Source organism: Pseudochaenichthys georgianus, chromosome 4 (genome assembly GCF_902827115.2).
Source record: "Pseudochaenichthys georgianus chromosome 4, fPseGeo1.2, whole genome shotgun sequence".
Classification (NCBI taxonomy): Eukaryota; Metazoa; Chordata; class Actinopteri; order Perciformes; family Channichthyidae; genus Pseudochaenichthys; species Pseudochaenichthys georgianus.
The window spans coordinates 36956102-37027357 of record NC_047506.1 but is presented as its reverse complement, the minus strand read 5'-3'; the positions used below and the strand labels follow the sequence as shown (position 1 = coordinate 37027357).

Below are 71256 nucleotides of genomic sequence, written 5' to 3'. Positions count from 1 at the left end.
GTAATGCCTGTTAATAGCTTGCCACAGGCCTTACTCAGTTAAAATAAAGCACAGCTATTGTGTAATACATTTGTATTGCATGTATATTTTTTATTTGTAAAAATGTCAGTTAAAGGTGGGGTAGGTAAGTTTGAGAAACCGGCTCGAGATACAATTTTTGTTATATTCCATGGAATGCTCTTAACATCCCGATAGCAATGAATATCTTAAGGCCCTGACACACCAAGCAGTCACCAGAGAACTCGCCGACTGTTGCGTCACCGTGTTCTCCTGCGTCTTGGCCATATGTCGCACTGGAACACACCGCAAAGACTTCAGCCGAGCACGTACGAACTGCGCATGTGTGAGTGGCAATAACTCTCCTTACCAGCAGGCGGCGGTAGTGTGTATTCGTCATTCAAAAGAGGCAACAACCGGAAGACAGAGAAGAAGAACAGACTGCGTGATCTAAACAAACAACAAATAGCACGTGCGTTCCATTTTCACTCTCGTCCATCGAAAACATGTTTTGTGCGGTACTGGAGCTATCAGCCATTGGAGTGTTGCTTGTGGAAGACATTCTCAAGCAACCGTTTCGCTTCTCATGCACTGATTCGCTAGCTGAACAGCCAATCAGAGTGATTGAATGTTGAATCGGCCGTGGATAAAATAACTGGATGGCCTACCTGCCTGTCAGCCTTCCATCTGTGCACAAACTTATCTCGTGCCCTCATTGGTCATGTTCGTGTGTGTTGGAGGAGGGGCTCTGTAAGGAAGTAGCAGATTTCTTCCGGCTGTTTATTTTCAAATTCTAGCGCCCTCGAGCTGGTTTCTCCAAAATTACCCACCCCACCTGTTAACCTCTTAAGCCCTGAGCCTGTTTTTCAGGTTTCAGGCTCGAAAATGCCACTAACACAACAAAGACTATATCTTCACTTCTAAAAGGGGTAAATTAATAATCTTTTCTCTCAAAGCAAGGTTACATCTGTGAGTTGGATGTAGAAGTGTCAGAATCAATATAGATGTTTTTATTTTAAAGTAAATTCAGATGGAACACAGTAAAAACATGTAAATTCTAATGTCCGCCTAAAGAAAAAAACATTACTTATAGTGAAAACCACCCTTGAATGATGGGCTAGTAGACTAAAAGCTTTAGGAATCCAAACTATAAACATATAATAAGTACCCTGTATCAAGATTGATGCAAAACAAGTGAAATTTGACCTTTTTAGAGAGGTTTAGAAAAATAAAGTCCAAGCGGACTCACCTCTGGGTAATTTGGGAACCATCAGTTCCATTTGAACTTTTTCTCTGTAAAATCATTTTATTACTTTGAATTATCACTATAGGTATTCATTCCATCCAAATACAACTGTTGTGAAAAAAATAAAACATAGGCCTACTCTGTTATCCTCTTACAGTGAGCCTCTGAATTAGCCCCGAGCGAAAAATGCTAACCTATTACTGCACCGAAAATCACTCCTAGCTCCCTTATTACTTATCCGAGCTGCACATCCAAGACATTGTTTATGATCTTAAAGACACAGAATCTAACGGTGCCCACCTCAACACTGAAAGATACAAACTCGCGAGGTTATCAACAAAAACGTACATCAAAACAAGTGGTACTAACATGCGCTAGGCTAACAATGACTTACCTTCCTCATTGTCTGGTCTAAACTGGTCTTCAATGGCATTAAAACGATAAAAACGATGATGTAGTTAATCCATAGATTAATATCCAATGTGGCTGTGTCCCCTTTGAAATGTTCTGATAATCTATAAGCAATAAAACTGCAATTCCGTTATCTGCTGTCCGCTCTGTGCTCCGTGCGCTCTGGGTCCTGCTGCAATTCCTGCTTCGTTACGCTGTAAACAATAAATGAAGTCGGCTGCGTAATGTTGTTACGCTGGCTGGCATTCTTTATACTTTATACCATATCTCTGGAACCCATTGGTCGATTCGTGTGATTTACACCTTTTTCTTAACCATTACATCCAATAGAATCAATTGGCAGTTCCCAAATTGACGTAAACATTACCATAGCGGACGTAATAGAGAAGCAAACGAAGCATATCTGAAACTGCAAGCCTGGACGGCAAAACTTTATACCCAGTATATTGCCATAAATATGATAATGGATTATCAGTAAAAATGTCTACGTGACACAAAGACATTGGATTAACCTTGAGCGGCGTTTTTATTCCGTTGAACACAACTTTTGATCACAAATCAAAAAAGGTAAGATGTAATTATTGTAATATTTTTGAAACCGGATGTTGTTTACTTTCTCTTTTCTGGCTGATATCTCCAGGAATTCGAGGTCGTACAGTGATGACATTACATGTGTGGAATCTGTGGAGTCTCAGCTTTAAATCGTACATCTTGTTTGTGCAAAAAAACTGTGGGAGGGGTCCACTGGGGGGACCTTCGGGCTTAAGAGGTTAAAGCTTAAAAAGAATAAAGTTATTTTTGTTATCTAAACGTTTGACCTCCTTCTTTTACAATTTTGGAATCGAAACGGGGAATCGATAAGCAGACTCGGAATTGATACATTTCAGACAATACCCATCAGGGACGTGCACAGATATTTGGAGGGGCTATTGCTCTAAACTGGAAAAAGGGCCTCCCCCCGAAAAAAACACAAGACCTTTTGAAAATTGTAACATGTTTTTAATGTAAAAGAAACCATTATTACATCAACTAAATTGAACAGTGATTCACATCTCATAACAAAATAAGCTAAGGTGAGTACTTGCATTCGGTGACTTGATTTTAAAAATGTTTTGCGGTCCATATCTCATTAAAATATCTAATGTTAGTAACTATTAAAGATAAAATGGGGACAATTCTGTTCTAATGTAGTTTGACCATTGTAACTGCTGTGCAGGACATATCTGATAAAATAGGGCCTCTAATTACCTTAAATAAACTCACTAATTAATTAAACCAGTTCAATACGCATTATTCTTATCATTCTTTATGAGCGCAGTAATGGTAAGGTATCTAATTACTTATTTATTTAGTATTCCATAACTTAGTAACAGAGATGGTCAAACTGAAGTAGAGACATGGCAGAAATCCTACGATGAAGCGGGACAGTGAAGTGTTCACCCGACAGAGGGCGATCAAGAAAAAGAGAGAGAGAGTGGCCTGTTGAGGGAGTTTACAGATGAAAAGACACAGAAGCACAATAACAACAAGTAGGCTATATTTAGGTGTTTTTTGTAAATAACCGACGGTATCAAGAGGAAGTAAAGTCAAGTTTCCAAAATCCGACACTGAGGTGGTCTTAACGCACCGGCAGATGACAGCGCTGACAGTGTGTTTCCCGCAGCGAGACGCTACAATACTAATTGTGGGCTTATGTTGATTCGGCCACAACAGACAACATAAAAACAAACTCTCGCTCTCTCCAGAGGGGCAGGTCAGCCAAACGGGTCGTTGCCCGGGAAACATTAGCCCGTACCTGTGCACGTCCCTGATACCCATCCCTAATGAGCACACCCCCCTAAAGACTTGAGGGTTGTCCACCCTAGGAAAGATAAAATAAACAATACATCAATCAATACATCTGTCGCGTTGTGATCCCTCTGGTTTGAAGACTGCATTCATGTCTGAATATGTCCCGCCTCTTTCTCTTCCAGGAATAACCAGCTGACTGATTTACCATCTGAAATGAAAGACTTGACCAAACTGCGCTCTGTTACCCTAATTTACAACAGGTAAGTCACTGTGATGCTGCTGTCAATCACATCAGCTGACCAACCAGTAACATTCTGGATGAGAAAAAGTAGTGAATGAGTCCACTCAGTGTCTTCTTACTGATCCCAGGTTCAAGTCCTTCCCTCAAGTCCTCTATGACATTGTTTCCTTGGAGACGGTGTTGCTTGGTAACAACCAGGTGAACGGGGTGGACCCTCATCGTCTCATGAAGTTGATTAATCTGTCGACGCTGGATCTGTCCAACAACGACCTGCTGAACGTCCCCCCTGAGCTGGGCCTGTGCAGCAGCCTCAGGTTGGTCCTGAACATCGTCCCCTCGTGTCTCAATGTCTCAGCTCTTTGTCCTCTGTTCTGAAGCAGTGTCTCCAGTAGAATAATTGGGTGCTGGTCAACATGTCAGAAGTTTTCAATGGCCAAGACAAATTGGAGAAATTCCAGTCAGATATTATCCGTTTATATTATTGAGCTTACAAACCATTGATAGGAAAGCTATTCAGACAACGACATAATTGAGACATATAGATTTATTATCTTATTGAAAAGAACGCTGTTTTAAATCAAATTGAAGTTCATCGGACTTAATCTGTAGGAGGAGTTTGTTAAAGTACGGCACCTGAAAAAGGGTTAGGGTTAGATTCGCCAAAAACGGAACATGAAATTCAAAATGGCCGACTTCCTGTTGAGTTTATGGTACAGCTTCAAGAGGCTTTTTTTGTGAATGTTGAAGGTGGAGGCTTTTATGCCCAGGTCCAACCCCCTCATTAACGTATCGTCCACACGCTTCAACAGAGACGCTTCCCATTCACTTTGAATGGGGGGACGTCACACTTTGCCGAACTGCATTGTGCTTCCATTGCTTCACTTTATTGACTTATTGACAATCATCGGCCTGAAACCATTAAGTTGCTTTGCTAAGCTCATGTTTTTAAGACTGTTTGTTTGATTGTGCTTTTTTATCAGAAAAACAATGAGTAATAGATAGGGATGTAACGATATACCGAATATCGCGGTATCGCGGTAAATAAATGTCCCAATACCGTCGTGAGACTGACAAAATCTACCGCTATTTCTTTTTTTTTTTTTATATTTTTTTTTTTTAAAGGCAAGGCAAGTTTTATTTATATAGCACCTTTCAACACAAGGCAATTCAAAGTGCTTTACAAAAAACGAAAGACATTAAGAAAATGGCATTTAAAATCAGTCATTAAAAATAAAATAAACATTAAAAGAAAAAATACATGGATAAAAGTTAGTGCAGTTTAAGATGTGAATAGTTCAATTAAAAGCAGCGGCGAAAAGTCTTTAGTCTGGATTTAAAAGTAGTCAGAGTTGCAGCGGGGGATACTTGCTGATACTAACACTGAAGTTCTGCCACTGTCTGTGAATGTCATTGAAGACCTTTACAAGAGCAGTCTCAGTGCTGTGGTTTGGACGAAAGCCTGACTGGAACACATCGAAACAACTATTTAAATGCAAGAAATTACTCAAAACACTTTTTTTTGTTTTAAACCTTTATTTAACCAGGTGGTCCCATTGAGATCCTCGATCTCTTTTTCAAGAGAGACCTGTCCAACATGGCAGCAAGTAGGTTACAATATGAACATAAAACAACAGAACACAAAAGGACATCGTATTTACAGGGCTACATGTACACACCTAGAGACATTGACAAGTACCAACAGTATGTATATCTCGCCCTGTCAATAAGCCTCACCTTCTTGGCAAAAACTGTATTGTTTTTGAAGTGGCGGAGAGACAATGCACAGTTTGACCCACTGCTGTCACCCATGGCCAAAGCATATCTCTCCGTCCCACTGAGGTGGCGTTAGACTTTTTCGCTGTCCGTCATTTTGACAGACAGGATCGTAAAATATCCGTCATAATCCCTTATTACCCGTCGGGTCTGAACAGTTCACGAGAGAGCACGCTCGTGAACTGTCAACGTGGGGGGGGGGGCATAACACGGCATAACACCGTTATGCCGTGTGCACACACGGCATAACGGTGTTATGCCGTGTGTGCATAAACCTCGCTGGAGCGCGCACAGCGTAAAGCAAAACCTCCCAGACTTGTATTGATCTGTACGGCAAAGTACGGTTTGGAAACCATATCATTTCCTTTTGGACGGCATGCATAAAACGGCATAACACCAGAGCCTCGCTGCGGGGAAACGTTGGCGCTGTTCCGAGTTTGTTCTAATCTGTCAAAATGACAGACTGCTTTCAGATTTTTCCGTCATGTTAAATAAAATATTCGGTTAACGCGACCACTGCTGTCCCAGCAACATCAGTACCAAGCGAGAGAGCAGGGGATATTGTAAATGCCCAAACATCCCAGCTTATAAATACCTGGAAATGTGGACATTCTAATATTCCTAAAAACCTGTCTGATGATGCTGAGTGAGTGACTAGTGAGTTTGAGTTGAGTTACTTGAAAAACTAAAGTGAAAATTTATTTTATTGCAGGGTCTGATTATTAAATGTCCTTGTTTATTTGTGAGATGCAGTGGCACAAAGAAAATGCCTACTTTGTTTGGTAGTACTATAGGTACAAAAAAAACACTTGTTCCAGTCTGTTACTGTCACTTTGTTTTTGACACTTTAAAATACTGCTTTCCTACTAGAATGCTGTACAAATCAGATGTATTATGTAATAAAGAAAACATTTCCGAGTAAAAAAAAATGTTTATTGAAAAAGAAAAAATAGAATTTTTTATTATTTTTTATTATTCAATATCGCGATAAATACCGTACTGTGGACTTGTTATCGCGATATTATCGTACCGTGAGTTTTTGGTATCGTTACATCCCTAGTAATAGTGGAATATAAGAGCTATATTCATGCCTCCTCCAACACGACACACAATGCTACAGTTGGACAGAGTTCAAACCCTCCGACATCCTGCTGCTTCCTTCCCTTCACACCTGATCATTCTGACAGAACTTTAGGCAGTTATAACTGGCTGCTGAATTCATGTGTTTGAGACTGTAGCATGGTGTGTGTGTGAGGTCAGTTTCATTTTCATCGCCGTTCGTAGTAGAGTTAGCTGGGTATTTTTATTTTAACTCTCGTCCCAAAATAATTTTTTATCCTCCCCGACCCTATTTTTTCCGACGACGGGATGTCCTTAAGCTCAAGCCCTGCGTTGCTCGTGCTGAAAGTTGAAAAAAGTTTAACTTTTCAAGCTTCGACGGAAGCGCCAGCAAATCAAATCATATGCCAGTACAAGCGCTAGCCAATCAAACTGTGTGCTTGTGTGTCCGGGGGGGGGGGAGATTAATGTGATCGGTTGATGGTCGCGCGCCAGACACGCCCACCGGCAAGCTTCAATGTGACGGAACCGTGTGGAAGATACGTAAAACTCAATGTTTGTTCGCCAAATATATACAAATATTTTAGAAAATAATAATCCTAAAAAACAGTTTCAATAAGTCCTCCATAGCGGCGGAGCGCTCTTTTTACAGTGATGGCATCTGGTTGCATGGCTGATGCCAACTTGTCTACCTATTTTAAATCTACTTTCTTTAGACATCATGACTAGATATTATATATCTGTTGGACTTCAACTGGATTTCTCGGTCAAAGACCTGTAAGTTCCAGCTAATGAAACATTGCTCTGTTTGTGTTTTATGATGAGCCTCAGATGTGATTTTTCCACGTCTCTTCAAACTGCATCATAACTCCTTCAGATGATTTCTTAAGTAATGTCTTTCAGCTGTTTACAGAACTTTATTTTGAAAAGGGCTCAATATGTTTGTTCTTTATTTGTAGGTGTCTGAGTCTGGAGGGGAACCCTTTACGTGCACCCAGAGCAGCCATCGTGGCCCGAGGAACGGACGCAGTGATGGAGTACCTCCGTGGCCGCATTCCAACATGACCTCCGCTCACACCTGTTTTGTTATCACTGCTGACATTTAAAAGCATGAACCAACAAACTGATTGTACAACAGGAGGCCATCACACAGTTCAACGTTTCCCTGTGAGGTGGATCCGTATTCCGTGATGTGTTTAATGCTTTATATACAATTTATGGATGAATGTGATGAATATTTCTTGACAATCGAACTACACATGACTGAAAATAACAAATGACAACACACTTTCAATAAAGTTTTGAAGTCAAGCTGTAGCATTCTGTTGTTTGTAAGACAAAGTGGTGGAACAGCAGCTGCACTAAGGGAACAGGGCTGAGGGATTATAGGGTCTGAGAGAGCATAGGTCTAACATAACATCCCGGAAAGGGGACATTGGGGAACAGCCATGAAGGACATAAAGCTTTCCCTCCTCCCTATCGCTTTCCTTTGCTGTACTTTTCCTCCTCCTTTCCTCTAATCTGCTCTTCCTCTTTCCTTGCTCTGCTTTCCTCCTTCCCTTCTTTCACTAGCCTCCATTCCTTCTTCAGCTCTCCTCTTTCTCCTTTCCCTTCGTCCCTCTCTCCCCTGGTTTATTCTCCCTCCTCCCTCACTTTCTCTCCTTTCTCCCTCCCTCTCTCTTTCCCCCCTCCCTCCATCACAAAGCAGACTGGAGGTGTCTGTTTGAAATGGCAGAGGAGAGCAGCAGAGTGGCTGCAGAGAAAACTCAGAGTGGAGCTAAAGTGTGAAGGGACTGGAGTGATCTTTGCAGGACGTACAGAAACTGTAGAACAAAACCAGGGACAGAGAGGTTTGGGGGAGCTATAGAGACACTGCACAGGTTGAGGGTGAGACATGAATCACACCACAGGGGTCGCTAGTGATAACCTGAGCACTGGGTTTATGTTACATGTTCTGTCCCCTCACGGCCCACATGTATGTTCTGTGACTACCAAAACTTATTTTTTTTTTAACTAAGTGCATATGTTTTACTTGGCAGTTTCTCTAAACATCTCATCAAGCATGTTGTCATGATCCTGGTGTTGGTATTCATGTGTTTCTTTTTTAATTTAGTAGAACCCTCTCCTTGCACTTTGTCTTGTTCCACTTCCTTTGTGTTTTTACGCCTTTTTGTGATGTTTGCCCCGCCCTGATTCTTTCCATCTGTCTTAACCCTTTTCAGCTGTTTCTTGTCAGTGCGAGTAGTGCTCTAGTCTCTGTAGGATATACAGTATATCCGTCTTTCCCAGTGTCAGTGTGTTCTAAATACCTGTCAATGTGTCCCATTGTTTTGTTCCGGGTTTCTGTCCATGTTTCCTCCCTGTGGATTAGCTGCTTGTGTTATCCCGGTTTGTCCCTTGTTTTGTGACTTTGCTACTTATGAGTTTCTTTTCACCACCAGTACATCTCAAATATGTACTGATCCCAGGCCTGTCTGTCTCAGAAAACGAAAAGATACAAAAGCCTGATATAAAGTCAGCTCCAACAGTAGTCCTGTCTCTTAAGGCTGTGGGTGAAGCAGAGAAACAGCTCATCACCTCACGGTAATCAGATTACATCTGACCCATCTGGAGAATTGTAGGCAGTAAAAGCAAAGGAATCTATATACCAGCAGAATTCAAATCTCTTTTCAAATGTGACTTGGATTTATCCATGGTTTATTTTCCAATGCCAAGAATCTGCAACTGAGAATTCAATTCCGTGTTTGGGACCTCGATAATACAGCAGACTATACAGTGGGGAAAAAAAGTATTTAGTCAGCCACCAATTGTGCAAGTTCTCCCACTTAAAAAGATGAGAGGCCTGTAATTTTCATACTAGGTATACCTCAACTATGAGAGACAAAATGAGAAAGAAAATTACTGATTTTTAAAGAATTTATTTGCAAATTATGGTGGAAAATAAGTATTTGGTCAATAACAAAAGTTCATCTCAATACTTTGTTATATACCCTTTGTTGGCAATGACAGAGGTCAAACGTTTTCTGTAAGTCTTCACAAGGTTTTCACACACTGTTGCTGGTATTTTGGCCCATTCCTCCATGCAGATCTCCTCTAGAGCAGTGATGTTTTGGGGCTGTCACTAGGCAACACGGACTTTCAACTCCCTCCAAAGATTTCTATGGGGTTGAGATCTAGAGACTGGCTAGGCCACTCCAGGACCTTGAAATGCTTCTTACGAAGCCACTCCTTCATTGCCCGGGCGGTGTGTTTGGGATCATTGTCATGCTGAAAGACCCAGCCACGTTTCATCTTCAATGCCCTTGCTGATGGAAGGAGGTTGTCACTCAAAATCTCACGATACATGGCCCCATTCATTCTTTCCTTTACACGGATCAGTCGTCCTGGTCCCTTTGCAGAAAAACAGCCCCAAAGCATGATGTTTCCACCCCCATGTTTCACAGTAGGTATGGTGTTCTTTGGATGCAACTCAGCATTCTTTCTCCTCCAAACACGTCGAATTGAGTTTTTACCAAAAAGTTCTATTTTGGTTTCATCTGACCATATGACATTCTCCCAATCCTCTTCTGGATCATCTAAATGCTCTCTAGCAAACTTCAGACGGGCCTGGACATACTGGCTTAAGCAGGGGGACACGTCTGGCACTGCAGGATTTGAGTCCCTGGCGACGTAGTGTGTTACTGATGGTAGCCTTTGTTACTTTGGTCCCAGCTCTCTGCAGGTCATTGACTCGGTCCCCCCGTGTGGTTCTGGGATTTTTGCTCACCGTTCTTGTGATCATTTTGACCCCACGGGGTGAGATCTTGCGTGGAGCCCCAGATCGAGGGAGATTATCAGTGGTCTTGTATGTCTTCCATTTTCTAATAATTGCTCCCAAAGTTGATTTCTTCACACCAAGCTGCTTACCTATTGCAGATTCAGTCTTCCCAGCCTGGTGCAGGTCTACCATTTTGTTTCTGGTGTCCTTTGACAGCTCTTTGGTCTTGGCCATAGTGGAGTTTGGAGTGTGACTGCTTGAGGTTGTGGACAGGTGTCTTTTATACTGATAAGGAGTTCAAACAGGTGCCATTAATACAGTTAACGAGTGGAGGACAGAGGAGGCTCTTAAAGAAGAAGTTACAGGTCTGTGAGAGCCAGAAATCTTGTTTGTTTGTAGGTGACCAAATACTTATTTTACCGAGGAATTAATTCATTACAAATCCTACAATGTGATTTCCTGGATTCTTTCCCCCCATTCTGTCTCTCATAGTTGAAGTGTACCTAGGATGAACATTACCGGCCTCTCTCATCTTTTTAAGTGGGAGAACGTGCACAATTGGTGGCTGACTAAATACTTTTTTGCCCCACTGTATGTAAAAAAACACTAAGATTAAAAAAAAACTGGAATGAAAAACAAATTAAAAAACAATCAGTTACAAGTTAATCTTTTCATCACTGATGAAAGTTAAGATAGGCTATATGATCAGTACGACTCTACTTTAAAATGGTCAAACAAAAGTGGGAAAGCCTGACCAGTGACTAGGAAGGTAACAGAGACATCAAAAAACTAGGAAAAGTGCTTTATTTACACTGTGCAACCATGATACATGTGGGGAAAAGACCAACTCACCTTGGCTGAATGAGGACAGCTACACGCACACACATTGTGTCCTCCTTAAATAAGTCCTAGAATCACAGTGCAGTTACACTTCTTACACACCAAACTGACACTAAAGAACACGTCCCGACGGAACGTCTCCTGCTTCTTGGCCATGTGGCCCTGACACACCAAGCAGTCACCAGAGGACTCGCCGACGTCGGCTGTTGCGTCGCGGTGTTCTCCTGCGTCTTGGCCATGTGTCGCACGGGAACACACCGCAAAGACTTCAGTGCGTGAGTGGCAATAACAGAAACCCTCCTTTTTACGCAGCGGTCCAGACATAGACATCAAACGGCGACACATAATCAGTGTGCAGTTCCTTTGGCAGGGATATCTAGATACTTTCCAAGGTTTGACATAATGAATTGTGCTACTTTTAAAGCAAGCAATGATGTTTTCAAATCTGTAATCAAAAAGCCCCTCAAAAACACTATAGAAGCAGTTCCTGCCGTTGTTACGTTAGTTCAAACAGTAACAACGGACTACTTTTCTTAGCGGACGTACGGTGGCCCTGAAGTGCAAGACACCGCAGCATTTCACAAAACACCACAGCATTTCACAAAACACCACAGCATTTCACATTGGACGGAAAGGGTATTCCTTTAGGGAGAACACTTCTTGTTTGTGATTGGACAGAGCCAGCCAGAGAAGCACTGCTGTGATTGGTTGTTTTTGCTGCCAGTCAAGAAATGACGCTTCGTGATTGGTCAACACCCGACAGCGAAATATGTCCCAACCATGGTCCCACAACGTATGGTCCCAACACATCAGCCGTTAGCACACACTCAGATCTCACAGCTCCTCATATCTGTTCAGAAACTGGACAAAAGTTAAACATGTACAAACCACAGACTGTCTATGTCATGGCGAATACAGTCGCTGCTTTATTTATGTCTGTATGATGTTGTTGTGTGGACGGAGCAGCTACAGGTTAGTTTAGCCTGATGAATCCGATTCAGAAAACACGCATTTTAAAAGCTTTTCGCCTGCCGTCTTGTTTGCAGACTTGTCAAAGCGTTAATTCATGGTTTTTACTAACTGTTATCAGTATGTAGTTACTTCGGCATCACTTTGAAACGTGTATTACAATTAAATCACGGTCAAATATGTTCATTCTGTTGTAGGATTTACATGGAGATACGCCCCGTCCCCTCTCCAGCGCCTCTTGTTTGAATGACAGCATTGACACCAGCAAACACAGCTGACAGCCGCGGTGAAACTCGAGCGATTAGAGCGATGCGAATATTGGGTAGTCTACCATAGTATTTACATGGAGATAAGCCCCTTAAAAACCATGAGTTAATAAAGCATTAATTCTGTATTTACTCCTGTCATTCAAACAAGACGCTGGAGAGGGGGCGGGCCGTATCTCCATGTAAATCCTATCGGAATCGGATCCATCAGGCTAAACTAACCTGTAGCTGCTCCGTCCACACAACAACATCATACAGACATAAATAAAGCAGCGACTGTATTCACCATGACATAGACAGTCTGTGGTTTGTACATGTTTAACTTTTGTCCAGTTTCTGAACAGATATGAGGAGCTGTGAGATCTGAGTGTGTGCTAACAGCTAACAGCTGATGTGTTGGGCTAATCACAAGCGTCATTTCTTGACTGGCAGCAAAAACAACCAATCACAGCAGTGCTTCTCTGGCTGGCTCTGTCCAATCACAAACAAGAAGTGTTCTCCCTAAAGGAATACCCTTTCCGTCCAATGTGAAATACTGTGGTGTTTTCTGAAATGCTGTGGTGTTTTGTGAAATGCTGTAGTGTTTTGTGAAATGCTGTAGTGTTTTCTGAAATGCTGTAGTGTTTTGTGAAATGCTGTGGCGTTTTCTGTAATGCTGTAGTGTTTTGTGAAATGCTGTAGTGTTTTGTGAAATGCTGTAGTGTTTTCTGAAATGCTGTAGTGTTTTGTGAAATGCTGTAGTGTTTTCTGAAATGCTGTGGTGTTTTCTGAAATGCTGTGGTGTCTTGCACTTCAGGGCCACCGTACGGATGCATGTACATTTAAATCAATACATAAAACTAATTTTTAAATCAATACAATCTTTTTCTAAATCCATAAAAGCATTTCAATTATTATTGGGAGTCATGTCGTTACTTTGTTGAGAATGTGGCCATGTGTAATAAGCGGGATAATGTCCACATTGCACATTGCATAATGTGCCTTCATGCCGATCTAGATCCCTCCGCAAAAACAAAACAAAAAACGGCTCGTTCGCGGGCGAGAGCAATATGGTCTATCTGCGGCCGCGGCGGTACACGACACGCCCACCTGACACGACACTACGGTGGCTGAGAGGCACCATCGTTAAAAGCGAATTGACGAGATTTACATCATACAGCCCTTGTAGTATAAACATTGATTTTAATTTCTTACAGTAGGAGAGGTTTTGGGGTTTAGGAGGGAGGAAGGAAGATTAGGATTAGGTAAAAAGGTAGGGAGTGGTTAGGGTTAGGATGGGGGGAAGGGAAGGGTTAGATTGAAGGGAGGGAAGAGAACTGCTACCCGGGAACGTTCATACTGGGTAGTTTATTTAGTTTAAAAAAAATTATCCAACGAGTTAGAGACCACAAAGGAAGTGTAGTACCGCCGTTTGGCCACAAGACTCCGGCGCACTCCTGGGGGCTTGGTTCAACCTCCACTGTCCTCGGCCGCAGCTAGACCCTTCTCAGCCACCGTAGTGTCGTGTCAGGTGGGCGTGTCGTGTACCATCGTGTACCGCCGTGTACTGGCCGCGGCCGCAGCGAGACCCTTCTCGGCGAGAGCCGGCTCCCGTCGTTCACTATAGGATCCGCCCCTATACGATCCGCCTCCTCGCTGCGGTCTGCAGCCAGACTCTATTGGTTGAATCGGGAGGCTGTCGGCCAAAGAAATCACTGATTGGCTGTTCAGCTTAGCGAATCCGTGCATGAGAAGCTAAACGGAAGTGAGGGACCCCAACAAACTATTAAGAAGGCAAATCTGAGATTTAATTTAACTCCAGCTCTCGACACAGGTTCGGGAAAGCCCCATGAGCTTCTCGCTGTAGAGTGAAAATGGAACGCACAGAGTTATTGCCACTCACGCATGCGCAGTTCGTACGTGCTTCTTGGCCATCGGCTGAAGTCTTTACAGTGTGTTCCAGTGCGAAACATGAACAAGATGCAGGAGACGTGAGGCGACGTTCCGAGTACAAACTATTATATTTAACACATGTCCCTGTGTTTAATTACATGATCAACCCAAAAATAAAAACACACACGCTGCATATTATTACAACATTGGATAACTTTAATCCACAACGTCTGTCATATTAAAACACAAGTCTATTTTACACAGCTCAGTTAGCAGCTAAGAAAAAGAAAAAAAACAGTGAATCGGAATGGGAAGTGAGAATGTACAGAGCGGAGCCAAGTGAAGAGATAATGAGAATAAAAGATGGTTTAGTTGAGAGTAGAGTATTTAAGCACATAAAAGCCTCCTTTCACACGTGTCATAACAACAGTGTGCAGCTTCTCATCCCAACAATACAGGCAAAAAGAAGATGCCATATAAAGCAGGAAGTAAAGAAGTGTGGTCCTCCATCACCACACTGATCTACTGGGGCTAATGGAGCAGGAGGCGGGACAACTGTGTCCCACTGCAGAGGATTGGACCACCATTAATGATGCATTAAGGGGTCATTGTCAGCGTTTACACTTAAGAAGCCCAAATATGTCTATATAACTTGATCCATTTCTCTGAGAATAGATTTTCTGACTACAAGGAAACGTGAACTGACTAGTGCAAAGGATCTTGGGATTTTGAGTCTGGGACTTGATGATGTACTCTGCCACAGGAAGTGTCCTCTGGAGTGAGACACAGCGAGAGGAAACGCTCAGGAGACACATGGAGAGCAGAGCAGAGTTTTTAACAGACAGGTTACACGTCTGATGTTCTGTTCCTGAGTTAATGCAACCTTAGAGTGAGGGGGGGGGGGGGGGGGGGGGGTTAGCTCAGAGTGGCTCGCTGGAGATAATGTATTTACAGTGTGGATCATGGAGCAGAGGAAACGTCTCTCTCCTCCTCTCCCCTGTCCAAGGTCTTTTCAGATGGACACAAAACAGAGAACAACCAAACACTTCACTGACTGTGGGAAAGGTGATGCTCCCGAGTCAGCCGTGAGACGTTTACTGCTCCGAATTGTAGCTAACCTTTGTAATTTAAAGACCTTGGCAGGACGTCAGCATTTTGGAAGGTAGAGTGAGGGGTTTGGAGGTCAGACGTAGAAAAGCCGTACTTTGGAGGTACTGACATGGAGGTCGTCATCGAAGAACTTAGTCTCTATTATCACGTTCCCGCTGGAAAACAAAGACACGGTAACGTTAACGGATGGTTTCACTTAGCACGATATATCTTAAGCACTGTGTCTGCAAGGTCTAATGTTTAAGACCTTTCAGCTGACTCCAACGTACTTTACATTCCTGCTTCTTATGATAACACCACAGTGAGGATAACATCTGACGGGCCAATGATCTAAATAACCTTCAGCTTATAAAAGCTTGCACACAAATAAATCTGTGCACAACACTACAGACAGGAAGTGGGACAGGACTGAACTGTGACATAACCAGTCAGCATAATACAAATTAGGAGAAGCCACTTTATCATCCCACTAGTTCCGTTTGTTCTTTTTAATACCACAGTTAAGAAATACAGTTTTAATTAAAGGTCCCCTATTATACCGTTAGGTCTCCGATATATACAAAACGTGTCGCTGAAACCTTGGTTGGTTATTGGCTAATGGTTACACAAGCCAAAACATTGTTATGACATTAAGTGGCCAAAATCTGATCAGCTCAAAAGTCTATCATTCCAAATGTTACATAAAGAGTACCTATTATGCTTTTTGGAGTTTTCCCTTTCCTGTAGTGTGTTATCTGACTCTTCCTACACATCTCTAAGTGTTGGACCAATTAGAGCAATGAGAAAAATAAAGACCTTTTTGAACATTAAAGCATGTCAGAGTAGAGACACAAAATGCAGATATGAACCTGAACATTAGCATAATAGGCCCCTTTAAGTAAAAGCACATACTTATTAGCATCAAAATATACTCAAGTATGCAGAGTGGCCATTGTATGTCCTATCTCACTGGTTTCTAATTAATGATGCATTAATGTGAACAACATTTGATTTTTGCAGCAGGAAAATGCCTTTGTTACTCTCAGGTATCTCAATCCATAAGAGAACACTAGATTCAATAGTCAATTTAATTTCTGTACTAATAATATGAACTTGCACAGTAACTGATCACTAACATTACATTTCCTGCTTATTTGAAAGGCTGTACATTATCCGTACCCTTCAGATATTGACAATGGGAATACTGTTAATATGCACATGTTGTGTGTCAGTGTGTGTGGGCTGGTGTGGCTGCTGGAGATCGAGGGTCAATGGAGAGGATCTGACTCACGTTAAAACATTGGCTGGCATCATCTGGGACTCTGGGGCTGCTTCTATCAGAGACTGCCATGTGTTGGTGGAGTTGGGGATAACAAAGCCGAACTCAAAGAACCATTCTGGACCGAGACAGAGACACAGAGTTCCGTATTAACACACGGTCCATACAGTACGCTCGTGCACCAATATATAAAGACTCGACAGGCAGCATGGTAAACATGTTGTGTTGAATGGGGGGTGGGGTTGTTTTGTCTCCTGGGGCTCACTGTGCGCTCACCTCTGTACAGCAGGGCCTCAGGGAGCGACACACTACAGACCTGGGGTTTATGAATCAACTGCTGCTTCTTAGGACCCGTGTTAGGGACCCGGCAGGAAGCATTTGAGGCACGCTTTAAACCTCCGTTTCTAAAATGCCAATCATCAAAAAGACTTCTCACCCCTTTGTCCCCGTGCTGTGCTAGTTCCCTGTTGGTTTGGATAGCAGTTGGTTTAACTTACGGACCAAGTGCAAACCAACACCCACCAGAGCCCTGGATGGGCTTCATCGTGACTATTAAACGTACGAAGCCAAAGTCATTTGTCATGCACGACTTCTCCACCTTTATACTCTTCTTTTGCCAAATACCATTTGTATATATACGTGTGTACTGTGTAGTAGTGTTTTAGCTGCTTTGCGGCTCCCCTGAGGCCGTTGCTGCAGTGAAAACACCAATCCTGGAACCACATGGTTGAAAAAGAGGCGACAGTGGGTCCTGAACCCCCCCATAGAAATGCTAGAGCATGCCGTTCCGCAGCGTAACAGTTGGTGGGGTCCCCTGTCGACTCAATACACATGCACATTCTACAACATTAATATTCCAGAAGATCTCCGATGCTAAGCCCAACCATTTACTATAAAAGCCACGCCTGGTTTCACATGTGAGCCACGGCTTATGGGTTTTACAAGGAAACCAAAGTTGTTCGGTTTTGTGCATGCAGAAATCTCACTTCATTTTTCATCGATTGGCCAAACAAGTAGTGCAACTAATACATGTGTTATGTCCACTCACACTTGTGTCTCAGATGTGTAACCAGTGTAGCGTAAAGCACGGGCCGAGGAGCCTGCAGGTTGCAGCAATGATAGAGCTGCAGTGATTAGCTCTCTAAGATATGTGCATTCATATTTAGGATCTAAAACAGTGTGTTCACAAAGACATGTGGGTGGGAAGGGGGCTTCTTAAGAGGGACAAATGAGAATAGGTAAAACACATCAATGGATTAAAAAAATGTTGGAAGGAAAAGATTATATTTTAATAAGCATCTGGCTAAGTGCAAGACGGGTACATTAGTTTGTTCAACCCCAAGAAAGGTAGTTTAACATCCCTGCATTCTGACAGATGATGTCATACAGATCATGTGTCTGTGGTGGAAGAGTGCATTTTGTTACAACAGGTACCGATGAGTCGGGGTTTAAATAGTCATCAGGTCCCGAAACACAGACACACAAGATGAGAGGAATAGTGTGAAGCATTGGGATGGGCAGGTGTCACCTTATTGGCTAATGGTTACACAACCCAAAAAAAACATGGTGACATCACAAAGTGGCCAAAATCTCATTGGCTTATATTCAGGTTCTCATATAAATGGATCCTGTACCTTTCCCACTCTCTTAACACAGAGACATATTCATGTATAAAAGACATGAAGAAGGGGACTTTGCATTATAGGTGACCTTAACTCAGGTTACCTTCTAGACACTGTCCTTTGAAGAACACTTTCTGCTCCAGTCTGAACTTCTCCAGTTTCTCTGAGGAGGAGAAGTTCAGTTCTCTGGACACAGCTTTACACTTGAGGATCTTCTTGGGGACGCGAGCTGCAGAGAGGGGGAGGAATCAGAATTCACTGAGGCAGGAAAACAAGCAGAGAACAGAGAAACAGAGCACTTTGAACTTGAAGGCTCCTCCCCACTGAGAGATGAGGGCTTGTAATGACTTTAGCCGCTTTCACACCAAGTACTTTGCTGTACTTAGTTCCCAGCACTTAGTTCCCAGCACTTAGTTCCCAGCACTTAGTTCCCAGCACTTAGTACCCAGCACTTAGTACCCCCATGGAACTAAGAGCCAATCGCGTTCACACCGGAATAAGTCCCCGAGGGAGGATTACGCAAATGAAGCCGCTGACGTCACTTCTTCTTCTGCTTTGGGTTTACTGGCAGGCCGCAAACAACTTCACGGCGTATACTGCCACCCGAAGTCCCCGGCCGGAAGTCCCCGGAGTTGGGGACTGGCCGACACGCCAACACCTCCTCATCTCCACCGCTCCCATGTTTTTTTTTGTGTTGCCATAAGTTAGTCTCTCTCAGTTGATGTGCTGGGCTAATACTAATGTTAATAATGCTAATGCCAGCAAATACAATGGCGGCATTAGTTTTACGGGGCGTGGTTTGCAATTCGCCCAGCCAATCAGAAATTGGTACTTTTTTCTCCCCAGGATAGTACCACCTGTGTGTATCCACAAAAAGGATGCTTAGATTTAGATTTTGACCAATAATAAAAAATGGCATGGCTCCGTTGGAAACCTGTTAGTACAGCACAAACACCGGGTAAGTAAATATCTCCAGCTGAGTGTCCTTTCTCTATAGCGTTCCTTATCCACCTCTCTAGCAGGCACTAAAAATGGGGGTAAAGGTTCTCTGAACTAAGTTCTCTTTTTGGTGTGAACGCAAAATTCCAGGAACTATCGGAACTAGTACGGGTAAAAGAACTCCGGTGTGAAAGCGCCTCTTGTTATAGCTGATTTGGGAGCATTGTTCTTTACATCATGATTCTTTGGTTTATTATCAAAAAGGTGTCCCTATACATTGAGCAAAGCTGAGATTTCTGAGCTGGATCACATAATATCGAAGTTATACTGGTAAAATACATTTGCATCAATAATACTACACATCATTATTATTTACAATATAAACCTTTTATATCCAAAAAGAGTAATGTTTATAGTTATTCTATGTATTCCTTCAGTAATAGTAAGAATGTAGCGGCTGTATTGAATGGCTTTTTACTAGGATTATAATGATTAATTCACAGTACGATAATATCAAGAAGGATTGTCCAGATAATTCATGATAGGATTAAAAAAGGCCTTTTTTTAAATAATGAATCTGCATGTTCAGAATTGTTTTTCCAGTAAAATAAAGGGTTAATTTGAACTCAATGTGAATACTTTTCTTCCTTAATAAAATAAAAGTAGCATGCCATGAATTACTTTTGACTCTTCTTGACTCGTATAATGATGTTGGAAATAGGTCAAACGGGTGAATCTAGTTCAACCCGGCTATCGAAAACTATGAGCTCAGTACATCAGCTGTCTGTGTGGCATATTGTCCCCTGTTCATACTTCATGCATATTTAATATTGATTTCATACATAATCTTATTGTTTAATTTGCCTTTCAGTTGTTGTGATCGGTACATTTTACATATCTATTTGTATTATTTGAATATTATATTTATTATTTCATTGTTATTTTTAGACCAAGTCACATGATGTCTCACAGCTTACCTGGCTTACAAAGAGCTTGTGCTGTGTGCTGTATGAATGTGATTAAAATGTGGTAGGCGTGTGTACTGTACCTTCATGTTCTACCCCCGGTACCGAGAGGTCCTCCGTTCCCTGCCACAGCACTTTGCCCGTCTCTGCATCTCTAAGATTCATCCAGTTTCTGTTGGGAAGAAGTTAAAGGCCACCAACAGAACCAGAACAGACAGAATGAACTGAAATACACAAGGAATATTTGAACCTTAAAACCTTAAGCAACTATTACCAGTTAATATTAATATCAGCTAGATGGTTTAAGTTAGTGGAGTTAACATTAAAAGGATTTCAACAAACTTTCTGATAAAAAGGGTCTCATAAAAAGGCAAGCGATCCATTCCATGACATTTCAAGCTGAAAGACAGAACTATAGCATGTGCAAGTATGTACAATGCCCCACCGTCCTCTTTCCCTCTGCTCTCTAAGTGGGATGAATGCTGTTGAAACTAAGGGCTGAGGGGAGGGGAATAAGTGGAAGAAAAAATAAAATGCTGACATAGTAAAAGTTGATGTTTCATTTGTAATGTTAAGATGTTATTAGAGCAGTGAATTCATCAAGCTGTCGTTTACGTTCCTCCTGAAGAAAAACTCTAAATGACCCTAACCCTTTTAGTCACATCAACCTTAAGGAAATGTAAAGACTGCTTTAGGAAGTCCCCTCCTATTCCTCAACACCAGAGGTCTTTCCTGGACCTGGAAACATTTGGGGCTTAGCCCACAGTGGCGGCGCCAGAGATTTTCTTTTGGGGGTGCTGTGGGGTAGCTTAACGTTTCATAGAGGGTGCTCAAACATTAAGGGTTTCCCATTATGGTACCGGCGCTACAGTGAAATGTTCTACTGCAACACTCCCCACACGCAGTGCACCCGCGACTGTTACAATGAAGGCTCGATAATCAACTCACAGCATATAGGTGTAAGCAGAGGTAAAGTGGGGGGTCCTCACCTCCTCTAGGGGGGTCGGGGGGCATGCTCCCCCGGAATTATTATTTTTTAAATATTGAAGTTAAAAGCATCAATCTGGTGCACTTTGAGAGCAACATTAAGAGATCTATGGATACATCTCTCAACACCCATATGAAACAGAACTGGAAACAGATTTACTATTTCTTTATGGATATTTTACAAATCACTCCCCTTTTAAACTGTATTCTTGTTTTACAGCCATATAGTATTTCATAACTGTTTTTCATTTATTCTCTTGTTTTTTTATAACTATAATGATCATATGGTGTGCCTCGGAAATAATCTTATACATAATTCGTGACCAAACCGTTTGAGACCCACTGAGATAACTTAGACTAAAGTGAACTATCTAAACACTCAGAGAGTCCTTTAGCTCACCTGAGTCTCTCAGTCTGAGAGGAGAGGACTCTCCTCCAGCTTGTTGTGGAACAAACAGCTCCTTATGTCCGTTAGAGCAGCTAGCTAACCAGATGCTAACAACACGACCCCTGCCCCTGGTGCCCCATGGTCCCTGCTGGCACCGGTGCACACCCTCTCTCTCTCTTGCTCAATCACACTAAATGCGCTATTGCCACACACACACAGAGCCGAGCTTGAATGAAACACAGAGACCCAGAAGTACTTGTGTTGCATTCACTGAACACGGGAAATTACAATCCTGCCGTCCTCTCTAGTGTCATGATGAGGTTCAGGTAAAGCACGGTTAATGTATTATATTATTGAGGGAGAATTGTCCGGGGCTACAGAAAAACCATTCGGGGCTTTAGGCCACTGCTCAACACCCTACATGATGAGTTGTCAGCCTTTAGAAACATCTGTATACTGCAAACAGTTGTAGTGGAGACTGAAGCTCCACCTGCATTCAATGCAACAAACAACACGGAGCTAACGTTAGCTTTAGCCAGCTGCCATAATACTAATATATCAGATCAATATAGGTGTATAGTAGTTATCTGTACCAAGTGCAAGCCAACGTCTCTTGCCAAAGTTAACAAGTTAGCTAATGGTGTTGTCTGTTTATGACCTGGTATAATCTGTATTCTATTCCCTGACAGAATTTGACAACATTTTAACTTTAGAGAAAGCGTAGCAGTGAGGCTGATCAGTTGACAGGGACTGACCAGCTGGTTCTTATGGTCATATTTGAGCAAATAAAGTCAATTACTGGTGCAATCTTTCCCTTCAGTGAGACGTCTCCCTCCACTTCCCTCAATCTGCTACTCTAACAGAACACCTCAAGGTGACGTGCGATATGTGAATATGTCGGGAGATATGGTCTGGATTCAAACATACATTCAGTCAGAACTGACAGCTAAACTTCCAGCCACACCACTTGCACCTCCAGCAGGTCCACACCTGATGACAAGCCTCTATTAAGGGTGAAAGCCACACATCCTTTAGACCAGGGGTGTCCAAACTCTTTTCACAGAGGGCCACATACAGAAAAACATACGAAGGGCTGGGCCGCTCACTAGAGGTACACTGCCTCATAAGTTCAGTCATAAGTTAGCAAATTCTATCAAATGTAGGTAAATGATGCTTGTGAGTGTTGGCAGCTCATCCCTTAAAGCAGAAGCCTCAGATTGATTATGATAAGGAGAAATATGAAGGGTGTATTTCAAGCTTGGTATGTAAATAACTCATTGGGCTTTATTCTTATCAACTGGGTTAGGATCTTAAACAGGCACTATATGCTTGAAAACTATCAAATGTGGCGAAATGAAAACAACAACTGCAGTGAAGACAGGGATAAACCTCCTTTATAGAACATCTGTTCTCAGTGTGTGTTATATATGGGATACTATAGCAAATTAGGGGATGCCCTTTTTGAAACAAGCTGCATTGTCTTTGCATGAGTACTATTGTATAGTGATTAGATATAACTTCAGTGCTATGAGCAAGGAGAGGGAGTGGCAGAGAGACAAGTACCATGTCTACATCTCTGTGCTCTCTGGGGGGGGGTAGAGTATGTTCAAACTTAATTAATGGCAGACCTATTTTATAAATCAGGATCTTTTTACAAGTCACATCTTGCTGTATAGCGGCAGCAACAGCATGCACTGATGTTCTGTGAAGCTGACTGACTCGCTCTGTCTGACAGGATGATAAACGGACACAGAACAAAGCAGATACGTGTATACTCTAAATATAGACTGCCTGTCATTCATTAGTCAGTTTATTGAACATGTCAGAAACAAAAACATACAACAATAATATATATATATATATATTCTCTTTTTTTCCTTTTTTTTTTCTCACTCAAATTAATAATTATAACAAAGTACAACAACAAAGAAGAATTGGGATGGATGAAACCCTCTTTAATGGTCACACATGCAGAGCACACAGCACACAAAAGCAAAAAAGACACCAGAGCCTGTTTTAGATATTGTAAGTTGTTGCCTGTTACAAATACCTTGGTATCTGGCTTGATGATTGTCTCTCTTTTAAACTTCAGGTCACTAATCTGCTTAAAAAACTGAGAGTTAGGCTAGGTTTCTTCTACAGGAACAAGTCCTGTTTCTCGCTTGAGGCCAGGAAAAGGACCTTTTGACCTGTGCTGGACTATGGGGATCTGGTCTATATGAATGCACCTGCCCATTGCCTGGAAAAGTTAGATGCTGCGTATCACAGCGCTCTGAGATGTGTTACTAACTGTAAAGCACTTGCTCATCACTGTACCCTGTCTGCCTTCACTAACTGTACGGAGGCTCAGTCATTGGTACATGTTCATCTATAAAGCCATGTTGGGTAAACTACCTTTTTATATCGGCTCTCTGATCTCTCGACGAATTAAAAGTACGTATTGCCTGAGATCTCATGATGTGGTTTTATTAAATATGCCAAGTGCTAGGACTGTCTTAGGGAAGAAAGCTTTTAGATGTGCAGCTCCACTAAACTGGAACAGTCTGCAAACCTGAGCACTTTGGTTCCCCTGCATCACTTTGAAACTCGGCTGGGTGACATGCTGTTTGATACTCATGGTACCTGTCACTGTAAATAGAGTTTTGTAAACTGTACATTATGTTGTATGTCTTCCTTATTGTTGTTCTGTTGTTTTTATGTTACATGTGTAACTAATGTCCTGCAGGTCACCCTTGAAAAAGAGATCTTTTGATCTCAAGGGGCTTCATCTGGTTAAATAAAGGCTACAAACAAACAAACAACACACTGTGAAATGTGTTCTCTGCGTTTAACCCATCCTAGTACCAGGAGTCTAGTACTAGGAGCAGTGGGCAGCTATTGCACAGCGCCCGCGGGGCAATGGGAGTGAGGGGGGGAAGGGGGATGTCTGATGCCTTGCTCAAGGGCACCACGGCAGGGCAGGAGGTGAACTGGGACCTCTCCAAGTAGAAGTCCACACTCCAAATGTAGGTCTGGTCGGGGACTTGAACCGACGACCCTACGGCTCACAGTCCAAGCCCCTACTCACTGCCATAGATTTAGTCCCTAATTTTGGTCTCAAAGTGCACCAGATTGATGCATTTAACTTCAACATTTAAAAAAAAATCTTCCCGGGGGAGCTTGCCCCCGGACCCCCCTAGAGGAGGTGAGGTCCACCACCTGCCCACACCCCCTGTTAAATTGCCTCACCCACATTGAGGATGCTTCCTACGCCCATGTTTTATTCCATGTGTCAAGTCAGGCACATTGGGTCAAAATGTTATTGCATTAATGATCTGTTCACATTAAAATCACTAAATATATCTCGTAACTATTTTGCTCTAGGCAACTCAAGGGCTCAGGTAATGTGATTACTATATGAATAATTGTCCAAAAGAACATAAAATGCATAGGGTTTTTTGTTAAGTAACATACTTTCGTCGCCGGCCGATACATGCCGCGCATTAAGTGGGCCTGTCTGTCAATTAATCCCCGGGCCACTTTTTCCCCCCAGTCCGCCCCTGTTTGACAGTACATGTTTATCTCCAGATTTATGTATTGGTATGACTTTAGCAGTTTTCATTTTATTTGGAAATACACCGGTTTGTATTGACTGATTACAGATGTGAGTTAGTGGTTTGGCTATACATTCAATAATGTTTTTAACTGTATACATTTCAATATCATGACAGTCTGTAGACCTTTTACTCTTAAGTTTTTTAACTGTGTCAATAATTTCATTTTCATCAGTCCCTCTTAAGAATATAGTTTCCTTCACATATATATCTTTACTTGCAACACCATCACTACAACCAGTATTTGGAATTTCCCCAGCTAGACAAGGACCAACATTGACAAAGTACTTATTGAAATCTTCGGCAACTGAGGTCATGTCATAAACTACTGTATCGTTTTTTGACAGAAAACTGTTTGGGTATTGTGCCTTTCCATTTTCTTTTTTAATAATGGTATTTAATACATTCCATGTGTTATTTTTGTTATCCTCCAATAATTTGTTGTAATGATCCATTTTGCTACATCGTATTATCTTTGTTAGTTTGTATATGTATGTATGTAGTATGTCTTGTATTTTTGTTCAGCCTCTACTGATCCATTCTTTAAGAAGTCTTTATACAATTCATTTTTTGTTTTACATGCATTTAATATTCCCTTAGTGATCCATGGTTTTTCAGAATATTTTTGTTTCACTATTTTCTTTACACGAGGACAATGTGTTTCATACAGCCCTGATAGAATATGTAGAAATGATTCATAGGCTTCATTTGCATCTGGTACATACACTTTGTTCCAGTGACACAGTCATGCAAATACTCACACAATATCTTGCCCTAGTTGGCTAGTAGCCACATTGGTCCACATTTGCTCAAAGAGGATGAATGATAAGAAGCTTGTCGGTAAAGTCAAGAGAGAGGCGGCTGGAGGAGCTGTCCCATCAGGCTGTCGGCTGGTCAGCTGCTCCTGACCCCCACGCTCTCGACAACACAATGCAGCCGTCAATCACAGGCATCCTTTGTACACTACAGCAGCATCCAATGGAAAGCATCTTAGTGACACTCACATCCACCAGAGTTTCCGTCAGCCTGTATTTACTGAACTTGAAAAGTCTCTTGAAGTCGGACAAATGTATAATCTCTCCAGGCATCACGTCTGGTGGAGATAATATCCCCTAAGCAAAATGTGAAGTGTTTTAAGAATAGGTTGAACAGATGAGTTGGCACTAGCTGCTCTCCTCTTTGCCACAGGCTATGAGATGCCAGTTATCGGGCCTTCAATAATAAGTGATTTCAGACAAATCTATCCAGAGTGGGCCCCCGGGTTCTCTCTGCAGGACAGAATCAAAACAGCGCCTGTTTACATTGTATGAGCCAAACAAGCCTGTATTTCTTTTGGTCAACTTTATTTTATATAAGAATGTGTATGCTTAAAGCTAATGGAAATGTGTTGTATTCTGTATTTCTTTGTCATGCAGGAGTCTCTTGATGGGACTTGTTATATTTGAAATAGCCCACTTTTCAATAAAATGTCAATCTTCATGCCCTGATGATGCCATTTTGTAAATAGCCTTCTTATTATTGGTTTTCAAACTCAACATTAACACATCATTTTTTACCATATTTCTCACCCGGAAACGTTGACCGGCGCTCATTTTTTCGAACGGAAACGCTGACATCCATCCGCAGAAGTCAGAGTTGAATGGAGTGTTTAAGTGTGTGATGTGCTGGACATGATGCTGCAGGAGTGGAAAAGAGTCATGGGAAGGACTGATTTTGATCTTTACTCTTAATATGGTCGTCACGGTTTCCGCCATGCATTTTGACAGTTGGCTTTGGGCCGGCTCAGGACACAATAGGTGTTTCTCTATGTCGAGTACGCTTGCTTGGTAGCACATGTCTTCCGAGTCACTTGCTTCAGAAGCGAGGCAAGAATACTTCCTGGCATTGAGAAAACGAAGAGTGGAACAGGCGAGCAAGTGTGAGTCATATGAGAGGCCCGCCTTACATTTTCCGCCACAGATTTAGGGAAATTGGTCCGGTCGCAAAGCATTGTGGGGATTTTAAGACCGCGGAGTCTGCACATGTGCAGCCTTGAAATTTCTCCAAACGAAGTACGCCGGGCTCGGTAGAATTCCAAGTATGCTGGACATTGGAACAGTACTTCAGCGCCACTCGATGACGTAGTATGCTTGAAATAGTGGCTCTGGAGCAGCTTTACTCGAGATTGAGAAACACCCAATGTGTAGCTCTGTACTTCAGTCTCTGTGGAAACAGCGCTGCTTCCACAGGGAACACCTCCCTCTTTTCCCTTTAGATATCAGCCCTCTGTTCCAGAAGATTCTCCACTCAGCATCCTGTCACACTCAGACACTACTCAGTGTCACACACACACACTTGACTCCACACCATCTGTGGAGCCCTCCATTCCCAACGGCCTGAAAGCACAGCCTCCATGTTAGCATACTGCTACAAAACAGTCATCTAATTGCACTTATATTACTGAGTCATAAATCTGTAGTCAGAATGTTAGAAAACATTATATAAAGATGTGTAGATGTCATTTATTCCATCGGTGTCAAAATGAACAGGAAATACAATTTGGATTTTCATCAATTTATGTTAGTATTTTTATGGCAAACACACAATCTACACTTTTTTTGTAGAATCTATTTATAATTAGTTTACATTACCGGCTCCTTCAATACTCTTATTATTTGTTTATTTAAAGTCTAGATCTATTATTATCTCCTCCTTCTCCTTTTGCCTTTTATCTGCGCCTTACCTGTTCCAACATGTCCCTGCTGCAGGACGATTAAAGACAGTCTGACTCTGATGAATTGTTTCATGTCTTAAATAAAGGACATTTCTCAAAGGAGTAGGAGTAGGAGTAGGACAGGTGTAAAAGCACCAATAACCTGAAACAGCCAGGTGTATCATATCGTGATATAAAGTATAAAACCATTGTAAAAAGTCAAATTGAACATAATTTGTGCTAAAATATGAGTAGTTTCCTCAATAAACACTCATCTGACATATTGTCTGCTCCCCTCCCCCAGCTCTTCCTCTCCAGTTAAGTCTGCTTACTTCGATGCTTTCTCTAATCCTCTCAAGTCTAACTAAATCCAATCTGCTACATCAAACTCATCATCCTCAACCCCTTCCAGAACAGCCCAGGCCTCTGCTCTTCTACGGTACGTGTAACCAAAACAAACAAGAGAACACATTTTAGCAGGAGGTCCCTAAAAATAGTGGATTTATAAAAAATAACTAGTTCCTATCATCACGTCATCGTCCATTTCTGTCTCTCAGCTAGCAGAACCGAAAGCAATTCATTTCAACACCAACAACATCATACCAAGTGTACCATAGTCTCCCCCCCCCCCCCCCCCAGGGTCTGTCGGAACACACAGTTAATGAGCCCCCAGTGAAAAGCTGCTTTCTTTTTAAAGACGCATTAATGGCAGTTTCATGACCCTCTGAAACCACAGCAGCGCGAGCCAATCAGAAACAGTGTCAGAGGAGTCAGAAAGAAGGCACGCCGAGCCGTCACAGAGCGGGGATATCGTGTGGGGCTGCAGCAACAACTACCAACAGACTGCTTCTGCTGTGTCAGTGACTCTCTAGCGCACAGCAGCAAAACTATACATTCTTTTTTAAGTTGAGCGATGGATTACTCTGCACGCACAACATATATGAATTAAAGCACTTTCAGTTATATACAATATATATTCAAATGTATTCAAGTGGTATTGCATATTACATTACATGTCACTTGTTAGACACTTTTATCCAAAGCGGCTTACGTACTCAATACTGTGGGGATTGAACCAGTTCTACCCTGACCCAGAGATCAGCACACTACCCCACTGAGCCATAACTTCCCTTTGAATTTATAACTGAAGGAAAATGACTTTCTGCATGAGATCGATAAGGGGGTCAAACTGATATAGGACAGCCTCAACACAGACTTTGACTACATTCAGGAACTTAGACGTCTGCAGCTAATTATCCACAAGAGCAATCATCATCATCATCATCATCATCATCATCATCATCATCATCATCATCTGCTACTAATGACTGTAAGTGTGCCTCAGTGGATTTGTCAGACAAGCATCCTGTGGTCCAACTGTTGCGTTCCGCTTCCTTCTCATCGTTGTGATTTTTCAATAAGAAAAATAAATGTTACTTAAAAAGCTCAATGCTAATGAGGTCAAAAGGTCACACGGTGTGACTGTGCTAAAGGCACGCAATTAGCCTTTTGTTGGAAAGATGTTGAAGACAAATAAATGTGTTTAAATATCATGTTTATTTCATCATGTGTAATCCTTGCTTGAGGTACATCTGCATGTATATTGAACGTTGGGATGCCCCCTTCCATAAATGACATCATGTGCCGTAGTTAGGCAAAGAGCTCATTGTTTTTCTACAATAACGGTTTTTCAGTAAATACTTTTAAACCGGACCGGATCTTCTGGTCTGACCTGTGCCTTTTTTTTTACAATGTATTCATAATGTGTTCACATTACCGGCTCCTTCGATACTAGATGTATTAAGTATTATGTATGAATATTTTAAAACTGGATTGGATCATCCAGATCATGGTCTGCCTGAAGTTACTGTGCCTTTAGCTCATTTGGTTTCTGGACCAAACTACTATTATTATTGTTGACTATGATATTTCTTGTTCTGATGCATTTTGGGGTTTTCATCCCTCAGAATGACTATAAGCCAGTCACACTCTGGCTTTGAATGCGTGAGACTACTAAAAAGCTGCATGTGTGAGCATCTAGTCTGCTCTGTTCATCAATTTAACAACCAGATGCTGTCTTTTTTATATCGCTAAGGACCGTGACATGTTGCCTTTACAGTGTCGAAGAAAAATGAATATGCGTGTTGTCTGTGCTTCCTTTAATAAGGCACAATGGACAGAAGGTAGTAAATCCCTGCTCACTAAATCGTGGATTTAGTCATTACCACACTCTAGCAAGAGCCCTGACCTTCACAGGAAGCATACACACAGCTTCATCTTCAGGGTGGACTGGGGTCAGTGGAATACAATAAGGAGGACACGTTGTATACATCACCAATGAATGGAGTTGCCTGCTGGAGATATGACCGAGGCTAATCTGCTGCTACAAGACACAGAGCGGAGAGCCCCCCCCCCCACATGCTGCAGATCTGCAGTTGGGAAGTGGAACTGTGCAAACATTTCAAAGGATGCTTGATGTTATTCAGAACATGTACGGTGATACAAATCCATGCACCGGCACAATCATTTCAAATGCAACAAACGTACATTTTTGCAAACCATAATGATTTCAAAAACAGTTGTTTGTTGAGGAGCCACATTTAAGTTTTTGGAACTACTTTGTTTTTTAACTTGGAATGATATTTTCCAGCTTTCCTCATTATTTCATTGTTTTCATTGAATATATTCAGGCAAAGACCTCATTTCCGTGTAAGAAACAGACATAAGAAGCAATAACGAAAACAATGCACTTGAAATAAATAAACAGCTAAAACAAGAAAAACTAGGAGTGAAATTAGGAAAAATAAATGAAATTGCGCCTATGATAACAAATGGATTGTTCTGCAGGTTGTTCCGTGTTGCAGCTGCACAATGAGAACACATGCATTCTCTAAGATGACTAAAAACAGCTGACTCATGCAATCCAATCATTGAGCGAGTTCGATAAGGGCCGACATCAGAAGTAAAGTATGGGGGTCAAGTATGGTAAGGGTCTTATGAATACATAAGAGTCAGTGTCTATTCACACACAGAGAGAGAGAGAGAGAGAGAGAGAGAGAGAGAGAGAGCAGCTTATATGTATAAAATGTCGCATAATCCAAAAGTGATAATCAAGTTTCCTCAACAAGCATCCTTCTAACACGCAGAGGAAAACACATTATTCCTATCATTTAAAAGTGTTCCTTAACATGCTCACAAGTTTAGTCTTCTGATATTTAAAAGTGTCTTTCTCCTCCCACCCAAACCCAAAGATGCTTGTTCTCCGCGACTCATTCATTACTCGTATCCCTCTTGGTCGAGAAGATGAGGTCATCAGCATTGATATGACTGGCTCTGGGGAATTGAGTGTTATCTGTGTTCATGGTTGTTGAGAGCAACGAGAGCATCAGCAAAGCAGCGAAGGACACTTTCCACATTACAGTCAAACATGAGCACTTTGCATAAAGCAGGCATCATCCCTCTGGCATTTATAAATGTATACATATAGTATAGCCCCTCACACATGGTCCTTTTTCGATTTCTTTATGAAATGGTGCAATTATGTTTGTGGTAAATAAAATGTATCTTCAAAAAGTATGCTGCTAGTGATAAGAGTCTTATCAGTTCCCTCCTTACTATTCAACTATATTTGAAAATAAATATAACAAACTATCTGAGGTTTTGTCTTGTGAACTTTGAAGGCAACACGATTCTATATTCAGTCAGTATAGGACACTGTGATGCGTTTCACAGCCTGACTTTCCTGCTGGAGACTGAGGAGGCAGCAACTTTGATACACTATTATATTTATAAAAAGAAGACTTTAACACTTGGTCTTTGCATCATCATCATCATCATCATCATCATCATCATCATCTTTAGACGGATGAATCAAACAGGGAAGCCATGCAGATGGTGAAAGGATCCTTCTGGCTGTGTCTGAACCCTATCCCAGGTGTGGACCTCAGTTCTTCCAGGCCACTGATTTACTGACAGCCACGGATTCTGCCGCAGACTCTAATACTATAAATAAAAAGCGATGAAAGACTTCCTTGTTAATGTAAAAGGTATAGTAAGGGACACATGCTACATTTTACTGCTCTTTACTCATGTTGTTGCGCTTATTTGCCTGGTTGTGTTAACTGCATAAGGTAAGATCATTTACATTAACACTACTTAAATATGGTTTACAATTCAGGGACCCATTTCATTGCATAGTCTTTACCCAAGATAAGCAAGGGGTTTCCCTTGCTTATCTTGCAAGTGGCAGGACTGTTGTAATATAGATATGCATGTTATACCACTTTCTCTCTTCCTCTAATTCCTGTTGGCGTCTCCTCAGTATCTCATAAAGGAAATGTTCAAATGTAATCAAAAGTGTCTTTAGGATTGGATCCTGGGTTAGGTCTGCCAGTGGGCTGACATCAATTCACTTGTATCCAAATTGCTTTTAAAAAAATAACTTTTTTGAAATGGCTGATGTGAGAACGTTATGTCACTGTGACACGAACAGAAACAAATATCTAAAAAGTAATACAAGTATACGTGACTCCACTTCCAGCAATAAAAAAAACCGAGGAAAAAACCGCACTTAGATACTAACAAAGCACTTATATACTAACAGAGCACTTATATACTAGTAACAAAGCACTTATATACTAGTAACAAAGCACTTATATACTAGTAACAAAGCACTTATATACTAGTAACAAAGCACTTATATACTAACAGAGCACTTATATACTAGTAACAAAGCACTTATATACTAGTAACAAAGCACTTATATACTAACAGAGCACTTATATACTAGTAACAAAGCACTTATATACTAGTAACAAAGCACTTATATACTAGTAACAAAGCACTTATATACTAACAGAGCACTTATATACTAGTAACAAAGCACTTATATACTAGTAACAAAGCACTTATATACTAACAGAGCACTTATATACTAGTAACAAAGCACTTATATACTAGTAACAAAGCACTTATATACTAACAGAGCACTTATATACTAACAGAGCACTTATATACTAACAAAAGGACTGGCTTATCTAAAGCCAGTTGAGTAGCACTTAAAATGTGTTATCTCTATGAAACCTGATGTACTTATATGATGTACAAGTTTGTATCTTCTTGGTCGAATGCACTTATTGTAAGTAGCTTTGGATAAAAGCGTCAGCTAAATGCAATGTAATGTAAATTTACTAAATTACCATATTTTGGGGAGTATTTTTGAAGAACTTGTAATTAACTTGAGTATAAACATGTTATACTACAAAAAAATACTTCTACTCCAGAACAATTGAGGCAAATACTGTACTATTTATTCTTCTATATTTATTTTAGAAACCTAAAAATTATGAATTAATGTATAGATTATGTGTATTCATTAAAGTAAGATCCAACTTTACCTACTGCAAGATAATGTTCACATTAATGGCTTGATAATTACAATCTAGTAAAAATAAATAGTCATTCTGCATAATAAGTACTTTTAGTTTAGGAACTTCAAGTATATTTTAACGTAAAGTAGTCAACTTTTTGAATGCAGGATTTTTACTGGCAACAGAAACTGTTCCACAACTGCAGTACACTGGTGTGTTTAGGGCAGCATTAAAACGGGAGGATTTATAATGAAGTTTGGGATTTATATATTCATATTCCCATATGTAAAGTTACAAAACTCAAACAGCAGACAAGTCATACAAAACGCTAGCTAGGTTATGCATGCTATCCCCTGTGTCCTGTCACTTCAGTGCAGTACACATCATAGCGTGCACAGTATACAGGGTGTGTGAGGGTGCAGCTGCAGCACCGCGCACTGAGCAACCAGACACACACTGACCTCCAGAGAGGAACAATAAGAACATGTCCATGTTGTCCCATCATATAAAGACAAACATTGGTTGCTGACTGTATCACACTGACAGGTTAGCCGCAGCAGCTAGCTTACCTTACTGTAGCTAGCACCAGAGTCAGACTCACATTATGTTCCCACACGGTGCTAATGTTAAGTTGTCATGTTAGGACAAACAATAATAAAAATACAAACGCTAAGGTTACGTGTCCAACCCTTGCAGAGCAACAGTTCAAAGGATACAGTTTGAAGCCCTTCAAAATCTCCTTGGCCCTGTCTTCGTCTGAAGACATTTCTGAAGTCGCCTGTTTTCGTTGCTTCCAGAAAATAAATCCAGGATGTGATGAAATAACAAAACTGCTGCTGGTGTTAGCTCCACTAACGTGAGTTAGCTAAATGCTCTGCCCGCTAATATTCGCATGTAAACTAGGTATAACGTTACTTAAGTCTATATTGTTGGACTGCAGGTTAAATTTGATCCGATAATGCAATCAGCTAAATATACCCAGCTAACTAACAGACAGCTAGCATAGCCAGTAAACGGCGCGGAGAAGCGTCTAACAGCCAATCACAGGCCGAGAATAAGAAGCCTGGGCGGGACACAGTAGATAGAGACGCGTCACCAGGGGCAACGCCGCCGCACAGTGAAGGGCAGGCAAAAATCTACACCTCAGATAATAACAGGTTTGGATGGAAACTTAACATTTCTATAAAACTAAAAGACTGAATGAAATTAATGAGGTAGCATCATAGACTGTATATATAAAGGGTAGCATACATCAAATAGTATTGATGAATATCAGATTCCCAAATGTGTAAACTAGCTGCTACTAATACAAATTGTAAACTGTAAATAAAAGGGTTTGTTGTTAGGATCATATAGCCAAACTGTCCGACATATACTTGTTAAATACTCTCCATTATCCATCCACGAGTACGTAGGATTACTTTTTTATAGATACATATAATTGATTAAAAAAAGTGTACCCGTGAATAACAACTTTCAAATGCCTGTACGAACGTCCTGAATAAATATAAATTAAAAATTTCTTTTCACAAGAGATGGAGAACGATAGGTAAGTCGGGGCTGAAACCAGCTGATCACCTTAGTTATCATTTCCACATTGTTACTACCACTTGTAGATGGCTTGGGATATTGTATATTAAATAGAAGTATAACCAAAAGGGAGCATTTATTTAGGGGGGCTCTGGCTCTAAAAGTAAGAAGTCCTGTCCATTGCATTTCTACATATCGGCTAACATGCAACTCCCAGTGACACCAGACAGGAAATAAAAATACAAGTATCTGAAAGTAATTTCAGTATTATGATTGTAGTTCTTAAGTTGAATGTGTATTTACTTTTCTTAGTTGCGTCCTTGTTGATGTTGCAAAAGGAGTTGCTGTGATGCTAATGACATCTCCCTGATGGCACCCATAAACACTGAACTGTCTGGGAAGCAGACTGGGTGGATTGTGGCTGCAGGTGTTTCATCATGGAGTCAGAGGGGCCTGCACCCACCTGAGCACTAACCATGAAGGGGCCAACAACAGCCTGCAAAGTGCATCATCCTGACCTACACCACCTCTTGATAGTGAGGAGCAGACCTCCAGGGAGGTTTTATTACACCAGTCAATGCAACATTAGATTGTATGCATTATTGAACAGTAACGAGGCATCAGTGTACCATTTATGTTCACAAACGGTGTTTAAAAAAAAATCAGAACATCATAGAAAAGGCGCAAAGCAGAAGACAAACGACACCAGTTTGGCTTTCAGAGTTTAGAAAACGTTTATTAAGTGACAGATTAGTCCTTCTTGGCAGCAGCCTTCCTCATGGCAGCCAGAACGTTGCTCAGCTCCTCCCTCTTTCTCTTGGCACGGATGTGAGTGCCAATCTGTGGAGGAGAGAGAAACATTAGACTCAACACCCTCGAGCCTACCATCAGCACATGCTACAGACCAATACAAGCTCTGCAGTAGATTGTACAAGTTGCTCTGTCACCGATGTAATGAACATGCTGCTGTGGCTGTGCAGCAGCGCTCTGACTTGACAAACACTAACTTACCCTCTTCTTAATGAACTTGAGGGCTCTCTTGTCCTTGGACACCTTGAGCAACTCCATGGCTCTCCTCTCATATGGAGCAAAGCCACACACCTCACGAATCATGTCCCGGACAAACTTGCTGTGTTTGGTCAGACGCTGCAGAGGAAAGACAAAGCTTTAAAACCACAGATCCTTTCAAATTATACAGGAATCGTTGCAATGGACATCATTGTTTATACAGATATTACATATTCTGCAGCAAATCAATGTGATTTACAATTTTTTTATTTATAAGCTTTGACCCGCAGCTTGAGAAGTACTACTATTACTTATTACTATTAATTTTGACCAAGTTATCAGACATTGTAGGGAAAAGAGGACTCTGCCCTGAGCTACATCTCTGAAACTCTTCTGTTCTTCAGCAGCCTGGCATTGTTTCCGCCATGTATGGACAGATTGTCCCCAGGCTTTACAAGAGGTGGCTATAGTTTTAGGAAAGTTACATTTAGGGCTTATTGGATGAATCTGGAACAGCATGTAGTAGCATTTTTTATTTTTGAAAGAATGATTTAAGACTTATTATACAAAAATACATTTGATCAGTGCTTGTTTGAAATGAATAATGTTACATACCCTGAACTTCAAACATCTGTGAGTATTGTCCACGGTATTCAATGTATTACATGTCTCATTATGTAATATAATGAAAAGCGCTAAAATAAAAATACCATGAATTATTATTATTAACTGTGCTTTAAAAAAAAAAAACTACATTTATATGACTACACATCCTTATACCATCTTCATAGCATCAGACATTACAGCTTTAGTAAATATGTTGCATATTTCACCCCACTTGTTATAAAGACTGTTGCTCTTTTTACATTATAGTCAATATGTTTTATAGTCATGATAACTTTTGCAACACTCGACTTTTACTGTTCAAATATATTATTGTGCTTTGCCCGTTTCCAAATGTCACTGTTCTGTCCAGTTTTAAGCCCTGTAGCTTTATCAGGCATCATACGCCCATCAACAAATGTTATATCACTGCTCAAATTTACATTTTAAAAGGCTCAGTTATTTTCTATTACAAATGGCCATGTTATATTCAAGCATTCATGATTCAAACAGGGAAAAGTTGCATTTGACTCTTGCAGTGGGATATGCATAGGATGGAAATCAGACTGGTACTAGTAATTATTTAAAATACATTAAAATGTCATGGACTTGTTATATTAGGCTAATAAATGTCCCAGAGCCAAGATATATCTATTTAAATTACTTGTTTTTGTCCTAAAAATCAAATGCATGTATTTTGACATCATGAAGCTGAAGCCTGATAATGCTTCTCATAGTGCCAACATGTCTTAGGTGAGAAAAAAAGTAATTGATGGCAAATAATCCATTAATTTTGGATGGGACAGGGTGGAAGAAGTATCACATTTGAAATAGACTGGTTTGATTTGCTGTCAGATATTCAGCATCTAAATCAGGACATGGATCAGCTTAAAGTAACTTGTGAAATGACATGTCTTGTTACAAACTAATCTCAGACAAGCACATTAAGCATCACACTCCTAGTGAGGTCTGAGTGCTTTAGTAGTAGCAGTAATGTATTAAATGTGAAGCATCAGAAACTCACCCCACGCCGGCGGCTGTGTTTGGGGGCAGTCACATTTTTAGTGACTGGGTGGCCCTTGTTAAGGCCAACAGCCATAGGGTAGCGGATAGCCATTTCTGAAGGAGATAAGAACATTTAAAAATCAGTCACAATTGATACAACTTTTTCCAGACCCATTTAAGCAGCAACCACATGTTCAACAGTCAACAGAAGCACTTCCGCTGGTGCACAGATATAACGGTTTATGTTTTCAGAGTTAGCATGCAGTGCTAACGTTAGCGTAACAGAACCGGGTGGACATACAGGTGAAGTTAAATTACACTACCTGAGGAAAATGTTTCTAAAACGCGTCTCAGTAGACAATGTACCGTGTAGCTCCTATACGTGTTATGCAATGAGGTATAGAGATCACTTTATGCACAGAATGAACACAGCTCTGGGGCTTATGAGTCACTGACAGGGATTCATTTTTTCCTATCTTTCACTTGTTCTTGTGACACAAATAATGCCTACAGATGTTAGATAAGTTCTATATGTGTCTATAGTTTCACTGTGTCCGGTGGAAATCGACGGATGGTAAAGATTATACGTGGATTTTGGCAGATAGTTGTCAACATTTAAATCTTACCTGCTGTCTATGATGGCGGTCAGACCGGAAGGACTGTGGAACGAGAGAGGCGGGGTAATGACAGGTTTGACCCGGAAGAGACATCTGCGACAACAGAGCACTGCCCCTATCGGTCTGGATGAGTTACTGCTGTTTAATCAGTCTTTTGCTTTATTTATTTTTCGTAGTAGCATTTAAATAAAATACATGGTATTAATGCTGTGATATTATATTATCAATCAATCAATTTAGCAAAAGACCACTGTATTTTTATGATCAAATAGTTTACACAAGAGATGAGCATGACCATAAGACTAGACAAGATACATCAGGCCATCTACTGGCACCTAAACCCAGGACAAATCTTCTGAAATCTTCTGTGTTTTATAGAGCTATAAAGGAATGGAACTCATTGCCAAACTACCTTGCTGAAATAGAGTCCAGAGCCTCTTTCAAGAAGAGATTGAAGGGCCATCTACTAATGACCATGTACCCTGGTGAGCTGTGAACCCTAATTTAATTTGATCTCATGCTTTGTACTGGTGGGTGTCTAGTGCACTCATCCTTGGCTGAGATTGATATTGCAAGTGGATGAGATTGTTGATGATGTTGGAAATTGTTGATGATATTGGTGATGTTGTTAATGATGTCAGGAATTATGTCTTGAATGTTGTTGTATTATTGTTGTATTATTGTTGTATTGTTTTAAGTGTCGGACCCCAGGAAGCTTTTGTGAAGAGCAAAAGCTAATGGTGATCCTTAATAAACATATCATCCAGTAAGGTTCATGTATCTGAAAATAAATATATCTGTTTTTTATTATGTTCATAGGTGAGCCGTTGTTTCCGATTTATCATATTGCAAGTTGTGGTCCAGTTCAACACTACAAGGTCCATTCTTGTTTTGTAGAAAAGAATAAGAGTTGCTCCAATATTTTGTATTTCATTTAATATCAGTATTACAAAAAATAGGACAGGTCAGTGGAAATTATTTCAATGTTATGAGAGCTCATCACTATTACACTATAACTAAATATTTTGGGAAATACTACTGAAAGCTATACGTATTATATGTAGGTAAATTAAAGTCTCCTACTGAACTACCTTGGAAAAAATGTCAGTAGTTTGAGACAATGCATGTATTTGATAAACACATTAGTTTCCTTAAAATGTCCTTTTCCACAAAGCAGTAATTTCTTTGGTAATCCGGTATTGACTTTGTTTCACTTAACACTAATTACATTCCTTGGGGGGAAACAACTAGTTATCAGTATTTGTTCAGTCATGAACACCTTACTGGGTTATAGCTTTTTCCATCACTAAATTGCTTCCCATTTTGTTTTAGACTTTGTAACTGTAACTAAAAACGGGAATTGACTTACAAAGTCAATTCCTGTTTTTTGAGAAGTGAGATGTCTGTAAATTATCAAAGCCTTGTAAAGGATTATATGAGTGAAGGTAATGTTATCTAAAGGTTAACACTGTCGATTTGAGTTTTTTTGAGCAAAAATAAAACATGAAACATAGGACCAATGGTTCATTTTGCGACTTCATCCCATATCCGATACATACAAAATATGATACTATAGTACCAGAGATATGTTGGGAGACCTAGTCCAATCCTCCAGATGCAGGTCAAATACACCCACACTAACTCATTCACACAAAGAATCTGAAATAGGCTCCTGTATTGTAGCATGATCCCTGAGCACTACTAGAAAAAAATGGAACCATATGTGTACATTGTCCAGGGGGAAATAAGACAAAGAACACGAGCCAAGTACAGATTAGGATGAAACCCTCAGTGGTGCTGGGGTGGATGGCAAAGGAGCAGCTGGATCAGGTTGAAGTTCAATTTACATTAAAGGTCCCATGTCATGCTTTTCCGGTTATTACCCGTCCCCTTGTGTGTTATGAAGCTTTTTATCCATGTAAACGGTCTGCAGAGCCACAAACCCTCAAAGTACACCCTATCGAGTAAAACTCTAACACAGAAAAGGCCTGTCTATGCTGCCCCAGAACGCCTCGTTGGAGATTTCTCTTTTTCCATTTTTTTCTTCCTGGGTATGGTGACGTGACCATACCGTGGAGCTCCTCACACACACACACACACACACACACACACACACACACACACACACACACACACACACACACACACCACACACACACACACACACACACACACACACACACACACACACACACACACACACACACACACACACACACACACACACACACACTCTCTCAGCGGCGAAACTGTGACGCGCTGGGGGGGGTGCTAGTGGAGCCTCGCAGCGGCGAAACTGTGGCGCGCTAAAATTGTACGATATAAATGTATTTTAGTAGACCTCAACAATGGAATTATGATCAGTAGAAATGGCCATGACATGGGACCTTTTAGATCTTGGCTTGTTTGTCTTCCCTTCTCCCCTTTCTTTGCTTTCTCCTGCCTTGGGTATACACCGAGCTGTATAGGACCTGCCACAGTAACGACACCCTAAAGTAGCAGGTTTGAAACAACAAGGATGTGCAGTTGTGTGCAGGCTTTTTGCATGTTCTGCAAACTGCCAATGTGTCACCAGGTTCTTTATAAAGCCTCACTGCACTGGACTTCTCCGGTGATACTGCTTAACAGTTGTTTTACATGTTATTTTTCTCTCTTCTTGCAGTCCAAGTCAACATGGGGTAAGTCAGGGCGATTCTCCCAGGGTCAACATGGAAAAATACTTCACATACCTGTGAGACTTCCACACAAACCAGATGGTATGAGGAACATGTCCCCCAATTTAACATACATTGGAGACAATGGTGTTTTAAATGCTCCACTACAAATATTGATGGCCTGAGCCTGAATCACATTAAGTTTGTTATGGTGGGTTTCTCTCTGATATAGAAGCGATGCATCCATAATCTAGGACGGTCGTCACAATTGAATTTAACATAGATGTCCTGCTTGCTCGGTTTTTCTCCATTTGACAGACATTAAAGTAAATTATTAATGTTTTTGCACTAGTTTCTAACTTTGTTAATATACCACCATGTTACCTTTATTAAAATAGAACTCCAAAAAGTCTAACCACCTTAACATGTTTGAGAACTTGTCCTTATAATTTAAGGGTTACTACTTATTGTTGTTTAGCATATTATACTTGAATATTTTTTTCAATGTACATTTTTTATTTGTTTACCCAGTCTTCCTTTTTTTTCTGCAGCTTGCATTTGGCTTTTTACATTCTCTAAATTACAACCCCTGCCCCTGAAACGTTGTTATACCATGTTTTGCTCAACCTCAAAAATATTAATAAAAAAATTTAAAATAGACATAAGAATCGGTTGTCCCTTTCCTTTCCAAATTTTACTTCATTAGTAATGAAAATATTTGTACTTACTCACTTATTTGTAAAGTGATCATCTCCAATGCTTTCAAGGGTTTTACTGAAACTGACTGGTATTATGCCTGTATCACATATGAAGTTCTACAATCTTAATATTACTTGAAGTGAGCTGTCTTTCCTAAGGTCAACATACATAACAGATATTATCTTTTCTTGGTGAGTTTTGCCAAGAGGTGGAAGAAGTACTCGGATCTTGTACTTCAGTAAAAGTAGAAGTACCAGAGTGTAGTAATAATCTGTTACAAGTAAAAGTCCTGCAAACAATATGTTACCAAGTAAAAGTAAAGTAAGTAAAAGTACAAAAGTATTAGCATCAAAATATACTTGAACTACCAAAAGTAAAAGTACTTATTATGTATATTCTAGTATAATATAAATTATATGTTTTGATTATAATGATTGATGCATTAAAGTGTTATCAAAGCTGGTAAAGGTATGTGAGTTTTAATGACTTTAGGGTAGCTTTTGAATTTACTCCAGGTGGAACTAAAGTCTGATTTAAGACTTGATTATATTTCACATCATTAATCCAGATCTGTAAAGTAACTGAAGGTATTAAATAAATGTGGTGGAGTAAAAGTACACCATTTAACTCTAAATTGTAGTGGAGTAAGTACAAAGTAGCAACATATTGAAATGCTAAAGTAAAGTAGAAGAACCTCAAAATTGTACTCAAGTACAGTAATCTAGTACATCTACTTAGTAACTTTACACGACTGGTTTTGCCTGAGTGTATATACACATATAAAAATATATGCATGTTTAAATATCTATATAATTTAGAAATGTCTCTTCATTCAAATAAATTAAATGGTAAAATTTTGTTATTCTCCTGATACAGGCCATTTCTCTGTCAATTTCAGGTTGTGTGGTTATTATCTCCACACTGAGCTGTATATTTTCATATGACATTATAGTGCACAATGACAACATTTGCCCTCGGGGAAACCAAAATGAAGCGAGAATGTGTGCGTGTGAGCAATGTTGTGAGCGCGCATGCCTTCTCCCATCAGCCATTGCGAGGCAGGAAGCGTCCCTTGCTTTTGGCGCGGTCTTGAGTGGTGTCGGCCATCTTGGACTCATACCAGTGTTCCAGCCAGCAGGTTAGGTTACACTGAGAAGTGCATGAGCGCACCACTCATTGATTGACCTCCCGTCTTTGAATAAGAAGACGCACTACTTTTGCCTCCCTGTTTAACGACGAGAGCAGATACTTTTGTTTTTTATTGTTCCCGGAGTGGAAAAGAAAACTCAGGCTTTTAAAAGAACCGTCATGGCGACCGCTACCCCAAGCCGTGAAGCCGGCCGCCCGGCGGCCTCCACTCCTCTCTCCCCGACAAGGATCTCCCGCTTACAAGAAAAACAAGACCTGCAGCACCTCAACGACCGGCTGGCCGTGTATATCGACCGGGTGCGGTCTCTGGAGCTGGAGAACGACCGGCTGATGTTCAAAGTGTCTGAGAAAGAGGAGGTGACTACTCGCGAGGTGAGTCCAACTAAACTGTTCTCCCATTCACAAACACCAGGCTACTCTTCACTCCATCATCCCCCACAGGCAACCTCTCAGCAGCAGACCGCTTAACCCCTGGGAGTCTAACATGGCCACCAAAATTGATAGAAAGTAACGTTATTTATAGTTAAAGCTGCGAACTGTCCATAACAAAAACATGTCAAGTGACTCCAATATCCTGTTCCCAGGAAAATGCACTAAATTCCTATGGGAAGGCCGTAACACTAACTTTGTTAGTGTTAATAACACACGTGTTGCCGTATTCCTAATCTGCATGAAATGTAACGGGACCGGGACAATTGAGCGGGTGGGTGGTTCTTCGCGCCATTCTATAAATATGATATCAGCCTACCTTGTTTTTACATTACCGTCACTTGGTGGCAAACGTACTTACTATACATGAATAATATACAGCTTCAAATGATCAGCAACCAGTTCAGGCAGACCGAGACAGCAGTTTGTCCCCAGTTTCCTCTGTAATATCATCAGTTATGGTGAAGATCAGAGATGTTTTTGATAATGGATTTGTAAAGAGGGTAGGGATCCACCCTTGAAGAGGTTTAGCAATCCGCAGTCAACAGATGTGATATTTACTTCTTAAAGTGCTGTTTACAATGCAGTAAGGATCAACGACAACTACTTCCTTGCTGCCGAGGGAGTATGTACAGTAAAGCCAAACTATTTACTTTGTTTTTCTAAGGTAAATAGATACTTGTTTTTGTTGGTTGTTTATTATTATTCTTGTTGTTGGTAGTTCTGCTTGCTTTTCTGGTTGTTGTTTTGTGGTGATGAAAAAAAAATAAAGTTGGATAGAAGTTGTAGGTACATAATGTAAAATAAGTCAGAACAGCTGAGGAATCCAGTCTTTCCACCTTCACGTTAATCTGCCCCAACAACATAACACGAATGTGTACCAGCAAACGGCTGAAGCTTGTAAAGGCTAACGATATTTGCACATCATTTTTATTATATTCTTTTTACTCAAATGTGGTTGGAAAACTGAAAATTGTAATGTTTAGTTTCAGTTCCTAAAGCATCATAATGGATTTCCTTAACAACGTTGCTGTCTCTGTGCTATGATTCATAGATACTGTTATAGGTCATAAATCCTTTGCCTACATTTAGACAATCTTCTCTGAAATGTTACTAAAATGGCAGATTGCATACTGGTAGTTATTAGAAAGTCAGGCATCAAATTGGTTTCTATGCAGAATAGGTTTCATTAATGAATAGTTTATAAGGTTTATTAAATCTTCATCAAAACTGTTATAAAAGCGGATGTGGGAATGGAGATGAATTATTTGGGACATAACTTTACCTATGGCATTATTAAGCTTCAAAGGCTGACAATGGCATACATCTGATCTAATGGTGTATACTATTACTGAAGTGGGGTAGTTAACACACTGCTAGATTGCATAACAGGGTTTATCAAACTGTCAACAAGAGGATTTTGAGTTATTCTGTTTAGTTATACATTTTGAGAAGTGTGCTTTTCTTCTAGGTTTTCTGTTGTAAAAATGTGATAATTTGCCAAAAATTCCTTCTGTTGATTAATTTGAAATAAAAGAAGAGCATAGTTTGGGTGGCCTTTAAACTATCATGCAGAGTGTAGGGAATGGTAATGTTTTATATTTATCAAAGGTGGTAAAATTCCTAAATTGCATAAAATAATTTCAGAACTGATGTTCCAATAAGCGCACGTTGATTTCACTTTACAAAAAGAAATTGCGCATGGTTTTATAAATCTCATAATTTGTAGTCGTGTTTACATTTCATAATATGCACCTAGGGGCTGTGCAATTTTTTTTTTTAATTGTCATCAGAATTTAAACTTGAAAGTCTGCAATAGTCTTGCAATAAGGACATTTTATCAGTTGCATTTCAAATTAAAAATGTTAACCTCTTTGTCTTCTTTGTAATGGTGGCTTTTGTGTTTGGTTTTTGGTAAACTTATATCTTAAGTTAACAGTATACCGAAATACTTAACTTGCTTGTCTTTTATTTCAAACAGACCTAACATTTTCAAAATAAATTAACTACCGTAAGCAAATGTCTGGTGATCATGTGATCACAGCCAAATTCTGCAGTTACAACTTCACTCTCCTCCGCAATCAAATAAATGAACATTAGGGGTGAGCTAGATTACATCACATGTCACTTGTTAGACTGCTTTTATCCAAAGCGACTTACATTCTCAATACTGTGGACAATCCCCACAGGAGCAATTTGGGGTGAAGTGTCTCAGGGACACAACGACATGCAGACTGCAGTGGGACTCGAACTTGCTACCCCCTGATTCGAAGTCCAGCACTCTATTCATTGAGCCACAGCCTTCCCTAGATTTGCAAGAACAGCTACCAAAGTGGCGATATTACCTAATGTCTCCCAGTGGACACATGTATACCTTTTTCCAGTGTTAAATCTATTTGAAATAGTATTTATTTATTTATTTTGTCGGACAATGTTGATAATGTTAGGATTGCCACAAAAAACGATGCTCTGTGGTTTTAACGTAACAGCAGAGTGCCTCTCTCTCGGTTTCCCTCAAGTGTGTGCGACTGTCAGTTGATCAAGAGGCTAAGGACGAGGAGAGCAAGGGGAGTTTGTCCCCTAGTTAATTCATCATCAAAATGCTCTCTTGAACTTTTTTTTTTTTTTTAAAACCTAAAATGGTTTGCCAAATGTTCTTAGGCAGAAGTAAATGTGGGAAACACTGGACTGACAGACCTGTGGCTGGTAATGACAGATTAGTGGATGGAATGAGAGTTCCTCTGCTGACAGTGGTATTTAAATGTGTCCATCACATTGCCCCACCCACTGCTCCGAAAAGTACTTGAAGTTGGATTCCCCATGAAACACATAATGTCAGTGGCAGAAACACCCTGCAGCTGTAAAGGCCAGCAGTGTTATTACGCCACTTTATAAAATTAGCCTGACACGGCTATTCTAGGCTTTCAACTGTAAACTAAAACCAGACATCAGAAGATCTGTTTATCAGAATGTGCTAGATGTTTGCTTTATGTTTGTCTTGTTCTAATGTTTGTACCCAGGACTCACTGGAAAGCAATAATACTACAGATTAGAGTATCCCTTTTTACCCAGCCCTGCCATTTTTAACAAGTTTGTGTTCCTCTGTTTAGGTGAGCGGCCTGAAGGGTCTGTACGAGGCAGAGTTAGCCGATGCTCGGCGGGTTCTGGATGAAACCGCTAGAGAGAGAGCCAGGCTGCAGATAGACCTGGGCAAGGCTCAGGCTGACCTGGAAGAAGCCACACGCAGGTGAGAGGATGCATTTTTACATAAGATGCATTTTGTACTCGAGGTCTGTGGGTTGTTGGAAGATATCGTATATATAGTCCCGCCTCAAAACACACCTCTTCAACTCTGTATCCATAAGCCCTCAAGAAAAGCGCTATAGAAATAAAATGTATTATTATTATTATTATATAACTAACCTTCCTTTCTCTGTCCATGTGTTTCAGCAACAAGAAGAAGGAAGGCGATCTTGCTGCAGCCGTGTCCAGAGCCAATGGTCTGGAAGGCCAGCTGAATAAGAGTGAAGCATCTCTCGCTACCGCTATGAGCCAGAACAACGCTCTGACCTCTGAGCTGGCTGATGTTAAGAGCCTGCTGGCTAAGGTGTGTACAGCGAAGGGCAAACAAGAAAGGGTTAAATAGTCTGAAGATAAGTTGAGTGTGTTTTGCATGAAAGATGGTGCTTCAGTACTCTCCTAAAATGTTAAAACATTTGATTAAACCCAACTGGAAGTAAGTGGAGTCAATAGAGTGTGAAAGGACATATATTGTGTAGAAAGGTTGAGAAAGTGCTGCTGTGCATTCCTAATCAGTGAAGGCACCTACACATGTTAATGTAAACTGTTTATGAAGACTGAGAGCAGAGCGAGTCACCATGTGATGACATCATTTACTCTAACTGAAATCGAGTGAAATATCTCCAGAAAAAGGTTGTTTTTAAGTGAATAAGTCCTCTTGGAAAGCAACAAAGCAGATTCCGTATCAGTAACTGACACCATGACATCTTCCAATGTTTCCTTGTTTCCCGCCACTGCCTGATCAGGATGACTCACTTTCTTAAACCCTTTGTTGAGTTTCTATGTGCTAACATATGTTATAGGCAGAGGACAGTCATGCTGTTGCTAAGCGCCAGCTGGAGGCAGAGACTCTGATGCGAGTGGACTTGGAGAACCGCTGTCAGTCACTGAGTGAAGATCTGGAGTTCAGGAAGAGCATGTTCGAAGAGGTAAGGGCTGTTTGGGGAGAAATATCCACAAATCATGTTCATAATCAACTTATATAGCGTGTGTATGTATATATACACATATGTATATATATATGTGTGTATATATATATATGTATATGTATATATACATATGTATATATATATGTGTGTGTATATATATATGTATATGTATATATACATATGTATATATACATACGTATATATATATACGTGTATATGTATATATACATATATATATATATATATATGTGTTTTACTCATTATTCCAATGGAAATGAATGATTCATTCTCTTTTCAGTTCGTCTCACGACAGTAAGAGTCCATGCAAACTAGAAAAACACTGGTCAAATAGCAACAAAAACTATATTCCTGTGTCTATTAAAACTAACTATATCTATTGAAAACCGAAAATACCATTTTGTTTATGTATACACAGTGAAGGTTGATCATTGTGTTTAGAAGAGAATGGAATTCCTAATAGAGTCACATGTGCAGATATTTAATGACGAAATGTCGCTGGCTGTGTTCAGGAAGTGCGTGGGTCGCGGCGCCGGAAGGAGCACAGGACCGTGGAGGTGGATTCTGGAGTCAAACAGGACTATGAGTTCAAACTGGCACAAGCTCTACAGGTAAGTCAGAGTAACTGCTGTCATGTCTAGGAAAGAATACAACTATGGGGTTGACTTGAATATATAAAAACCCACTATACTATTGATCGGCAAACACCAAAAAGCGCCAATCACATTGCAGATGCAAAGCCGTGAAGGCAATGAATTTCCCTCCGTGCAATGCAAAAAAAAATGGTGGAATGTAAAATCTGTCATGGGGAATTCTTTCACACATTATGGAACCTTCCGTGTGCTGAAGGAACAGCACTGCAACTAGGAGGATCTTTTTGCTCTTGCATGTTATCTAACAGTCTGGGCTAGAGTCTTGAAGACAACATTCTGTCTGATGTCCTACATTTTTTATGAAAATGTTTCAAATTCCAGTCAACCAACAGATCTCAAATTGTATTTATCCCTTTGGTCAGATGTTGCTTTGTTGTTAAGATAGAGGCATCACAAGCTTCCAACACACAACATAGTCTTCTCTAGGGTGCGAAATAGACAACACGCTTCTGTTGTTGAATCCATGCTGTGTACTATGAAGCAGTCATAATGTGTGTGTGATCCATCAGGACCTGAGGAGGCAGCACGATGAGCAGGTCTCCCTTTATAAAGGCGAACTGGAGCACACCTTCCAGGCCAAGGTGAGAGGACAAATCATTTCCCCTTTTGATCTTTGTGTGTCTGAGGTTTGACTGGCGCCTCACACTGCCTTTCTTGTTGTGCCTTTAGCTGGATAATGCCAAGATGTCCTCTGAGATCAATGACAAGGCGATGGGAACAGCCAGAGAGGAGATGCAGGAGTCTCGGATGAGAATAGAGAGTCTGGGATATCAGCTCAGTGCCCTGCAGAAACAGGTATTGCTTTATGATCATCACACACATCAGATCCTTGTGCCAATAAGCTTCATACATGTCATTGCTGAGTGACTTCACAAATTGATGGTTCTGCTGTTTGAAACTGTAGGCAGCCGCCTCAGAGGACCGCATCAGAGAGCTGGAGGAGATTCTGTCCTCAGAGCGAGACAAGCATCGGCGCACCATCGAAGGGAAGGAGCAGGATATGAGCGAGCTGAGAGAGAGGATGAACACTCAGCTCAGCGAGTACCAGGAGCTGCTGGACGTCAAGCTCGCCCTGGATATGGAGATCAACGCATACAGGAAACTGCTGGAGGGAGAGGAGCACAGGTACACACACATAACATACTTTGTTATTAAGACATGATGCCAGATTCAAAGGCTTAAACACTGCTGACTGACTGCTGCTTTCAGACTGAAGCTGTCCCCCAGCCCATCGTCCCGAGTCACCGTTTCCAGGGTCACAGGATCTTCCTCCTCCCGCACCAAAAGGAAGAGACTGGAGATAGAGGCTGCCGATTTGTCTGAGGCGGGAATAGAGGGCCAGCTGCTGGTGTCAGAAGAAGCCACAGCCAGTGGAGCAGTCACCATTTCCCCCACTGACATGGACGGGAACGCAGTCACTCTCACCAATGATTCTGAACAGGTGGGCATACACACCAACAACAAAAAGACGCAGTCAATTCATTTGAAGGTTAGGATAAAAGGTTGGCTGTTAAAGGTTAGAGTTTGTTCAGCTTGGTGCTGTGTTTTGTATTGCAGGACCAGCCATTGGGCAGCTGGAGGTTGAAGAGACAGGTGGATGAAGGAGACGAGGTCATCTACAAGTTCTCCCCAAAGTTTGTCCTCAAGGCTGGACAGTCAGTCACGGTGAGTAGAAGACAATGAGTGAGTGCTGTGTTCAGCTACAGCTAACTGTGTCATAAACAAATTAATCTTGCAGTCATTCAACATAACTCGCAATAAAACGACATATTTAGACGACCCCCTTCAACACAAATGAACTGCGTAGTCAGTGTTGCAAAAAAGAAAAGAAAGAAGTAACAAATCTGTGGCTGCAAACAAGCTTGTAACAATGGTAACGCCATTGAAAGCACCCACTGCTTGGCTTATAATGCTTAAACAATCTGCAATAATATCTAACAATCAACATTTGAAGTGAAGTGCAATATACACAAGCTTTACCATTAGCTGTGTATAAGAAACAACTTGTTTGCTCATGCACACATTCCAGCTCTCCTTAGAATGACATGGTAACGTTTTATGTACAATATATTAATCACATTTTTATTGTGTGACCTAATATGATAGTATTGAAACTAGGGATGCTCCGATCGCCAATTTCGGGGCCGATCCGATCGAGTGGGCGGGGCCTAAATGGAAGATTTAAACATCACTTTAAATCTTCCATTTAAAGTGATGTTTAAACTGAGTTAATGGGCTCATTCACTGGAGCTTCCACAAACAACAATCAACTTAATTATTACATTGAAATGATGTACATTTTTCAAGTTTACATTCACTTTGGAGAATAACACGGGAGAAATGAGCTGAAGCGCTCTCTTTTCCTCTCTCCCCCTCTCTCTCTCTCTCCTGACAGCCTGTCAGCATCTCATGCAGCTCACTGATCCAGTAATGAGTGACCCGACAGTGAAGAATAAATATATGTATAACTAGTTTAGCTTGTTCCAGAGGTAGATAAAATAGCTAAGTGTGTTAGGTCTAACTCTTGTGTGTTTCGTTCCCCTTACCGGTCCGGCGGGCGGAGCTGCAGGATTTCTGCTTCACACACGTTGCATACCGCTTAACACCTTAAAATAATGCCAGACCGGTGAAGCCATTTTGGCGAGCTTGTTTTGCCGCACACAGAGAAAAGTGTAATGTATTTTACGTCATGCGATCGGCATGTTTAGAGAGCACCGATCGATCGGTAGAGAGTGAGTATCGGCCGATATCGATCGGTGATCGATCGGAGCATCCCTAATTGAAACATTTGCTTCAGCAGTCTTTACAATTTCTATAGCATAGGACAATCAAGCTGTAGATGAATAGAGTTAAGGTCCAGATGAGCGTCCTGTCGCCCTACTCAGATTGGTGTGTCCCGCACCGTCGTGTCTTTTCGGCCAAAATAAATCACTCCGTTTGGCTGTTCAGCTTAGCGAATCAGTGCATGAGAAGCAAAACGGAAGTGAAGAAGGCACACACAGATGGCTATTATTTTTCATTTTCCAGTACGGCATTAAACATGTTTTCGATTATAAGTCGTTATGTGAAACAGTTGTTTGTATATATATCACACAGTCTGTCTTCCGGTTGTTGCCTCTTTTGAATGACGAATACACACTACCGCCGCCTGCTGGTAAGGAGAGTCATTGCCACTCACGCATGCACAGTGCGTACGTGCTACTTGGCCGTCGGCTGAAGTCTTTGCGGTGTGTTCCAGTGCGACTCTTTGGCCAAGACGCAGGAGACGTGAGACGACACAACAATCGGGTCCGTCAGGACGTGTTCTTTGGTGTCAGTTTGGTGTGTCAGCGCCTTTAGGCCAGAGACATGGAACACCTGTCTAGGTTTATGTCCCTGGTAAAAGATGCTTCAAGTATGGATGATATGATTCAAAGTGAAAGTGTGGTGATCATGATGTATTCTTCTGTAATATTTCCCAGGTGTGGTCTGCTGATGCCGGCGTGGCCCACAGCCCACCAACTGACCTGCTGTGGAAGAGTCAGACTTCCTGGGGCACAGGAAATGACATCACCACCACTCTGGTTAACGGCGATGGCGAGGTAAACATATCCATACTTCTGTGTGCATGCGCTCCACATGTGTTATCCATCGCTGAGTCTCATGTGTGTTTGCTGACTGTCTATCTTGCAGGAAGTGGCCACACGTAGCGTTACCAAGACTGAGATGGAGGTGGAGAACGGAGAGGAGGAGGAGGAAGAGGAAGAGGAGGAGGAGGAACAGGGGGTGAGCCAACTCAACACTGTTTACAAACCCTGTTTGTTTTTAAAGCACAAGTTTTTTTTAACTCATCAAATTTGAAATATGATCTGAACCTTTTTTTTCTCCCCGCAGGGCAAGGCGTCGCAAAGAGAGTGTGCTATCATGTGAGGCCTTCCTCCCTGTTGGCTTTCACTTCCTTTATTCCCTAGAACCACTCCAAACCATCCTATCAATTACGCCTCATCAATGTGTTTTTTTATTCTTCAAGAAAAATATAAGAATTTTTGGACTAATGGGCTCTTTTTTACTGCCCTCTGTTTCCCCGGACCTGTTTTTAATGAGGCATTTTCTGAAATATTACTATCAATGCCAACATCTGACGATCCCAATGTTGAGTCAGACTGATTAGTCCCATCATTCTCTACATGTCCTTCATTCAAAAATATGTTAGTGAAATCAAGTCAAGAGAAAGGACCTGGGCTGTAATGCCCGACAGATTGATGCATTTATAACTTTGAATAGACGAGCAACTTTTAATTGGACCATGCTGAACAGTTTTGAGTGTTATTTGTACTGATACAGATAGATTTCCTCTGACATTTTTATTTAAGTCTTCCATATTTGGTCGATATCAAAAGATTAACTATTTGAATAGCATACAAAACACGACTCAGAGATTGAAGAAGTTCCCTTTCATGGGGAACACAGTGTCTGCATAGAATGACAGTTGAAAATAGGGATCAATTGAAATGAAATCCCTAAACCAGAATGTGACATGAGCTACGGTCTCATGTCAAAAGGAAAAGTGGAACGCTCTCCTACAGCAGCTTCCTCCTGACCCACAGCCCCAGTTCAATGTGCTGGGTCATGTTGGCTCAGTGGCAGCCCAGTATACATGTGCCCTGCCCTATCATGGTCTTTACAAACATTTATTGTATGAAAACCTTGGTGCCCACTCGGATCTGCTCCTTTAGCTTTGGAGTTAAACAGGCCGAAGCAGCTCTTGTATGGTGTTATCAGTAGAGAAGGCTCTATGCAGCTTCTCAATGATATAGCTCCCGGTCATGTGTTCATATTTAGTAATACACTGCTGCGATCATGTTGGCTCAGACAGCACCATGACTGCAGGTCTTACTGAATTAATGTGCTTAAAGAAATCATTGTACACAGGGTGAAGGATGAGAGCAATTCTTCCAGTGTATGAGGCCACTTGTCTCTTGTTTTTGTAAAAGACTTGCTCTCACGCCTCCCGTGCCATCTTGGGAAACTCTTTTTGTGTGTGCTTTTCATTGCTAGTTATTATTTTTTTATAGAGGGCTTGTCTATGTAACCAATTTGTTTACACAAGATATTTCATGTACTTTTTAGGGATGATTAAGGTTAGGCTTGGGTTTATTACCTTTAAACATTTTTCAGGATTGCGCTGAAACTATTATGAACACTACTCCGCAGTGTTATGCTTGGCCATGTTAGACTAACTGACCAAATTGATTGTTCTCTGAAATATGACGTCCCTCCTGGAAATCCTTTAATTTAAGCTTCTTCAAACCATAACTTAATTTAATTACCAAGCTTTTCCTAAGAAAGTGCTATTTTGACCAATCATTGCAATTTTGATAAGTTGCATAATGAAGCTTCAATCTCAAGATAAGATGTATTTTGATAGTTATTGTTGCATAGTAGTAGGCATGATCACAGTTCGCAGTTAGAACTTAACTAATCCGAATTCAGGAAAATAACATTGTTTAAAAATAGGCATAAGTGATGCCTTCAGGAGCTTTTTTATAGAAAACCTGTTCCTGGAGGGACTGTCACATGACCGGTCAATATGTGAGTGATGTGATATTTCAAATGAGGACATCATTTAACCTTGTATTGTTAATGTGGGGAGGGTGGGGGCGGGGGGATGCCAAATGTGAGTTTTCATTTAAGATGAACTTGTTGAACTACTTTTTGTACACAATAAATGTTTTACATATACAGACTTGATATTACGAGTGGTTATTAATAAAAAAGTGACTGAACTGCCAAATATTGCTCATAATATGCTAACAGCAAGAACTTCTCGCTTAGACAACATATCTAAAAGGAAAGCGGAGTGATTTGAAGATGAGAAAATAACAGCGCTTATATTTGTTTATAGTACTTCGTAGTGCGTTTTTGTGCATGTAAATGGTCTGCAAAGGCTAGAATCCCTTAGTCCCCTCCAAAGGGAGTTTCTCTCCCACACTGCCTGAAATGACTCCTTTGATTACTTCTGTAACATAATGACATCACTATAACACTTGAGCTTCTTTTAGCTAGCTCCCCAACACATTGAACAATATGATTGGCTAAGGGTCAAGAGAGCCGGTCAGCTAACCAATCAGAGCAGACTGGGCTCTGATTTCAGACAGAGGGTGAAAAGAGGTGCTGCAGAGATACTGAGAGTGAAGGGTGTCCTGAGATTAGCGCCTGCAGGCAGGCTCCATGGAGCTGTCAGCTCCGAACTGTGCAAAATGCGTACATGAAGCGCTACGTCATGAACGCAAGAAATCTACCCTCGTGGGTGCGCGCTCATGTGACATCTGATTGGCGATAGATAGAAATAATTACAAGTACGAATCGGCTGACCGTCAGGGGAGTCTCAAAAACCCCACACACGAATGCACAGCGATCCGTGCACAGAAAGCTGTTTGTGTTTGCAGGTTCAGAGGTTTTAAACGGAAAACAAATATGTGAGGATCAAAAATACACATGTAAAACTTTTTTCTGTATTTGGATTTTATTTACATCTATATGAAACGGAATACATTTGTGTGTGCATTGAAAAACACAAGTGTGGATCCGGAAATACAAGTGTGAATCCTTTTGCGGATCATGAAATACAAGTGTGAATCCTTCTGTGCGCATGTGTGTATTATGAGACTGTTCTGAGCCCATAGCCTTTTGCTATCGCTGCAGCTTTCTCTTTTGCGCTCCCTCATTTTTTGTTTGAGATTCTGACACAAACATCCCAGGTGGGCGGGACTTTCAGGGGTGCGTCCCCATTGGCTACTCAGTTTTTGAGTGACAGCCCAGTCCTCCAGCGATTGTACAGTGCAGGCAGCTGCGGTGCTGTAGCTAGCTGAGCGTGGACAGAAGACCCCCAGAAGAACCAGCATTTCAATTATTATAATACTACAAGTGAAAATATATCTAAGTATTGATCATTTGTGTTGTTTGTGCTATACGGTCTGTTTCTTTATTGTGTTAAGTGAGAAGTAAAGCTGTGCTATGAAAGTTAGCTTGTGCTACCTTTAGATCCATAACAATGCAAGCTAAGTAAGGCAAGGCAAGTTTATTTATATAGCACCTTTCAGCACCAGGCAATTCAAGGTGCTTTACAAAAATGAAAGACATTCAGATAAAGGCATTTAAAAACAGTAAAAAATAATAAAAGAAAAATGAAAGACATTAAGAAAAAATACATGGATAAAAGTTACAGTGCAGTCTAAGATATGAATAGTTCAATTAAAAGCAGCAACAAAAAGAAAAGTCTTCAGCCTGGATTTAAAAGTAGTCAGAGTTGCAGTGGACCTGCAGGTTTCTGGGAGTTTGTTCCAGATATTTGGAGCATAATAACTGAACGCTGCTTCTCCATGTTTAGTTCTGACTCTGGGGACAGAAAGCTGACCAGTCCCTGAAGACCTGAGAGATCTGGATGGTTCATAATTTAGCAGGAGGTCAGCAATGTAATTTGGGCCTAAACCATTCAGTGCTTTATAAACCAGCAGCAGTATTTTGAAATATATTCTTTGACACACAGGAAGCCAGTGTAAAGACTTCAGAACAGGAGTGATGTGATCCACTTTCTTAGTGTTAGTGAGGACTCGAGCAGTGGCGTTCTGAATCAGCTGCAGCTTCCTAATAGATTTTTTAGTGAGACCTGTGAAGACACCATTGCAGTAGTCGAGTCTACTGAAGATAAAAGCATGGACAAGTTTTTCCAAATCCTGCTGTGACATTAGTCTTTTAATCCTAGATACATTCTTTAGGTGATAGTAGGCTGATTTAGTATCTGTTTTAATGTGACTGTTGAAACTCAGGTCAGAGTCCATGACTACACCTAGATTTCTGGCTTTATCTGTTGTTTTGAACATTGCAGACAGAAGCTCAGCGCTCACTTTTATACATTCTGACTTTGCTCCAAAAACCATTACCTCAGTTTTATCTTTGTTTAATTGGAGAAAGTTCTGACACATCCAGTCATTGATTTGTTCAATCCACTTACTCAGTGTTTGAATTGGAGCATAGTCTCCTGGTGAAATTGTTACATAGATTTGTGTGTCATCTTCATAGCTATGGTAACTTATTTTGTTGTTTTTCATTATCTGAGACAGTGGTAGCATGTAGATGTTAAAGAGAAGAGGCCCCAAGATGGAGCCTTGAGGAACCCCACATGTCATATTTGTCAACTCAGATGTGTATTTACCTATAGAAACAAAGTTGTTTCTGTCCTTTAGGTAGGATTCAAACCAATTTAGAACTGTTTCCGAAAGTCCCACCCAGTTTTCCAGTCGGTCTAGTAATATGCTGTGGTCAACAGTGTAAAACGCAGCACTGAGATCTAATAATACTAACACTGAAGTTCTGCCACTGTCTGTGTTTAAGTGGATGTCATTAAAGACCTTTACAAAAGCAGTCTCAGTGCTGTAGTTTGGACGAAAGCCTGACTGGAACACATCGAAACAGTTATTTAAATGCAGAAATTACTCAACTGTTGAAAAACCACTTTTTCAATGATCTTACCTAGAAATGGGAGGTTTGATATGGGCCTGTACTTGTTCATTACTGAAGCATCTAGATTATTCTTTTTTAAGAGCGGTTTAATGACTGCAGTTTTCAGGGCCTGTGGAAAAATACCTGAGTGAAGAGATTTGTTTACTATATGAAGTAGATCTGAGGCCATGCAGGGCAAAACATCTTTGAAAAATCCTGTTGGAATAATATCAAGGCAGCAGGAGGAGGACTTCAGAAGTTGTATAATGTCCTCTAGGTTTTTATCATTAATCTGATGGAATTGTGTCATGGTGCTTGAATTGTTATTAGGTGGACACAGAGACAACACATTTGCTGTACCTGATGCAGAGGCACTGACTGCTTGTCTGATTTTCTGAATTTTGTCAGTGAAAAAGGAGGCAAAATCATTGCACGCCCTGGTGGATAGAAATTCAGAGGCTACTGACACTGGGGGGTTAGTTAGTCTGTCGACGGTAGCAAACAAGGCACGTGCGTTGTTTTTGTTTTTGGTAATGATGTCAGAGAAGAACGATTGTCATGCGTTTTTCAATTCCAAATTATAAAGGCCAAGTCTCTCTTTATAGATTTCAAAGTGAACCTGGAGATTTTTTTTTTTTCGCCACCTGCATTCAGCTTTTCGACATTCTCTTTTTTCTGTTTTCACGGTCATGGCCTTTCTCCATGGAGATATTTTCTTCCCAGTCACTTCTCTTACCTTAGTTGGAGCAATGGCATCTATAACATTTTTTAAATTGAATTAAAATGATCTACCAGCTCATTTACTGAGGTGTTAGCAGGGGCAAGTGTGGAAGAAAAATTCTGAGTAAACATTTCCCTAGTATTTTCAGTTAAATATCGCTTTGTGGTTATCTCTTTTTGAACATTTTTATGAAGTAGCCTAACAGTTAGCTACATAGCTAGCAGTGAGTGAGCGTTCACAGTCAGACACCGGCGCACACACTCAAACGGACTCGTGTGCCTGACTCTACCAACAGGTTTTCACGATTCTGTTTAGATATGCAAGTATAAGCCATGATAGCTTATTTTATTAACACGCTAATTTGATATGAAAATCAATGGAGGCTGAGTTAACTTTGTAGGAAAACCTACGGTCCATGACTGCCCCTGAGCTGTGTTTTATTTGTTAACTTCATATTTTTCATTTCCTAAAACATTTATTTTCCTCTTATATTAACAGTGTGGATCATTGAGACAGCGTAGTGTCCAGAGTCTTATCCCGTTTTCCCACTTCCTCTGAGGGGACAGCACGGAGGGGGGGATGAAGCTGCACCAGCTTCATCCACGCTGGCGTTACTGTTATCACTGGCTCAGTGTAATTTCATTTGACCAAATGTCTTTACATATTCTTTCACACACACATACAGGTTTTGGGCCGAGGGCGACACCGTACTTCCAGTATCCGCCATTTCACGCGAGGTGCAAGCAGAATATCATAGTCTATGACCTTAATCAATATAGTCAACTCTAAAATACCACATATATGCATTGGCATGATAATATTATTGTGACAAGTGGGGTATTCACCTGGTGTTTCCAGAAGATAGACGTAGATGCTGCCAAAATCGACCGAAGGCCACTTTCGAGAGTCGTTTTTCCATACATCTGCAGGCAGTCTGTAAGGGCAATCGGACAACCCACACAGCTCTAGTTTACGCTGGTAACGACCTAGAGCACACCCCTCAAGTCCAGAGATGTAATCCGAAGACATGCAGCGATTTCTTCGGTCGTTAATTCAGAAAAAAAAACTAGTGCGCTCTGCCTGGCTACGTTAGCTAGCTGTTTATATTAGCACCTCCAGGATATTAGCACCTCCAGGAAAATGGCGTATTTATATATATATATATATATATATATATATATATATATATATATATGTATGGCGCGCGTTGCATTGTGGGTAGCTCGTGACGTCACTGTGTGTGAAAGAATACATTTAATAGATTTTATTATTATCCACCTTTTTGTTTTATGTCCTTTTATTGAAAACATTCTTTGAGACTTCATCTTCTGGTTCAAATTTCAATAAATGTAATTTGTATAATCACTCTTTTGTCTTTATTCTACATGAAAATGTTAGAGATTCCATTCAAATCTGTTGATTATTCATATCTTCCTCAGGCTAGGAATAGTATGTCGAATTTGTAATGCAAATGTATATCATTTTCTCACAGGATATAGAATGAAACAACACCGGTTTTATCCATTGTGTATGAATGCTTCAGCTCTTCAGACCAACATAGTAAGATGTGAGCATGTTCCTAATTGTGTTGGTATGCAACCTAGGTCTGGGCTGAAGTCGAATAGTCCATTTAGCTTAGGAACCTACCTAAAGGAGTGAAATGACCCGGAAGTCCCTCAGTGGCAGCCATGATAAGTGCCGTTCGAATTCTCTAGAATGATGAGAATGATAGGAAAGGAGGTTTCAAACTTCCTTTATAACCTCCTTTAGTTTAGGAACCACTGGACTTCCCTAACCGACAGGAGAAGCGAAAATGCTGCCCCACAATGCCTTGCAGCCGCAGCATTTGCCGTCACTCAACAGTCGGCCGTTCACGGAAACAACCGATTATGACCGAGAAATGATATCATGAAAGTTACGGTGCTTATTAAGCATTTTAAAACATAGGTGGTAAGTTGCCAAAGTGCTTTGTTTTGAACGTTCATCAGTATTATAATCAAAAAGAGAAATATGAACGTTAGTTTTCACTGAAGTTATCAAATAAAGTCAACATTTCAGTCTTTACTGAGCTGTGTGGGGTTTGTTCAACTTTTAAAAGATGTTTGAATGGTGATATACACAGTGATAGATGTTAAGGACTAACGTTTCTAATAAATACATCTGTATTGATTTTAAGATCTTTAGTTCATACAATCATACGTATTGGGATCATTTGTATTAATGTGGACCGGAGGGAGAGGGTGACGAGCATAAGTTTCACTTTCCTTTTTTATTTAAATTCCAACTTTGGTCATGAAGAATATGTTTCTCTGTTGTCCACGTTCATAAAGCAAAGCAGCAGCATCAGAGCACGGTGCAGAGTCTCTAGATGAGTCCGTTGTTCTTATTAAACATCCATGTTGTAGTCCGCTGTATAGAAAACTGTGGTTTCCATAGTTTCCCCACAGCAGCAGACGCACAAAATGACGTCCGCTGGCGCATCATAAACACGTCGGATAGTGAAAATGCATTCGGATTCTCTAAAGTACCGCAGTCTCTTCTCCTAAGTCCTTTTGAATTCTCCTATCCACTATCCCTTAACCCCGTGACGTTTCACTCAGAGGTCAAGGAATAGACGATAGGGTTAGAATTTAGGAGCTGATTTTTAAACTATCCGACTGCAGCCCTGGTCTGTTTAATAAAGCAAATCTGCCACTTTTATATTAGAATTCGTTAAATTAAAGCAATCTTTAATTGTTTGTACAAAACATAGCAATATATGCTTTTGAAATGTAACATGTCATTGAAAAATAATAGTATACAGTTTATATTGTGTATCACCTTTAGCTTAAAAAATACATAGATGTGTTTTTTTAATCTATAAAATAAATAGACAGACACTTTGTCAATCCCAAATTGGGAAATTATTTAACAGCAGCAGTGTGTTCAGGTATTACAATATTTAAAGTTGGAATAAAGTATGAACTACACATCACAAGTATAATCCACTGTAATCCATAAAATAAATCCGATATGTTCATGAAAACTCTTCAGGAGACTAATGTGGCCGAGTGGACTCTGGAGTTTGCTGCATGAGTTGTATGCTGTATGATCTGTGGTGTAGTGGGCTGTCACTCAAAAAACTGAGTAGCCAATGGGGACACACCCCTGAAAGTCCCGCCCACCTGGGATGTTTGTGTCAAAATCTCAAACAAAAAATGAGGGAGCGCAAAAGAGAAGAGCTGCAGCGAGAGCAAAAGTCTGATCATTGAGAAAGAAGAAACAGGAACTGCAAAGAAAAACCTATGTTAAAACAAAGAAAAAAGACTTATAGTGTACATGATTACACAAATGATTTGTTTGCAACTTATAGTTTTATTTTTTAAATTAATTTGATTTTGCTTGACTTAGTTTTTTTTCTTCTTTTAAACAAATAGTTTTGCTTTATTCTGAGAAAGTGTTGCTTTATCTTTATGATACAAAACTAATCCCATAGGAGGACAATTTGAAAAAAAGGTAAAAGAAATACACAATATAACATTTATGAATACATTTATTTCAAAGTAGTATATTTTTAAAATATGTTTTACATTTGTAATAATGTCTATTATTATTATATTGAAACTTGATATCTGAACACAGGCTGAAGTCGAATAGTCCATTTAGCTTAGGAACCTTCCTAAAGGAGTGAAATGACCCGGAAGTCCCTCAGTGGCAGCCATGATAAGTGCCGTTCGAATTCTCTAGAATGATGAAAATGATAGGAAAGGAGGTTTCAAACTTCCTTTATAACCTCCTTTAGTTTAGGAACCACTGGACCTCCCTAACCGACAGGAGAAGCGAAAATGCTGCCCCACAATGCCTTGCAGCCGCAGCATTTGCCGTCACTCAACAGTCGGCCGTTCACGGAAACAACCGATTATGACCGAGAAATGATATCATGAAAGTTACGGTGCTTATTAAGCATTTTAAAACATAGGTCGGTGGTAAGTTGCCAAAGTGCTTTGTTTTTAACGTTCATCAGTATTATAACCAAAAAGAGAAATATGAACGTTAGTTTTTACTGAAATGATCAAATAAAGTCAACATTTCACAGAGTTTACTGAGCTGTGTGGAGTTTGTTCAACTTTTAAAAGATGTTTGAATGGTGATATACACAGTGATAGATGTTAAGGACTAACGTTTATAATAAATACATCTGTATTGATTTTAAGATCTTTAGTTCATACAATCATACGTATTGGGATCATTTGTATTAATGTGGACCGGAGGGAGAGGGTGACGAGCATAAGTTTCACTTTCCTTTTTTATTTAAATTCCAACTTTGGTCCTGAAGAATATGTTTCTCTGTTGTCCACGTTCATAAAGCAAAGCAGCAGCATCAGAGCACGGTGCAGAGTCTCTAGATGAGTTCACAGTAGTCCCTCGCTCTTATTAAACATCCATGTTGTCGTCCGCTGTATAGAAAACTGTGGTTTCCATAGTTTCCCCACAGCAGCAGACGCACACAATGACGTCCGCTGGCGCATCATAAACACGTCGGATAGTGAAAGTGCATTCGGATTCTCTAAAGTGCCACAGTCTCTTCTCCTAAGTCCTTTTGAATTCTCCTATCCACTATCCCTTAACCCCGTGACTTTTCACTCAGAGGTCAAGGAATAGACGATAGGGTTAGAATTTAGGAGCTGATTTTTAAACTATCCGACTGCAGCCACAGTCCCAGGGACGGACTCAGCAGAAACAGGAAGGAGGATTAAGACCAGCAGGCGGCAGTGATACAGCTGCAGTCAGACACCACAGAAGAAGAAGGAGAGCTACATGGCTAAGCTAAATCGGAGTGCTTTTGGGTTTCCCGTTTGTTTTACTGACTGTTAAACTCTGGCTGCTTCTCCAGGATGCTGTTAGTTCTGTCGGAGGAACACAAGGAGCACCTCTCCTTCCTGCCGCAGGTCGACGCCGCAGGTCAGTAACTGGGCCTGGCCTGGGTCAGTAGCTGGTCCTGGGTCAGCCCTGGGAGATGACTGTCAGCTGACTGCAGACCTTCATCCTCTGCCTCCAACTGTCATTAAGAAATACACACTACAGACCTTTCTATAACCTAAGGATCTCAAAGAAGTCTACACAGTTTAAAGCGTCGTTTACGTTATGTTTGCTTCCAGTGTGTAAACGTCTTGAGTGTGTCTAATGTGTTTATTTGAAAAAATATGGTTAACATGGTTAATGGATTATATAAAGCTAAAATATTATCTAATTTGCAAACGATTGATTAGCTGACCTAGATTATACCATCACAGTGCATTTCACCTGTTTAAATATATTTAAAAGAGAAGCATTTTCCCACTCAAATGTCTTTCAGATCCTACCTTGTGACTAAATGTAATTAATGATTTAAAAGGAAAACTATTTGTATGCAGAAGAGGTGTAGGCTACACACGGAGATGTGAGTGAGCTCCTTAAATGTATATCTGCCTCATATTAAAGCTCTTCCTGAAAATCTGTAGTCCAGTCAAAAGTCTTTGAAAGGTAGACCAATTTCCCTGAAAAAGTAGTATAGAAGGATAGTTTTATAAAGAATCATCCTCAAAATAAAAGCCCCACACATCCGTCTAGCTCCATACTGTGTGTGTTTCACCTTTCTGTGATCAACTGGGCCACTCTGTGCCACTGCTATCGAATACGTGTATGTTTAATGTGTGTATGTTTAATGTGGGATCCATGGAAGTCTTTATTTAATACCTTTAGTTACTTTGTAGAATCAACTGTTATTACTGGCTGTTACTCATTCATTGTTATGTTTATTTACTTAATAATGCTATAATGTACCTACCTTGAATGTGTTCTCATTTAATTTTAATTTATTATATATTTGATTATTTATTACAAATTGTATTTGTGATTTCTGATTCTGAATTGACACTTTAGTGCAGTGACAACGTGTTTCTTTCCTCAGTGGTTGGGGAGTTCGGTCGCATAGCGCTGGAGTTCTTGAGGAGAGGAACCAGTCCTAAGATCTATGAGGGGGCAGCAAGTAAGAACACAGCTTTCATCACATCCTCCTTAGCAAGCAGCTCATTGGTCCACAGAGGCACTACTCTGTAGGCAGCAGTGCTCATTGTCATTTAGACAAACTGTATAAACAGGATTTATTAATGATGTTTTATAGTTTCCTTAACATAGAGCTTTACCCAAATGCTCATTACTTCTGGGTAAATGCTTATTGACCCACTGCTTGCAGGGAAGCTGGGTGTTTCTGTGGACATGGTGCAGCATGGAGTGGAAGGCCTGATGTTCCTGATGACAGAGAGCTCCAAACACATGGTGACTCACATACACTCTGTTTCTCATTGTCTAATACATGTCAATGCGCTTGATGTCAGTAGGCAAGGCTTTTTCAAGCTACAACATGCAACATTTAGTGATGTGGGCCATTCTTTCTGAGTTGATAGAGGTATCTTTTTGCTGTGTGTCTATTTTTGTGTGTGTAGATTTCTGAAGTGGATTTCCTGGACTCTGTGCTGGTCTTGGGTTTCAGTGAGGAGCTAAACCAGATCCTCTTACAGGTGACTTTACTGTGTGTGATAGGTGTGTGATGAGCTGCAGTTTTAAACTTTGAATGAACATGTGAGCTCTTCTGTATGTTGCAGCTCTACCTTCAGCACCACGCTCACATCCGCAGCATCCTGAGTCAGCTGCCCTCCAACCAGCCAGCCTACCACAACCTGGAGTGGAGACTGGATGTACAGGTGTGTATTTGTTTCTTTGCATTTGCCCAATCATCAGATTCTCTCTCTCTTTGTCCTGATTCATTTCTATAAAAACCTGTCCGAAAATGAGCTGATCAGATTTTGGCCACTTTGTGATGTCAGAATGTTCTTTTGGGTTGTGCAACCATTAGCCAATAACCAACCAAGGAAACGCCCACCTTATCATCTGCATCTCCTCCTGGAGCAGCATTGTATTTTTTTAAACCAATCCCTTCTCAGAGGGGCGTGGGACTGGGGAGTGGCAGTTAATTTGTGCTGACATAGAATCGGCACTTTTTGTCAGCACGTTATTCAATGTTATGTTTGAATGAGACATTTCTTGTCTTACTCTAACTTCAATCATTTACTGAGACCTGAGCACCATCAGAACTTGTGTGCCTGCCACTATGAAATAGTGGAAAGGCGGGTCAGAAACACTTCAGCCTTAATAACACAACCAATTTAATTAAAACCTGTTTGTTTTTTAAATATATATGAATGTCCAAGCTTTATAAATAGCGCAAGTATCCTTAGCCTGATGAAATTAGCTCAGCGCTAAAAGACCGCTAGGAGCTAATGTCTATATTAAGTGGTATTTTGGGCACTGGTTTTGATTGAACTTCTTCTTCTTCCATATTTTTCTCTGGTTTCCCTAACTTCTTCCGGCAGTTGGCGAGTCGTGCAGTCCGTCAGCAGGTGGTTCCCATGCTGACGCTGCGTCTGCTCCTGAGTGGGGTTGGTGACGGAGTCTGTGCCCGCAGAGGGAAGGTTCTCCAGACGGACCCCAGCACCCTCCTGCACCTCATCTCCACACTTGAGGCCGCTCTGGCTGCCATGAAATCCAGCCACGCTCGGCGCATATTTCGCAACATTAAATAACCCCCCTTGTTCATTTTGTGTGTAGCCTGTGCACATCACATTACTGCCTCTCCACCTGGGTGTCTTGCCGGGCAGCTCCTGGACGGTAAAGGAGGCCTACTTCCATCAGACTGCTGGCTTTATTACCCTGGGGTCACATGTGCCTGATGCTATAGACTGTATTGTATACAAGGATTCTACAGTGCTGTTGATATTGTTTTATCAGTTTGAGATGACATGAAAAGACTTTTGGTTGGTCAAAGCCAATAGTGAAGAGGCAGAAAGGCCTTGACTTCCATCTGTATTAACATGACTGGAAGTACTGTATGTTTCAGCACAGCAGAGCCGTTGATTATTATTATGAATATTAACACGTGTATTCAATAAATGTTTGTATTTTCAATAACAATGCCTACGAACCATTTATAACATGTTAAAACATTTTGCCACAGATGCCACAATTTGCTGAGGCATCTGCCGCTGCTCAACGGGAGTTGCCACAAGATGCCAGTGTAAGAGAACGTTTACGGTAGCTGCCACTCGCCTTCCGTGGCAAATGCTGCTATTTAAACCCGTATTTATCGTGTAAAATGTCGCTGTTTTGGCATGACTTTATCGAACTGATCTGTACACCGGACTGATGATCTGTACACAGGGTTGGGTTGTAACGGAATACATGTAACGGCGTTACGTAATCAGAATACAAATACCAAGTAGCCTAACTGTATTCAGCTCGCGTTACATTTGAAAAACAACTCATCCGAATACAGTTACTTTCGTAAATCTGAAGTGAATACATTTTGGAATACTTATTGGAATTATTGGTGGAAAAGTTTCCTCACAAAATGTATCCTAATATTCATTACCGGTGTCAGTACCAGATGTGTTCGGGCTACCAGATATGTTCGGGTGTATTTCCGTGCACCCGTCATCTGTCATATCCGTCTACTCACCTCCCTCTGCTCCCAGCGCTCTGCTGCCACACACCGGCCATCTGCGGAACTGCAGCCGGAGGAACTCGGTACAGCTTGTTATGTGTGTGTACTTGTGCACATAAATAATGTTTCTAATTATTTACAATTAAAAAAATATATATATTCTGCGTTACTTTAGCCAACACTTTTATAAGGCCACTAGATTAGATAATTAAGAAATGTGTAGATAGAATACATATCTTTCAGGTTGTTATTTTGTCATTATGTTTCATGTTTTATTTACCTTTTAGTATTTCTATATAGTATCTGAACTTTGGAGAGGAGTTGGGAGACACACGACACATCAAATCACATCTACAGATCAAGACAAAGCGAATGGAAGTACTCCCATACTCCTAGCGTGAAAATGTTTGTGAAAACACATCTGATACCAGATATGTTCGGGGTACCAGATGTGTTGGGGTGTATTTCCGTCATATCCGTCATATTTTACGGCAACTCAAGAAGGCCATGATGGTCAAATTCCGAACATTTAAACATAGCCGACACTTCATTCTTTACTTTGTCCTGTAGTGCCAGGAAAAGGGAGTCGGAGGCGGTGTATTAAGAACAGAGTTCCAATCTTTATTATCCATTAGAGGTTAACACATCAACTGCTCTGCTTGACGAGCTAGCAGGAATGGGTGCTAACTCTCCAGGTGTTCCCACTAAAGGGTCCGTGTGGCAACACAATAAGAGAGGTGAATTATGTCCAATAACGTGTCACCACACAAGCCCCCCCAGAATTCACGTGTAAACAAAATCCGTATGGCGGGGAGGAACAATCCGCCTGCCCCCACGAGACCTGCGCACCGGAGTCGGTACAGCGACCTCCGCCCGTGCGGCCCCTGACAGAGGAGGGACCGGAACAACAGGTCCACACTCCCTGACAGGAATCAAAGCCGGGGGTCGGCCCCGTCTCGGCGGCCGAGCCAGCACCACCGGCCGGTCCACGTCCAAGTGAGCAGCCTTCACCCGGTCAACCGAGACGTGCTCAGCCTTACCGCCCATGTCGACCACCAGGTGTTTTTCACCGTGTTCCAAAACCCGGAAAGGTCCATCGTAAGGGGGCTGCAGGGGGCCTCTGTGTGCGTCGTGACGAATGAAGACGTGCCCAGCCGAGCGTAGCTCCGCGGGAACTTGAGACCCTGGCGCACCGTGCTGAGTAGTGGGGACTGGAGCGAAAGCCTCCGCCGCGTCATGCAGAAAAACTCGCTGGGCCGTGGCAGACCAGGGAGCTGATGCATTTGGGAGGAAATCCCCCAGAACTCTCAGCGGCTGACCGTAGACCATCTCCGCTGTAGAACACTGCAGATCTTCCTTAGGTGCGGTCCTCAGGCCCAGCATCACCCAGGGCAGCTTGTCGACCCAGTTACCGTCCGTAAGGCCGGCCTTGAGGGACGCCTTCATGGAGCGATGAAAGCGCTCGCAGAGGCCGTTAGCCTGAGGGTGGTAAGCGGTAGTCCTGTGCAGCTTAAACCCCAAACCGCCTGCCACAGCGTTCCAGAGCTCGGACGTGAACTGAGAGCCCCTGTCTGAGGAAATGTCTGACGGGGTGCCAAAACGACACACCCACGTTGCAATGAAGGCCCGGGCAACGTCTGCGGCTGATGTCGAAACGAGCGGAACCGCCTCCGGCCAACGGGTCGTTCTGTCCACCATGGTGAGGAAGTAGGAAAACCCCTGAGAGGAAGGCAACGGACCCACCAGGTCAATGTTGACATGATCAAACCTCCTCTCAGGCACCAGGAAACGCTCCAACAGGGCCTTCGTGTGGCGGTGCACCTTAGCGCGTTGACAAGCCACGCACTCCCTGGCCCAAGTCCTCACATCCTTTTTCAGCCCATGCCAGATGAACTTCGCGGCCACCAAGCGCACCGAAGGCTTAACGCCAGGGTGTGATAGGCCGTGCACCGCCTCGAACACAGAGCGCCTCCAGCTGGAAGGGACAACAGGACGCGCCAGGCCCGTGGAAACGTCACACAGGAGGGTAATGCCCGCGTCGCCGAACACCACGTCCTCCAAGCGCAGCCCTCCACCTTCAGAGCCTGGACGCCGGGATCTGTGACCTGGTCCGCCGCCATGCGAGTATAGTCCCGGCCCAACTGGACGGCACCGATGACGACTCTGGAGAGGCAATCAGCGACCAGGTTCGACTTGCCAGCCACGTGCTTAATGTCCGTAGTGAACTCTGATATGTAGGAAAGCTGACGTGCCGACCAAGGCTCCGCCACTTTTGACATGGCGAAGGTGAGCGGCTTGTGGTCGACAAACGCCGTAAATTCACGGCCTTCCAGCATGAAACGGAAGTGCTGCACGGCCAAATAAAGTCCCAGGAGCTCTCGGTCAAAGGCGCTGTACCTGCGTTCTCTGGGCGTCAGCTGGCGGCTGAAAAAGGCGAGCGGCTGCCAAGCGCCCTCCACCCACTGCTCGTGCACTGCGCCGACCGCGTAATCCGATGCGTCCGTGGTGATGGAAATGGGAGCCGTAGATGATGGGTGTGCCAGCAAAGCCGCCTGAGCCAACACGGTCTTGACCTCAGCAAAAGCAACGTCCGCCTCTGCTGTCCAGTCGATCGCCTGGACGGGGGTCTTGCCCTTCAACGCTTCATACAGTGGCCGCATGATGTGTGCGGCCCGGGCGATGAAACGGTGGTAGAAGGTCACCATCCCCAGAAACTCACGGAGCGACCGGGCTGTGAGCGGGCGAGGAAAAACCGCAACAGCCTCCACCTTCGCTGGCAGAGGTGTCGCACCGCCCTTGGTGACGCGGTGCCCCAGGAAATCAATGTCAGACACACCGAACTGGCACTTTGCCGGATTGATGATTAATCCGTGTTCGTTGAGTCGTGTGAAAAGGGCTCGGAGGTGGGACAGGTGCTCCTGGACTGAAGCGCTGGCGACGAGTATGTCGTCGAGGTAGACAAACACAAACGGCAGGTCCCGCAGCACCGAATCCATCAGGCGCTGGAACGTCTGAGCGGCATTCTTGAGTCCAAAAGGCATCCGCAGGAACTCAAAAAGTCCAAAAGGTGTTATCACTGCCGTCTTGGGAATGTCCAGGGGGTGCATGGGCACCTGGTGGTATCCACGCACCAGGTCCACCTTGGAAAACACCCCTGTACCGGCCAGATGCGCCGAAAAGTCCTGAATGTGCGGCACTGGATAGCGGTCAGGCGTAGTGGCGTCGTTGAGTCGGCGGTAATCCCCACACGGGCGGAACCCGCCGTTCGGTTTGGGGACGACGTGCAGGGGGGAAGCCCAAGGACTGTCGGAGTGGCGGACAATGCCCAGGCGCTCCATGGTTGCGAACTCCGCCCTCGCCACAGCCAGCTTAGAAGGGTTCAACCGCCGGGCCCTGGTGTAGACAGGAGGCCCCTCAGTAGTGACGTGGTGCTCCACGCCATGCTTAGTGGTAAGCGCAGAGAAGGTGGGCAGCGACAGGTCTGGAAACTCGGCCAACAGTCTGAGAAACGTGTTTGCCCCCGACAGCGAGCCCGACAGCCCGTCGTACGCTGACCTGCCAAGTGGGAAGAAAACGTCAAGGCATCAACCAAACGCCTATTCTTAACGTCCACTAAGCATGAGCACACAAAAAATCCGCTCCGAGGAGGGGAAAAGAAATGTCCGCCGTCACAAAATCCCAGTTTACACGCTGTCCTCCGATGCACAAACACAATCACATAGGTCTCACGCCGTACATGCGAATGGGACCGCCGTTAGCCGTCGTCAATCGCGGTCCGTGCCCTCCCCGGGTGACGTCTTCACTCGACGCGGGAACTACGCTCCATTGAGCGCCCGTGTCACACAGAAACAGGCTCCCCGAAACGCTGTCGCTGACGAAGAGGAGCCTGCACGTGCCGCCGACGCTCAGGGCCACTACTGAGCGCCGGCCCCTCCGTTTCCCGGGGGTTTGTAGCTGCACGGAGCGATGCATTTCTTCGCCATTGTCCCGAAACGTGCGTGGTAAAAGTACTCTCCGGTGTCTCCACGCCGGCTCGAAACTGCCGTGTCCGGCCTCCGCCATGCTGTCTTGACTGCAGATGGGCCGCTGAGCGTCGTGGCTAACGTCTCTGCACCGGGCTGTTGTGTAGCCAGGAAAAAACGATCCGCTTCCTCCGCCAAGGCACGCGGCTCTGTGACAGGCGTGTTGGCCAGCGCCATCTGGACCCGGGGAGGCAAGTGACGCAGGAACATTTCCGTGAATAAAATCCGGGGATCTTCCCCCCCTAGCAGATTTAGCATTTTCTCCATTAGCTGAGATGGCTTGCTGTCTCCTAGGCCTTGAATGTCAAGTAACTGGCGGGCCCTCTCCTTAGCAGATAAGCTAAATGTCTTAAGGAGGAGGGCCTTAATCGCCTCATATTTGCCATGGTGTGGGGGGTCTGTGATAAAACCAACCAACCAACCTGGACGACGTGGAGCCTCCTAGTGCTGCTACAACGTGGTAGTACTTCAGGTCCCCGTCACGGACCTGCCGGCAGGCGAAGTGCGCCTCCACGTGTGCAAACCACGCCGCCGCGGCATTCTCCCAAAACTCCGGCAGCTTTACGAAAACATCGCGCTCAGCCATGTTCATTAATTTTCCGGAACCTTCTCGGAAACGTCAGGGTCACCAGTGTAGTGCCAGGAAAAGGGAGTCGGAGGCGGTGTATTAAGAACAGAGTTCCAATCTTTATTATCCATTAGAGCAGTGTTTCTCAAAAATGTTCATACCAAGGACCACTTAACCCAGGGGTGCCCAACCTATTTTGAACCGAGAGCTACTTTTAAAGTTGCCAGTCTGCCGAGATCTACCAGTCCAAATAGAGAGGCGTAGCCATTACTGACAGCCTACTACCAGGTAAATACACACTACTACTTGTATAAAACTGACCTTTAATACTCCATAAAATACTGCAGATCCTTTATCTTACCTCTTTCTAATCTACACACATACAAGTATTTAACTGAAGTTACACAACAGTGTTGTTGATACAGAGTTGGAGTTTATTCACACGTCACTACAGTGGGTAATGTTTTCAAGAAACATTGAACAGTGCTGCCACATATGACACAGGAAAAAATAAAAGACTCTGAACCCTTTCTTTGCCATTATATAAAAATAGTGTTGCTACAAAAGTATAAATGAGGCTTACTAATAAGACAACTCAGATCTGAAGCTATACAGGAATCTGCTGCCAAAGTGCAATAAAAAAGACAAAATTAATAGAATCAAACCCTTTTTTTGTTGCATTTTAGTCAAGTATAAAAAGAAATGCCTTTTAAAATAGGATGCAAGCAACACTAGTTTCTTAACCTGAATTTATAATAGACTATAATCAATTTAAGTTTGCATTCTTATACCATTTTGTACAATAATTATAATGAATAAGTTCAAACAAATTAAAACTTACAGCTGATTAATAACGGTATCTAACTTGAGTTTTTATTATATCAAAAACCTGTTTAAATGCTTCTGTTATTTTTACTGTCCCCAAAAGCCTCCAAGAATGCTTCTTTCACAACTTCGCCGTCTTTGAAAGACTTCATGTGTTTCACAAGAACATGACTGACACGATAAGATGCTATGGTAGCAGCCTTGCTCTTGTTGTAGGGCCTGGTAAAAATGGACTGCTGTGCATTTAGCTTTCCTTTCAGGCCCCTCCCCTTTTGGGACCGTAGGGCAGAATTAGGAGGGAATTCCGTCTCGTAGCGTTTGTGCACGGTTTTGAAATGCCGCTCCTAAATTACCCTTTTTGATAAAGCCACGCTCGCATTGC

The 71256-nt window shown here is 41.7% G+C and overlaps 5 protein-coding genes across 6 annotated transcripts in view; 3 read left to right on the top strand and 2 right to left on the bottom strand.

Moving 5' to 3' along the window:
- The window catches only part of lrrc40 (leucine rich repeat containing 40), a 16326-nt gene extending 8497 nt beyond the window's left edge, over positions 1-7829 (top strand). The window contains 3 exon segments of the mRNA XM_034081972.2: positions 3628-3705; positions 3815-4000; positions 7478-7829. Of these exon segments, the coding sequence (XP_033937863.1) occupies positions 3628-3705; positions 3815-4000; positions 7478-7583 (370 nt within the window). The 3' untranslated portion in view covers positions 7584-7829.
- Positions 7830-14415: 6586 nt separating this feature from the next.
- pde6d (phosphodiesterase 6D, cGMP-specific, rod, delta) lies at positions 14416-34142 on the bottom strand. Of its 2 annotated transcripts, none has more exons than XM_034081973.2 (5): positions 33862-34142; positions 20200-20288; positions 18316-18441; positions 16603-16708; positions 14416-15487 (listed from the first exon to the last, which is right to left on the bottom strand). In XM_034081973.2, exons 1-5 carry the CDS (start codon positions 33909-33911, stop codon positions 15406-15408), a joined length of 453 nt encoding a protein of 150 aa, XP_033937864.1. In that variant the 5' UTR covers positions 33912-34142; the 3' UTR covers positions 14416-15405. The 2 variants fall into 2 exon arrangements, with proteins under 2 accessions (XP_033937864.1, XP_071059048.1); XM_071202947.1 differs by lacking the exon at positions 33862-34142 and adding an exon at positions 21504-21706.
- A 1242-nt stretch (positions 34143-35384) lies between these two features.
- rpl36 (ribosomal protein L36) lies at positions 35385-38008 on the bottom strand. Its single transcript, XM_034081160.2, has 4 exons — positions 37918-38008; positions 37311-37405; positions 35687-35821; positions 35385-35515 (listed from the first exon to the last, which is right to left on the bottom strand). Exons 2-4 carry the CDS (start codon positions 37401-37403, stop codon positions 35426-35428), a joined length of 318 nt encoding a protein of 105 aa, XP_033937051.1. The 5' UTR covers positions 37404-37405; positions 37918-38008; the 3' UTR covers positions 35385-35425.
- Positions 38009-42366: 4358 nt separating this feature from the next.
- lmnb2 (lamin B2) lies at positions 42367-53437 on the top strand. Its single transcript, XM_034081062.2, has 13 exons — positions 42367-42782; positions 45950-46086; positions 46290-46446; positions 46943-47068; positions 47599-47697; positions 48249-48320; positions 48409-48534; positions 48644-48864; positions 48949-49180; positions 49297-49404; positions 51201-51320; positions 51412-51504; positions 51613-53437. The coding sequence occupies exons 1-13, from the start codon at positions 42570-42572 to the stop codon at positions 51646-51648; spliced, it is 1740 nt and encodes a 579-aa protein (XP_033936953.1). The 5' UTR covers positions 42367-42569; the 3' UTR covers positions 51649-53437.
- An 8026-nt stretch (positions 53438-61463) lies between these two features.
- commd2 (COMM domain containing 2) lies at positions 61464-64930 on the top strand. Its single transcript, XM_034081201.2, has 6 exons — positions 61464-61882; positions 62871-62948; positions 63156-63238; positions 63406-63480; positions 63565-63663; positions 64333-64930. Exons 1-6 carry the CDS (start codon positions 61816-61818, stop codon positions 64540-64542), a joined length of 612 nt encoding a protein of 203 aa, XP_033937092.1. The 5' UTR covers positions 61464-61815; the 3' UTR covers positions 64543-64930.
- The last annotated feature ends 6326 nt before the right edge of the window (positions 64931-71256 follow it).

Coding starts and splice junctions, on each gene's coding strand:
- pde6d (XM_034081973.2), bottom strand. CDS start 33,911: ATGTCTTCAGACGAAGACAGGGCCAAGGAGATTTTGAAGGGCTTCAAA. Junction 20,289..33,861: donor ATTTTGAAGGGCTTCAAACT/GTATCCTTTGAA, acceptor TCTTCCCAACAG/AAACTGGATGAATCTTAGAG. Junction 16,709..18,315: donor CAAAGGACAGTGTCTAGAAG/GTAACCTGAGTT, acceptor GTCTCGGTCCAG/AATGGTTCTTTGAGTTCGGC.
- rpl36 (XM_034081160.2), bottom strand. CDS start 37,403: ATGGCTATCCGCTACCCTATGGCTGTTGGCCTTAACAAGGGCCACCCA. Junction 35,822..37,310: donor AACACAGCCGCCGGCGTGGG/GTGAGTTTCTGA, acceptor TTTCCTCTGCAG/CGTCTGACCAAACACAGCAA. Junction 35,516..35,686: donor TCAAGTTCATTAAGAAGAGG/GTAAGTTAGTGT, acceptor TCTCCTCCACAG/ATTGGCACTCACATCCGTGC.
- lmnb2 (XM_034081062.2), top strand. CDS start 42,570: ATGGCGACCGCTACCCCAAGCCGTGAAGCCGGCCGCCCGGCGGCCTCC. Junction 46,087..46,289: donor CTGGAAGAAGCCACACGCAG/GTGAGAGGATGC, acceptor CATGTGTTTCAG/CAACAAGAAGAAGGAAGGCG. Junction 46,447..46,942: donor TTAAGAGCCTGCTGGCTAAG/GTGTGTACAGCG, acceptor CATATGTTATAG/GCAGAGGACAGTCATGCTGT.
- commd2 (XM_034081201.2), top strand. CDS start 61,816: ATGCTGTTAGTTCTGTCGGAGGAACACAAGGAGCACCTCTCCTTCCTG. Junction 63,481..63,564: donor TAAACCAGATCCTCTTACAG/GTGACTTTACTG, acceptor TGTATGTTGCAG/CTCTACCTTCAGCACCACGC. Junction 63,664..64,332: donor AGTGGAGACTGGATGTACAG/GTGTGTATTTGT, acceptor TTCTTCCGGCAG/TTGGCGAGTCGTGCAGTCCG.